Here is a 70436-nt window from a genome sequence, read left to right on the forward strand (position 1 = left end):
CATCAGGAGACATTTGGCAATGTCTAGAGATGTATTTGATTGCCATGGTGGGTGAGGGTAGGGTGCTTCTTGGAGTCAGAGGGCACAAAGACTGCTAAGCAGCCTGTAATACACAAGTCAGTCCCGAAACACACAAACACACACATACACACACACTCTTGCATGTCTGGAGGTTGAGAAGGGCTATTGCATGCACAGATACAGACCAAGGGAGTACTTTCTCTGCACAGAGACCCCATGATCCCAGGGACTAACCAGTGCCAGCCCGTGCCGCTCTCCTCCAGCCTGCCTTCTCCGGTGAGCTGTTCCCAGCCGGATTATCAGGCCTCCTCGTGTCTAATAGGTTCCAGGCTGCGGAGGCAAATGTAACAACAAAACCCTGTGCAAATGTGTTTTTATGTAAACACAGCAGGGGATGGCGGCTGCATGCTGAGAAAGAACCCCCGTGGCTGGTACTTCTCAGAGCAAAAATAAGCCTGCATGTTGCCATTCTTGGAGCAGAACAGGAGTGAGAGCAGGGTCACGTGGGGAGTCCAGGTGCTCCCCTCCCCTCCCCAGGCTGTTGCCATCTCCTCCCTCCAGGTGAACATCCCAGGGAAGTGAGCAGGTGCAGTCTTAGAAGCATCCCTCCTTTCCTTCCGGAGGCCGCCAGCAGAGCAGGAAGAAGCACAGAAGGTTGATTTTTTTTTTTCATGGAGTACAATTTACCTACCATTAAAAAATCACCCTTTGCAGTTTGCGGTTTTGCAAGTTTCGGCAAATGCCTACTACCACGTGCCATCTGCCAGAATTAAGATAGACCAGAGTTGCATCAGCCCTGCTCTGCAGCCCATCCCTGCCTGCCCTCCTCGCCCCTGGCAACCGCTGATCTGTTTTCACTTTGCCTCTTGTGGAATGTCATATAAATGGAAACACAAAGCCTTTTTGGGCCTGGCTTCTTTCACTCGGCTAGATGCCTTTGAAGTTCAAGAGCTCTGTGTGTCTGTCACACAGCTGGTCCCTCTGTGGCTCTGTAGTACACCCTCACGTGGGTACACATTTTGTCCATTCATCATCTGAGTGGCCTTCATCTTTGGCAATTGCAGGTAAATCTTCTGGAAGCACTTGCGTGCAGGTTGTCGCGGGCACGTGGACCCTCCTTTCTCTCAGGTAAACACCTGAGGAGTGAGATGGCCGGACCGTGTGCCATGAGGAGTTGGATTTTGCAAGAAATGGTCAAGTTGTTTTCCAGAATGGCTGCACACCCCAAACTCTGCACCCCCACCTCTGTTGCCAGGAGTTCCAGTTGTTCCCCATCCTCTCCAGCACAGCTCTCTCTCTCTCTCTCTCTCTTTCTCTCTTGGTGTGTGTGTGTGTGTGTGTGTGTGTGTGTGTGTGTGTGTGTGTGTGTGTGTGTATTACTGTATGTTTAAAACCTTAGGAACTGAATAGGTGTGAAGGTTGAATGGGATGATGTGGCATACAGCCAGACATGGCACCTTCCTAAAGTTAGAGCTTTTGCTTGTAAGAAAACCAAGCACTTACTGCATGTTATAAAAGCCATGAGTTTAGTGAGTGGACTCAGACCCACCTGTACCCTCATTCTGTGGGCTTGAACCACTCATTGACCCTTCCTGAGCTTCTGACCCTACGCTTGTGACAGGAAGACCATCATTTTCCTGAGATCGTTTTTTTAATGAGAGGGGGGCAAATGAGCTTGAACATGAAGAGCTGGCTTCCTTCATTCCATGTATGAAGCTTCAAGAATGGTGGCAGAAATTAAGAAAAGTGATCATGGCTTGGCAGGTGGAGATTACCCACGAGGGCACGTGAGGGAGACCTTAGAAGTGAAAAGAATGTGGGGCCCAGCACGGTAGCTTAGAAGCTAATGTCCTTGCCTTTCATGTGCCGGGATCCCATATGGGTGCCAATTCTAATCCTGGTGGCCCCGCTTCACATCCAGCTCCCTGCTTGTGGCCCGGGAAAGCAATTGAGGACAGCCCAAAAACTTGGGACCCTGCACCTGCATGGGAGACCTAGAAGAGGCTCTGGGCTCCTGGCTTTGGATCAGCTGAGCTCTGGCTGTTGTGGCCGCTTGGGGAGTGAATCAATGGATGGAGGATGTTCCTCTCTGTCTCTCCTCTCATTTATATATATAAAACAAGATATTTCTCTATATATATTAAGAATATGTGTATAAAATTTAAATATATATATTTTTATTTGAGGAGGGGACTGGGAGAGAAAGAGGAAGAAGGAGAGAGAGATTGCCCATCCATGTAATCATTTCTCACATGCCCACAACAGCAAGGGCTGGCAGAAGCCAAAGCCAGGAGCCCAGGTCTCTATGTGGATGGCAGGAACTTAACTCCCTGAGCCACTGTTGCTGCTTCCCAGGCTTTGCATTGGCCAGCAGGTGAATCAGGGGCAGGAGCTAGGAATTGAACCGAGACACTCCCGCATAGGGACACGTGCATCCTAACTACTAAGTTGAATGCACCGTGCTCTCATTCCCAAGATTTTAAAACCTACAAAGTCAGATCTGCATCTTCCTGGGGCTAGGGACCCAATACATGTTTGTTGAATGAAGAAAGAAAAGCATGCTGTTTCTCAGACTGGAAAACCCTAGGCTCCACGGATCAGAGCTCAGGTAGTTGATGAGCAGGAGCTTTCTCCAGACAGGATGTGTTTGTATGGTGTGTACAGGAGCCACTGCCAAGCAAGGAGAGAACCCTAGGTTCAGGCCCAAGTTCGTGGAGCAGAACCTTGGTTTGGCGTGTATCTGACACTCAGTGCATGTCTGTTGAGTGAGTAAGTGAATGGATGAGTTAAAAATATTTTCGAACGCTGGAGAGGAGGAGCAATAAGTAGGAACCAGAAGAAATTTTAAGGTGGCTTTTGTTTTTGTGCTTTACTAAGGAGGAATAAGAGGACCAGAGAGGGTAATCCACTTACCTGAGCCCACACAGTCTTAGAATGAGCCTGAATGTTGGTGGAGGGATACAAGTGGGCAGAAGAGAGGAAGTGAGAGACCAGGGCTGGAAGCACCCCAGGGGCTCTGCAGAAGCCACAGAAGGACTTTCAAAGTAAGGCACCTCCCAGCCTCAAGAGCACCCAGGACCAGTGCCAATTGGAAAGGCAGGGCCTCTTTTTCAAAGGTGACCAAGCGCTTCAAGAGCAAGGCAGTAGGGTGAGGTGGGTGGGAAATTACCCATGCGGAGCCCCCTCTGAGTTCAAGTGCAGTGGGCTGCAGGGCTCAGGTTGCAAGCGCATGAAAGATGCCAACACTTTCCTTGCAGAAGAGGAGTCCCCTAGCTCCTGGAGGCTACAGGGCTTAGGGCGGGCATCCACCCTGCAAGAAGAGTCTGGGTTTGTGCCTGTACGCCTCAGTGCTCACCGGCTCTACCTTCTGAGGGGACCAGCCATGCTGACTCCTGGTCCAGTGCTCCAGGCACCTACCAGGCTGGAGAAGAGCTTCTGTGCTCTCGGGATGTGACATTGCCAGTTTCAAACTTCCTCCAACTCCCCTCCCCTTTCCTGCCTGGGAAGTCACCAGACAGACCCCCCACCCCCACCCCACCCAGAGCTGCCTGATTTATTCCTGGGGCTGTGTGGGTGGACGCCTGTTGGGTTGTGAGTTGTTCCTCTAAATTTAAACACATCATGACAGCAGCGACCTATTAACGTTGGGGCTGGTGAGGACTCTTGTAAAAGAATCCCAAATTGAGAGTTAAGTGGCCGCCACCAGTACTCATTTCTGCTCCAGTCTGACTCTTCCGAGCCCAGCCTTGTCCAGTGCCTGTCAGCCCTGTGGCTTGACAGGGACCCTTGCTGGCGCCACTGATGCCCACTGGGGGTGTTGAAAGTTGGCAGAGTATACCCGTTTCAGAAGCCAGGAGCATGGAGATTCAGAAAGTTCTCATGCTCTGGGCAAGGTCTCAAATGACCAAGTGAGAATTGGATAAAACTCAGGTCAAATCTTGCATGATCCAGGATTCACCTGTCTTCCCAATAACAGTAGCCACGGTGTAAATACACGATGAAATAGTATTTAGTTATGAAAAAGGGATGGGATCCTGTTACTTGCATCAAGATGAATGGAACAGTTTATCCAAACTTAGAATAGTAATTGCTAGAATCATGGAAGAGTCTCTGTGTTTTGAGAGCCATCACTGAACCTATCTCCACACATCCCTTGAGCAAAAGCATTCCTTTGCTGTCTGGGTCATTCCTCAAGTGGACCTCCCTCCCTCCCCCCACCGCCACCCCCAGCTCCAGCCAGGACTGGGCCATGTCAAAACTAGAACTTGAGAATTCAATCCTGATGTCTTACATGGACAGCAGGGACTCATGTACTTGAGCCAACACCTGCCGTTTCTCAGGGTCCACTTAAGCAGGGCAGTCAGAATCAGGTGCAGAGCTAAGACTAAACCTGGGCGTTCTGTCATGGGATGCCGACACCTTGACTACTACGTCCCTTGCCCCACCCCGTGGGAGCTGTTATTCTCCTGCTGTTTTATGCACTGAGATCTATAACGTGGAGGGGTTAAGTGGCTTCTTGATATTTTCAGGATTGTTAGAGGATAAAATCCAAATTCAAGGGCCCGGCACGGTGGCGCAAGTGGTTAAAGGTCCTCGCCTTGCACGCCCGGGATCCCATATGGGCGCCGGTTCTAATCCTGGCAGCCCCGCTTCCCTTCCAGCTCCCTGCCTGTGGCCTGGGAAAGCAGTCGAGGACGGCCCAAAGCTTTGGGACCCTGCACCCACGTGGGAGACCCGGAAGAGGCTCCTGGCTTCGGATCGGCATAGTATCGACCCGTTGCACTCATTTGGGGAGTGAATCATCGGACGGAAGATCTTCCTCTCTGTCTCTTCTCTGTGTATATCCGCCTTTCCAATGAAAAAATAATAAAAAAATAAATCTTTAAAAAAAATCCAAATTCAAATCCAGTCTAATTGCTTTTTTAAAGATTTTTTTTTTATTGGTAAGTCAGATATACAGAGGAGGAGAGACACAAAGAAAGATCTTCCATCTGATGACTCACTCCCCAAGTGGCTGCAACGTCTGGAGCTGAGCCAATCTGAAGCCAAGAGCCCGGAGCCTCTTCTAGGTCTCCGATGTGGGCACAGGGTCTTAAAGCTTTGGGCCGTCCTCCACTGTTTTCCCAGGCTACAAGCAGGGAGCTGCATGGGAAGTGGGGCCACCGGGATTAGAACCAGCACTCTAGTGGAATCCTGGTGTACGCAGGGCTACCGTGCAGGGGCCCCCAGTATAACTGCTTTTAAAACTCATGCTTTGGCAGACATGTGGTGTCATAATTAATTTGTCATTTAGAACCCCTGCATGTCCTATAGGAGTGCCTGAGGTCAAATCTTTGATTTCAATCTTCATCTCAGCTTCTTGTGGAACGTACACCCTAGGAGGCAGCCAGGGATGGTTCTAGTACGTGCGTTCCTGCCATATACACGGAGACCTGGATTAAGTTCCTGGCTTTTGGTTTCAGCATGGCCCACCCTGGTCATTTGCAGGCATTTGGGGAGTGAAGGTACAGATGTGTGATCTCTGTGTCAAAAAATAATAAAAAATGTAAAAATAAACCAAAGCTAATTGTAAAAAAATAAAATATGCAAGAACAGATGAAATCAACATTCTAGTCTTTTGGTGCAAGAAAAGCTTGAGATACAGGTCTGGTGAGGTGGAATGGGCCAAACTGCACCTTGTGTGAGCCTGGCATCCCATATCATAGTGCCAGTTTGGGTCCTAGTTGCTCTGCTTCCATTCCATTTTTCTGCTCATTAATCCCTGGGAAGGCAGCAGAAGATGGCCCGAGTGCCTGGACCCTTGCCGTTCATGAGAGAGACCCAGCTGGAGTTCCTGGTTCCTGGACCAACCCTGCCTTTTAAGGCCATTTGAAGAGTAAAATGACAAATGGAAAATCTTTTCCTCTGTGTCACTCTGCCTTTCAAGTGAATAAATAATTTTTAAAAACCAAGTCATTTTCAAAAAAAAAAAAAAAAAACTTGATCTGGCAGAGTTGTTTCATCAGGTGCATCTTGCAGAACTTTTGGAAACCCTTCCTAGAAATAAATCCAGAGAGATTCAAACAAACAAACAAACAAACGAAAGTGCTCCCTCATCCCCATCAGAGGGAATGACTTGATGCACATTTCTACCCAGCTGCTTCTCCCCGCTGCAGGGGAGGTTCTGGCTCCCAGCAACTGACCCTGGGTGTTCCGTAATTGCCGAGCAATTTAGAGATGACTCGAAATATATAATTCATGAGCTCATCTTTCATCCTGGCCTCTGGGAGACAGTGAGGCATGCCTGTCTCCCAGGGAGAATTTCAACCTTGACATGAGAGAAGATGGACTCTCAGCAGCTTGGAACAAAATTCCAGAATCAGAGACCCTTCCCCCCGCCCCCACCAACATGGAACGAGCCCAGTGGCCCAGCGTCGAGTCGTAGAAGTCAGGAATCCAAGCGTGCAGCTTCACAGTGGAAATTTTGTGGGACACCAGGAGAAAGCTCACACTCTGGCCTCTCACACGAAAGTGTGGTGACTCTGGAATCAGAATGGAGAGTGTGGTAAGGGGCCTCTGTTCCTGCTTGAAGATACTTGTTCCATTCAAAGTCACATACACAGAGAGGAGGAGAGACAGAGAGGAAGCTCTTCTGATGATTCACTCCCCAAGTGAACGCAACGGCCAGTGCTGTGCTGATCCGAAGCCAGGAGCCAGGAACTTCTTCCAGGTCTCCCACATGGGTCCAGGGTCCCAAGGCTTTGGGATGTCCTCGACTGCTTTCCCAGGTCACAGGCAGGGAGCTGGATGGGAAGTGAAGCTGCCAGGATTAGAACCGGCTCCCATATGGGATCCCAGCATGTTTAAGGCAAGGACTTCAGCCACTAGGCCACTGCACCGGGCCTAGGGGGAATCTTTCTAATCAGCTGTCTTAACCCACATTGAGGAGGCTCCAAGGTCAGAGATCTGAGAAGAATGCTGCCACAGGAGACATCCAACAGGCTATTCAGGGTTCTGGCTTTGAATCTTGCTTTGTCACTCAGCTGACTCTACCTTTTCCCAGCTTGACCTATGGAAACAGAACTCTCCCACCATGCAGAGTCACTAGGGAGAGGTGATGTGAAAGGAAGGGCCTAGCATGTAATGGATGTGAGATCACTAAGATCACTAGCTTTTTTTTTTTTTTCTTCTCTCCCAGGAAAGAAGGCTGAGGTCCCAGAGACCTGGTTCTGGGTACAGTCACAGGATGACCAGAGGGGGAGCCTCCTCCCTCCCTGGGAACTCAGTGTGCCCATCTGCCAGTGAGAAAGCTGCCCGGCTTGGAGGTTGTGGAAGGTCCTCTCCCCAGTTCTGACTGGCTGCGAGTCATCTGTCCGTCCTGCTCTGAGCCAGCTGCAGGGTCTGGCGACTCCGCCAAGTACATGGGAGACTCTGTAAGGAAGCCGGAATGGAACAGAGACAACACACACACACACACACTCACTCAGAGCAGGGAAAGGATGGCTTGGCTGCTTTGAGCTCAGACAAACAGGTCTTGCCAGGGAACTGCCTGGTGGAAATTTCCTTTTAGGAGAAGAGTTGCTAATGGGAGCTGTCACCATTCCTAAATTAGAGTTTAATCCACTGTGGTTAGCGTGGAGCCAGCAAGTGGCTATTTGCTTGTGGTTGCAGCTGAGGGCCATGGGGGCTGACAGGGAGCAGTGTGCACGCTGAGAAGAGATGTACAAGGCAGCTGGCACTGTCCTGGCATCAGGATCTGGCTGCCTGGTCTAGGTTCGCTCCAGGAACCCTCTCTGAATCTTGATTTCTTCAGTTAGGAAGTTAGACTCTGTGCTATGACTATAATGATAATACTTCGTAGGATCCAGGTCCCTACACAGCATTAGTCACGGAGAAGGACTAGCTCGTTAGAGTTTCAATGAGCTTCAGTTTTCCCTCATTCAAAAGAAGGCCGTTGTGATAAAGGTGACGCTCAAGACTTCCTTCCAGTTCTTTATAACTTGCTCTAAAGTAGCCCCCAGATGGGCTTGGAGCTCTGGAAATGGGTGGGGCAAACCTTTCCTGATGTTCCCCAAACTCCATGACCCCAAGTCAGCACCTTTTGCAATGACGATGCAGGACAGCCAGTACTTTCTGCAAAGAGCCAGGGAGCAAATATCTCAGGCTTTGAGGACCCCGTGTCCCAGAACCTCAACCCCTCCTACACTTCAGGAAACAGGAATGGATTGCCCTATAGTTCAGAAGCAGGCCCTGAGGGCCTGGCACGATGGCCTAGTGGCTAAAATCCTCACCTTGCGTGCACCAGGATCCCATATGGGCACTGGTTCTAATCCTGGTGGCCCCACTTCTCATCCAACTTGTGGCTTGGGAAAGCAGTTGAAGACAGCCCAAAGCCTTGGGACCCTGTACCTGCATGGGAGAACCACAAGAGGCTCCTGGTTTCGGATTGGATCAGCTCTGGCTGTTGCGGCCACTTGGGGAGTGAATCAGTGGATGGAGGATCTTCCTCTCTGTCTCTCCTCCTCTCTGAATATTTGACTTTCCAATAAAAATAAAATCTTAAAAAAAAAAAAAAAACCCAGTCCTGAGCAGAAGCCCTTTCCCACCTTCCAGTCTTGGCATAGCGTCCCCTTCTACCTGGGACATCCTCGCCCCACCTTCTCCCTAGGCTGATTCCTTCTTTTAGTTCTAGGCTCACCTGCCTTCTTCTAGAAGCTCTTCCTGGGACCTACCCACCCAACCTCCCAGCTCCACGTGGCTTTCCCTCATCGTTCTCTGGCACCAGGAGCTCCAATGATCTCACCCCAGCCCACAGTGAGAAATGCACTGTTAGCCTGCGGGGCATTTACACAGCTAATGTAAAGGTTCATGAAATAGTATTTCTCCTTTCTACACACGTCAGTAGCTTCCTCCATCCCATCCCCTTCCCTTTCCTTCTGTCCCATCCTAGCCCTGCCCCTGTAGGTCTGCTGTGTGGGTAAGCATTCTGCCCAGACACAGCACAGCCATCCATTATCAACCCCTCACCATCCCTGGCAATTAGCAACCTATTAAGAAACTCTATGCAAATGTGCACTAATTGACCCGCAAAACAGAAGCTCCTGAAGAGCCTTAGGACTCCAGATGGCTTCATGATAGGGATTTGGGACCTTTCTTTAGAAGTCCCGCTGGGGAAAGAAAGCGAGCTGGGCCCAGAGCAGGGCTGCCTGATGGACAAGGCCAAGAGATTGCGTGGTCTGAACTTTGGGTCCCTGTCTTCAAACTGCCAGTCACGAGGGACTGCCATTTCATCCCTGCTTCTACCGCCAGTCTCCGTCCCTTCCCACATCCCAGTCCCTTCCCCTCAGTCCTGAGTTTGGATAATTCATTGATGTAGACCCCACTGGGTCCCTACTCTTCAAGTATGTTTGGTTTTGTTTTTGTTTGTTTTACTAGACCAAGAGGACTTTGGCGCAGTGATTAAGATGCTGCTTGGGACACCTGTATCTATATCGGACTGGGCTGGGTTCAAGTCCTGGTTCCACTTGTGATTCCTGCTTCCTGTAGGTGTCAACCCTGCGAGAGAGGCAGTGATGGCTCAAGTAGTTGGGGCTGTACCACCCACATTGGAGACCCAGATACAGTTTTGGGTTTTGTCTTGCCCAATCCTGGCTCTTGTGGGCATTTGGGGAGTGAACCAATGAATGGAAAAGTGCTGCCTGATTCTGTTTTTGCCCTTAAAAATTCAAATGAAACATTTTCTAAAGTTAAAATAGGCTAAAAATTAATAGAATAATTTTACATACTTGCGGAATACAGTGGGGCATTTCAATACATGTACACAATGCATAATATCAGATCAGAGTATTCAAAATGTCCATCACCTCAGTCATTTATCATTTCTTTGTATTGGCAATACTTAAAATCTTATCTGCTATTTTGAAATATGCAACCAATTGTTGTCAACCACAGTTACACCACTACTGATGTTCAATAATTTTTTAGGGCACTTTTGGTTCACAACAAAACTGCTCAAAAGGTACAGAGGTTTTTCCTGTACTACTTACCCCTGAGTACAGCCTCTTCCACCATCACATCCCATGCCAGGGTGGTACACTTCTTACAATCATTGAACCTGTGCCAATCAAGCCTTGGCACCCAAACTCATGGTTTACATTACAGCTCACTATTGGTGTTGCCCGTTTTCTGGGTTTTGACAAATGGATGGCACATGTGTCTGCCATTACTCTGTGATGTGTGTCTAACATTACAACACAGGTTCATTTCACTGCCCTAAAATCCCTCTGTGCTCTGCCTGCCTACCCCTCTCTCTCCCAGGGCAGGAATGACTGATCCTGCAGCTGTCCCCCACAGTTCAGCTGTCTTCATTGTGTCATAGTAGTAGAGCTAGATTGGCTTATCAGCTTCCTCCGTGTCTTTCCATGGCTTGATAGCTATTTCTTCATCACACTGAAGTATTCCATTGTCCAAATGTACATACATTTTCAATTCCTTTCTGTAAATACCAAGGTGTGGGATTGCGGGGCTGTATGGAACGAGTTTGCTCAGTTACAAGTGGCTGTCTTTTTAAAGCTTTTGGAGCCTTTGCAGTGTGTCCAGTGTGACAGGAAACAAAGTACCTGGGTCTTCTCACTCAGAGCTGTCCATAACCCGGAGGGCCGCTAGTTGGCCCTCCAGCATCAGTCACCCAATGCTTGCTTGGTCCCATCTCAGGGACTGACCTGTGCTCTTCAACTCTCTTCTCCTCCTTGTCTTTGCAGGCCAAATTTTCTCTTTTGGATAACTGATGCTAGCTCCTGAGGTTACAGATCCTTGGACTAAGCAACCAGCTGAGACTGGAATGTCTCATATCCCAATTTCATACTCCTGGGGGGGGACAAGTCCACCTCTGTACCACCAGTAATGCCAGCGGGTGACAGCGCATGGAATAGACCCTTGGGAGCAGGGGTGGGGATCACACTTCCCAGTTCATCTTGTGGTCACCAGTCACTGTGTCAACTCACTGAATCTTCATCTCTTTCTGAGGTGACATCTGGACAAATGATACTGAATGAGACAGGGACACCCATGCTTTGCTTAGTTGGCCAAAATTAAGGCAGAGAATGACCATCATTGGATATGCTGATGTATTCTCTCCAGGGCCGGATTGTCTTGGTTCAAACGACATTCCACCACTCCTTGGCTGGGGGAATCTTACCCTGGAGAACAACTTCTCAAACCCGTTTCATCATCGTCTGTAAGATGGCAATTTAAAAAAACGAGCAAACAAAAAAGTGACCTTTCTCAATGGATTGTTGATAAGATTAAACAAGTTCCCATCTGGAGCAGTACCTGACACATGATAGGCGCCTGATAAATATTAACTCATGCTGTTCTTTGTGTGCTGTTTAAACACATGGCCTATTTATCCTCCTGTGCCCTCAGAGAGGTAGAGTGGAACAGCCCTGTCTTGGAGGTTGGTTAGCTGAGTGGGAGGGGCAGGCTGCTTGCCGAAGCTCACAGAGCAACAGGTTCGAGCGCAGAGACATCCGAACTCCAAATCTTCGCAGCAGTCAGTCCCATTCAGTGTGGATTCCCTGCAACAAGTGAACATTGGCCATAAAGTTTGCCCATGGAGCAAGAGATACTGAAGTCATTATCCAGGGAAACAAAATTTTAATATTTATTCATAATGGGCACCATATGTTCACTCTGATTTTTTTATTTAATTACATCACGGCAGATGGCTGGGTGTTAAAGGCCATTAAGCTAATGGCACTTTTGCCTTCCCATTTATTTTTCTTGAGATTTGGAGAAGATGAATGAAAATGGACAGAGACGATATGCTGTGCGGTGCTGGGTGGTGGCAGCCAAGTATGTGACTTGGGAATAGAGGGACATACAACAATCAAGGGGTTCTTCATGGCGGTGATGTGAGTGTACAGGAGGTGATGTGGGCTGTGTAGGAACCTAGAGCAAGTTTGCCCTGTGTGTTGGTACATACAGATGTGTCAAAACTATGATGACAAAAAAAAAAAAACCTTTTTTTTAACCTAGAAAATAAGTCTGCAATGTCCAAACAGGCCCATTTCAGCTTTCCACTGAAGGGCCAGGTGCCACAGCATGTCTTTATCATGGGCACAGCAGGGTCATCAAGCCACAGCTTACTTGTGAGTGGAAGGGTGTGTTCAAGAGGCGGCCCACCTGGTTAATGGGGGGAAGCCTTCTCCAGAGCAAGCTGGGTTCAAGAATTTCATCTTTCTTAAGACCACAGAGTTAAAGCTGCAAGACTGGCATTAATCATGTCATTTCCTTGTAGGTCTTTGCATTACATCTCTCTCCAGCCACAAGGGCTGGGCCAGGAACATGACAGAGGAGAAGGAAGTTTGATTAAAGGACTTGGGAACTCTTTTACCTGAGGAAGGATTTCAGGGATGGTTTTCTGTGTCCATTAAGGTTGGGATTTGATATGGAGAAAGGTCTGCCTGGCATCTACCAGGGCACAACAGCATTGGACACTCGGCATTTTGCACTTGAATTCATACTCCTCGTCTTATTAGCTGTAAGCCAGGGCAAGTCCTTTCAGCTCTGTGAGCCTTGGTTTCCTCATCTATAAAATGGACATGGCTCACCATTGCCCGTGCGTTGGCACTGTTAAATGTTCCCTTCCAAAACTCCATGCAAAGATCCCCACACAAGATGTTTGTCATAGCTTTATTGCTTTCAAGGGAAGAGATCTGAAAATATTTTACAGGCTAATGGTAAGGAAAATGTTCGATAAACCCTCGTCTATTGCAAGTGATCAATATCATTGAAAAGTCAGTTATTTAGGAGAGGAAGAGTAGTGGGCTTTCCTTTGCTTCTCTGAGAGCAGAAGGGGAGGAAAGAAAACAACCCTGATACTGGGTCGGCAATTCTGGAGGGTGATTGAGGCTGACTTGCACAAGAGCAGCTCCGGGAGTCTGTAAACGCTGCCTCAGAGCTGGAGAAGCGGCGAGGTTAGCTGAGGTATTTCCACACTAGCTCCCCGAAAAGTCATCACTTACAGCTGCTTCCCAAGGCTCACTCTCTGGCACTCCCAGCCTTCCAGACACACACACACACACACACACACACACACAGGCACAGGAACCACCGCAGGTGCTGGGGTCAGCCCTCAGGCAGAGCAAGTAGACACAGCATGGGAAGCTTACTCTGTGGGCAGGGCACTCGCAGTCACAGTGTCTGTCACAGATCTGCCAGCCTGACAAAAGTAGAAAGGCCTGAGTACATGAAGTGCTGCCGCAGACTTGGAGCAGCACGCTCGCTCAGATCCCACCTGTGGGAACTGTGACTGTAGCCGCTTTGGAAAACAACTCATCATTTCTCAGGACAGTCTACAGTGCTCGCACAGGCAGTCCTGGAAGTTCTGCTCCTTGGCTTGCTTGCACCCTGTGTCCATTCCCGTGTAAGCGTACCGGGAAGAGGGGATGCGAATGTCCACAAGGACAGCTGGAAAGGAGAATCCGTTCTGGTCTATAGGAACTGAGATTGAGGGAGAAGTTCCACAATGGAAAACCGGGGTGAGCAGGCGAGCTGCGTGTATCCTCTATACATGATTATGATGAGATCATACTTGGACCTGATGTTTATTAGCATACACTTGCTTAGCCCTCACATCAGCTCGATGCGGTAAATACTCCCCATTCTGTGCAGAAACTCAAGATGAACCATCACAGCTGATGATGACCCAGGGGAATCAGGTGTTTCCCACAGGTCCTGGTGCACAGTGAGTACTCCACACACACGCTAGTGAGTTCTCACACAGCGGGCTCATTGGCCACGGTTCCAGGTGCAGCCAACCATGGTCTGAAAATATGACATGGAAAATTCCAGAAAGAAACAACTCGTTAGTTTTAAACTGTGTCCAGTTGTAAATAGCATGATAAAATCTTCTTCCGGCCCCAATTCCATCCCTTGGGCCGGTACGTGTGCCGTGAGCACTACCCACCATAGTCACAAAGTCATGGTATATTTGTACAAGAATGGTGGTGCCCGCCATTCTGAGATGCCACAGGTGATACTATTGCAAAGATACGTATATAGGAAAAGTACTGTCTCTGTAGTGGACAGCCTGCACACCTACGCATCCACTCGGGTCTTACAACGCAACCCCACAAATAAACAGTAGTGGGGCAGGAGTCGGATGGGAGGACAACTCTAGTTTTATACTTTAGGCCAAAACTAAAATTTTACCCTGGACCTGGATTCCTCATTTTCTTGGAGACTTCCCAGGTGGAGCTCCTACCCAAAACTTTCACAAACTTGGCTTCTCAGCAGGAATTTCTTAGCCAAGCTTATGTGGTCAGGAGGGTCAGCTGGTTCCTAGGCCTGCCCAGTCCTTCCAGTTCTGCCTCTGCCCCTCCTCTAAGTTAGGTTCTGGGGACCAGGAAAGGAAGACCAGCTCTACTCCCAGACCTCCACCTCCACTCCCATCTGGAAGGGGACAGCCTACCTGGCTCCCCAGGGAGGGTGCAGCAGGGCGGGCTGTGGCGCCTGTTCCTTCTCCCTGTAGGGCAGCTGGATCCCACTCATCATTTTGGCCACTCAACACCAGAGGTTCATTCTAGTGCTAAAAATAGGCTGTGTTTAGACACTCCTGCTAGAAACACGATCTGCCATGCTCTCTACTACTCAGGCGACAGGGTGGAGGGCAGCTCCTGTGTGTTGGAGGCGAAACCGAAGCCCAGGAGGGCCTCCTGGGAAACTGAGGTGGGTCGGAGCCAACTCCAGCCCCGTGGGAAAAGGGGACCCCTACGCTGACCTGGGAGGAGCTCTCTGCTTGACTCGCTGTATGGAGGGGCACAGTGGGGTAGCGATGTGAGCATGCGGAGCCCCACGCCACGATGAGCAAGTGCGCACAGAGAGCAGAAGGGAATTGCTCAAGCCCATGCCCCCTCCCCCCAAGGATGCAGATGCAGTCCAGCTGCCTGGCAGGCCAGCAGCAGAGAGGTGGATGTGAGAATGAATTGGCGAAACCTTGCAACTCAGAGCCTGGTATACAGTAGGTGCTCAGCCACTGGCAGGCTCTTTCCACAACGTGTTTAAGTTAGGATTGAGGGCAGAAGGGGAGAGGGAGAAAATGAATAAGAGAGAGAAATTTGGAGAAGAGAAACCGGCTGGCAGAGGTGGGAAGTGGCAATGTCTGTGGAGTTCCTTTAAGGACAGGGAGTTGTGGCTCAGCGAGGGAAACCCCAGAACCACCCAGGCACTGAGCAAAAGCGAGATGCCGCCTCCGCAGGGCCCTGAACTTAGAGCACCCTGTGCCCTGAGTGTGTTCCCACAGGGCTTGAAAGCACCGGTACAGGTTGAAGCCACAGGGGGAGCCATGCACCTGCTCTCTGCTTCTCCTTTACATCACCAGTGTTTCTGGTGACGGGCAGGGGCACCTACTGTGTGCAGGACGTGGTGATAATGTGGTGATGGTGTAGACACCAGCCCACTGCACCCCAGGAACAGGTCTCAGATTCCTGGATGTTCTTCTTCCCAGCATTAGCAGGATGGTGTGGTTGGCTCGTGCCAGCACGTTCCCTCCCCAAGGGAAGCAGGTGCTCTCAGAGTGGGGGCAGGGCTGCCCCTCCCCGCCCCACAGGTCCCCCACATGTCCCACACCACCAGTGTATGCTTCATCCTGTTCCCTTTCTCGTTATCCCCCCCCCCACATGCCCATTTGGCATCACTTAATCACTCACAGAAAACACACACTGAAATCTAAAAGAACATGGATTGAACAACAGCCAGAAAACCCGAGTTGGCCCAGAAAATACCCTCAGAGAGACAGAAATGACACAGAGAACAAATCAGCCAAGGCCACTGTCACGACCTGTGCAGCCAGCCCTGCCAGCAAGGCAATGGAATGAAAGTCCATGCACAGGGGCCGTGAGAGGGCAGGCCCTTTCCTTGAGCATCTCCTGCGCACCAAGCACTTTCTCATTCAGTTTTCACAGCAGTCTTTTTTTCCGGCAGGGAAGCCCAGGCCTGTAGACCCACTTTACAGAGGAAAAGAGCCATTTGGCCTGGCCCCAGTGACACAGCTGACGGATAGAAGGAGCAGCATGCCACTCCAGAGCTTATGCCTCCTGGCCTGGATGCCTCCCGAAGGCCTGCAGTGCCCTCCTCTGCTACCCACTCGTGCCCCCCCACCCAAAGGCTGCTGTTGGCTTTTTCTCATCCTGGCCTGGCTGCAGAGATGTCCAGCACATGTGTCATCCCCACGGAGTGCCATGGGGACATTTCAAGCCAAAGGAATGCGCCTTAAAAAATTATTTACTTTTATTAGAAGGATTGACAGAGAGAAGGAAAGACTGAAAGATCTTGCATCACTGGTTCACTTCCCAAGTGGCCACAACAGCCGGAGCTAAGCCGATCCAAAGCCAGGAGCTTCTTTAGGTCTCCCAAGTGGGTGCAGGGTCCCGAGGCTTTGGGCCATTCTCGACTGCTTTCCCAGACCACAAGCTGGGAGGTGGATGGGAAGCGGAGCAGCTGGAACATAAACCTGTGCCTGTCTGGGATGCTGGTGCTTGTACGGGGATGATTAGCATGTTGAGCCAATCCGCGAGCCCCCCGAGAGAGCAGGACCATAAAGCTTGAGGGAGGCACACTGTCCAGACTCCTGAGGTTGGCATTCCAGGCTCCCGGCAGTCTCGCTCCATGCCCCTCTGCTCAGCTGTGTCCCTGCCATGCCCCCAGCTCCTCATTTGCCTTCCTCCCTGTGACCTGCCCTCCACCTGTGTTCTTCCTTCATTCTGAGAACCCTGACTGGGGAAGCTCTCTAGGATATTCCCCCCAGGCCCCTAAGCCAGAGTCTAGGGACTTAGGGTTCATCTCTGGGCACATGTCTGTGGTCATTGACATCGGATTCTGTGGCCAGAAATGATGCACGGTCAGAAACTGAGACTCTGGTGTCAGGTGCTCCTGGATTGGCATCCCGGCTACCACTTACCAGCTGTGGGCCTGGAAGAAATGACTTCATCTCTTCCCCATAGTGTGGGAGTACTGACATGTGAATAGAACATTTTCTGTCCCATAACACCAGTGCTCAGGAAGCATTCATTGCTCTTACATGCTTATATGTGCCAGGGGCTTCAAAAAGTTCACAGAAGATGGACTTGAAAGCGAAGTTGTTAGGGTTTAGACAAATTTTTGAGATCCATGTGTATGTGAGGTTTTTTTAAAGGTTTGTGAGAAAATGTGCACTATGGAAAAAAATCTATGTACATCTATCAAAATTATTTGTCGCCAAAGTCCACTTGCCTTTTGGTTCGATTTTCCACAGACTCTAAAATGACCAGAGACATTTGACACAGGACTTGTCATTGTTGACGTAGCAGAGAAGCTGTTCACCATGCTTTCTGCCTCAGCTAACTCTGAATTCTCTCAAGATGGGGGATTTTGAATTATTCCTGCATCCCAAGCACTCTCACAGGAGGCAATCCGTGTATTTAAAAACTGGATGAATGAAAGAATGGATCAGTGCCCAGATGAGGGGGCGCTGTGTGCATGGATGGATGGATGGATGGATGGGCGGGCTGTAACACTTCCAGGGGATGGGTGGCTGGACGGAAAGATTAATGAATAGAATAATGATGAGTGGGTGGATGAGTAGATGGACAGATTAATGAATAGAGTAATGATGAATCGATGGATGGCTTAATGAATAGGTAGGTAGGCAGACTGATGGGTGGATGGTTTGATTATACTAATGGATGTACCTAGGTTGTGTTTACTTAGTTAGGTTCCTAGGTGAGAGATTGGAGCACAGAGAGTGTTCGGTACACAGCTCCTGAGTGAAGGGGGTGGCAGACGGAACCAAGCTGCCGCCTGGCTGGGGAGGGTTTATCACCATTCAGGTCTTCCAGGAGGCGAGTCCCATTGCATTGGCTGAGAGTGTCCCAGGCCCCCTGCTGGTGGGCACGCGAAACAGCATCACCCAAATGGAGTTTATTTCCTTTCTTTATTTCCTTCCATAATTTACATCCTGCTCCCAGAGATTCTGAATATTGACTCATGGAACAGTGGTTCTCAAACCTTTGTACTCAGCGCTATCATTGGAGGACACCCTGTGACACCTGCAGCTTGCCCTCCTCAACCACAGGTTCTTGGTGTTACCTGGTTCCCAGAAGATTCTGAAACAAAAGCCACTCAGATAGCACTCGGAGGGTTCCCTGCTGGCAATCCAGAGCTGGAGGGTCTATCTCTGAATTCTCTTTTTAAAAAATATCTATTAGTTTTATTGCAAAGTCAGATATATAGAGAGGATGAGAGACAGAGAGGAAGATCTTCTGTCTGTTGATTCTCTCACCAAGCGGCCACAACAGCCAGAGCTGCACTGATCCAAAGCCAGGAGCCCAGGTCTCTCACATGGGTACAGTGTCTCAAGGCTTTGGACCATTCTCAACTGCTCTCCCAGGCCACAAGCAGGGAGCTGGATGGGAAGTGGAGCTACTGGGATTAGAACCGGTCCCCATATAGGATCCCCATGTGTTGAAGGCGAGGACTTTAACCACTAGGCTACTGCGCCGGGCCCTATCTCTGCATTCTTAAGCGATGTCTGGACCACATGGGAAAAGGGCAGAGTCCAAAAGGCAGTACCGAGGAACCAAGGTCCAACCACGTACCAGCAATTGCCACCTTGGTTTTCTTCTGTGTAAAACAGAAATAGCTACCTCCCATAGGAATGCTGGGAAAAAAATAAATGAGATAATACACAAAGGGAACATGACAGGCTCACAGCAAATGCCGAGCGAGTGAATGAGCTGCTACGTAACCCTTCTCCCCTTCCTTCCTGGATGGCAGACAGAGGCTGTGGATTTGATGTCTGCAGATTCTACCGCTTGCAGATTGAAAATAACAGAGAAAAGTTAGGTCTGCGCTCTGCCACACAGACCCCTTTCCTTGCCATCATTAGCAATGCAGCGTAATGAATATTTACGATGCTGTCATTAGTTCTCATACGTATTCTAGAGGTGATTTCAGATATTCAGGAGGATACATCCTGGTCATGTGCCAATACTGTGTTGTTTCACAGAAAGGACTCAAGAATACATGAATTATGGTGTCCACGGTGCTTGCCCAAGATAAAGTCAGTCCCCAAATCAGGGTCTGCTAGAATGCAATCCCTGTGGGTTGCCATATCTGGAAGATTCGGGCCCAGGCTCCCAACCAGCCCTGCTTGTGTGGTGCTTTCCAGCCCTTGTGGCTTCCCACTGTCTCAGCAACTGCATGATCCTATTTGAAGACACTCGTGAACCCTCTGCGTACTGGGCCGGGGCCCTCTAATCCCTGGGTCTGTGCTGTTTTGCAGGTGGCAGCCCTAAACCTTGACACTTGACCAGATGGAGGCCTGCCAACGTGTGCTCCCAGCAGATGGACACGCCGAACATGGTCCCCAGCCAGGAAAGAGGCCACGATCAAGGCCCTCAATGAAGTAATCCAGGTCGGACAGCCCCAAGCAGCTGAAGAAGGGCGAGACGTGAGCTGCGGTTGCTTCAGACCCTCTGAGTCCTCCTGCAGTCACTACTTGTTGAGGTTCTCTCCAAACGGAAGAACATGTAGGAAAATGGGGCCAACTTCTGGGGCCCCTGAGCCTCAGAACCCCATTGTTGACCCAAAGAAACTCATCTTGACTTTGGTAGGCTCCAGCCTCCAGCTACACCCCGGCCGTGCCATCCCGCTCTGGTCTTACCAGTCACCTTTGCAGAAGGAGTAAGACCAAGGATCTCTGGGGAATCCCATCTGGAAGAGAAACCTCACTCCTGAACCCCATGCCAAGCCCCCAGCGAGCCAGGCCGGAATGATCCCATTATGGCCAAACTCTGGTTCAAATTTCAGCGGTACTTCCGCCGGAAACCCTTGCGCTTCTTTACCTTCTTGGCGCTGTACCTGACAGCAGGAAGTCTCGTATTCCTTCATTCTGGTTTTGTGGGCCAGCCTGCTGTCTCCCAGAACCAAGCCAGCTCTGCTGTGGCAGGTCCAGCAGAGGATGCCGAGCTGCCCTTCCTGGGTGACCTGCACCTGGGCAGGGGCTTCCAGGACACAGGCGAAGCCTCCAGCATCGCCCGCAGGTACGGGCCCTGGTTCAAGGGCAAAGACGGGAGTGAGAGAACCAAGCCGAGCGACTACGGCGGAGCCTGGAGCCGTGCCCTCAAGGGCAGGGTCGCCCGTGAGAAGGAAGAGGAACGAGGTAAGGAGGGGTGAGGAACCCCACAAGGAAGGGACTGGTGGGAAGGGAATGGGCGGGCTGGGAAGCAACTGTCATGACGTTAGAGCTGTGGATGTCTACTAGGTCTCATGGTTATCCCCATTCCACAGAAGGATAAACTGCAACCCTGGAAAGTTAAGCAGCTTTCCTAAGATCGCACAGTTTGTCAACAAACAAGTTTTGGCTTGAACCTCAGCTCTGAGTTCAAAGCAGTCTTTTGAAGTTCTTGTTCAATGCAGATAACAAGCACCAACATTTATTGTGCACTTACTATCCCTTCTGTACTGTCCTAAGCCTTCCATTTGCTGAAGCTTCCCCTTCCACCTTCTTCTCCAGGGACCAAGCCGCACCTCACCCCAGCCATTCCCAACTCCAGATGGTTGTTAGAGAGCCCCGCCAGTCTCCGGGGTCTACACCTTAGTGCATGTTTAGAACGGTTTCCAGACTCCCCTTCCTGGTTACGTGCTTGGCCTGGTAACACTGCCACTCCCCCTCCCCATTTTCCTCATACTGTGCGTGAGTACGCCACGCCTGTTCCTGCAGATCTCAGTGTATTCAGCCCCTTGATCTGGGATGCTCCTCACCTAGATCTGTGCTTAGCTCCATCTCACGCTGTCCCCAAACATCCTAACTCAGGGGTTTCCACTTTCCAGTCGCAGCCCCATCCCCCAGTTTGGTTTACACCCAGCACTTGGTGCTTTGGCTTTGCCCCTTGTTTCTGAATGGTCATCGCCTATTCTGGGGTTAAGGTCCTTCCTATTCTTGATCACGCCCCTGTCACGTGAAACTGGAGACAACAGATCCACTCAGTGACACTTGGAAATGTGGGGTCTCCGGGAAGACAATATGCAACAACCCCAATCCATCCGTGATTGTGAGGATTCAGTGCAGTGAGCCCTCACCCTTCCCCTTAACCTTGTCCCCACCTCCCCCCCTCAGGTTCAGGTTCAACCAAACACTGACCTAAGATACTCAAGGGGAAAAAAAAAAAAGAAGCAATGCCTGGACTGAACATGCACAGACTCGTTTTCACGTCAGCAGAGTGTGTACACTGCGTTTGGTATCACCGGATGCAGGCCTGTGTGTAGGCTCAGTGTAGACATGGTGCCATTTTATAGCAAGGAGTCGAGTGTCCACAGACTTTGGTGCCTGCCAGCCCCCATGGGTACGGATGCTTACATTGCTCTTACTCATGATTTCCATTCTTCAGCAGCTACTGGCCACCGCCTGTCCTATTGATTTTTCCATGTCACCTGGATGAAAACGATGTCTAGGCAGTGCGTATCACATCTTGTAGCTCACGAGCGACCGCGAGTCAGTAGGCAATTGCTGTCATCACTGGGAACCAGTGTCTGTTGAATGATCATTATGAGCTACATCATGCTGCAAAGTGTTTCATTGCTGTATTTAAATATCATAGCTCCATGAATTGGAGGTTACTGTTGTACCATGTCACAGATGGTAAAACTGAGACCGAGAAATCATTCATTCTGTTGTATAGGCAGCTAGTAGAGGGACTGAATTTGGAATGGGGCCTGTTTAACTCCATAGGTTGAACTTTTTCGCATCATGCTAAATTCCACCCCCAGCACACACAGAGCCATCTTACATAGTTTCTAAAATTTATAAAATGCGAAGAGAGCAAGAAGATAAAACAGTGTAACACAAGCCCAGGGCTCTCAGCAGGCAGCCTTTGGAATCAGGCAGTGTTATTAAGAAAACACAAATCCAGCCTGTCCTTGATTAACTTATTCAGAGTTCAGCAAGGAAAGACGACATATTAGATTAACACTAATAAAAACGAGACGCTTCTCTGACCTGATGCTAAACACATTCAGTTTTCTCTGAATCCGGTGGTGAGGGCTCTGCTGGGGGCAGGGATGCAGGGCCTGAGCTGTGGAGCCAGGAAGGGAAGGGAGGGGAGGAGCTGCACCTGGGCTGGGCCTGGGCTGAGTTGAGCTTGTCTGGGCTGGGCTGGGCTGGGCTGGGCTGGGCTGGGCTGAGCTGGGCTGAACTGGGCTGGGCTGGGCTGGGCTGGGCTGAGTTGAGCTTGTCTGGGCTGAGCTTGTCTGGGCTGGGCTGGGCTGGGCTGGGCTGAGCTGGGCTGAACTGGGCTGGGCTGTGCCTGGGCTGGGCTGGGCCTGGGCTGGGCTGGGCTGGGCTGAGCTGGGCTGAACTGGGCTGGGCTGAACTGGGATGGGCTGGGATGGGCTGTGCCTGGGCTGGGCTGTGCCTGGGCTGGGCTGTGCCTGGGCTGTGCCTGGGCTGGGCTGGGCTGGAAATCTGGATTCTTGGATGTAGCAGGTATCTACAATGTGGAGTCACCTCACAGCCTGAGGGAGCCTATGTTTGCAGCAGCCACATCACTGGTTTGAATCCCAGGTCTGCAACCTGCCAGCTGTGCAGCCTCAGGCAGGTCACTCCACCTGTCTTAAGCCTCAGTTTCCTCCAATGAAGGGGGAAACTTAACTCTGAAGGTCGTTGGGATAATCAAATAAGATACACAGAAGGTATGCTCTCAACCTCATGTACTCCTCCTGACAATCCAGGGAGCTAGATGGTTGTTATTAACCACATCTCCTAAGGAGCAGACTCAGGCACAGGGAGCTTAAGGAACGTGCCCAAGATTAATCAGCCGAGGAGGAGGAGTAACTGAGTATTTGAGTCTTGTACTACTTGACTTCTCCTGCACAGAAGGAGCTTGCGATAGCCTGGCATACAGTAGGTGCTTAATAACATGCCACTGATGTTCATTACAGTGGTGGTGTTGCAGGCGCACACGAGGTCATATGATTTGCCCAGTGAAGGGCAGAGCCAGGAACCAAACCTGGTTTGATTCCAGTGCCTGTGCTGTTTCTGCCGGAGCAGGTCTGCACAAGCTACACACCTGAGCAGGAAGTCTCTCTCACTCCTTGCACAAGGAGATAAGGAAACCCAGACAGCGCCAGGGTCTCATCCCAAGGAGCCGCCCAGCAGGTGGGGACTCCCTGGTAGGAGAATCCTTCTCTTAATTTTTGTTTCATTTGTAAGGTAGAGACGACATAGAAAGGGAGAGGGAGAGGGATCTTTCATTTGAATATTCACTTCCCAAATGCCGGCAACAGCCAAGACAAAGCCAGTTCAAAGCCAGGAGCCAGATTCTCCCACGTGGGTGGGAAGGAGCCACGTACTCAGGCCATCCCCTGCTGTCTCTCCTGGCACAGCAGCAGGAAGCTTGATCAGGAGTGGAACCGCTGAGGTCTGAAGCTGCCACTCTGATGTGAGATGGGCGTGGGTGGGGGGATCCCAAGCAGTGACTTCACCGCCACTCCAGACACCTGCCTCGAATCCGTAATTGCTTGATCCTCCAGTCTGCGAGAGGCCCAGTGCTAAGCTCAGTGCATAGATGGAACTCCATCACAGTCAGCTTCGATGATACCCCTTGTCTTCGGCTCCTGGGGCTGTGATAACTGAATTCTCCAAGCTGATGGACTGAATGACAGGAATCTGCCCCTCACGGCGCTGGAGGTCAGAGGTCAAGCAGCTGCCAGGGCTGTGTTGAGGAAGGCTCCTTTCCAGGCTCCTGTGCTGCCTTCTGCTCCAGCCTCTGCTCTGTCTTCATGTGGCAGCCTCGATGCATCCCTTTCTGTAATCATCTTCTCACGAGGACGCCAGGAACATTGGATTGGGACCTGCTTTACTCCAGGTTGACTCAATAGCAGAATTCCGCCTGCAGAACCTCCATTCCTAAGGGAGGCAACCCAGTGATCCCCCTGTGGGCTTAGAATACCAGCATGTCTGTTTTTAGGAAAAGGGAAGACAAAATCTAACCCAGAACACCCCTTAGCAAAATATCTACTCCCTGCCCCACTTCAGAAGAGAGAACCATACCTTCAAAAACCTGAGTCATCTTCCAGAGCTTCTGCAGGGTCCTGTGGAGGGATTTGAACCCAGACTGGGTCAGAATGTGCAGTGGGAGGCCTTTCGCTGTGAATTGGTTCACAGACAACAGATAAGAGGCATACAAATGAGTTCGTGTTGAGCCACCCTCTCAGCAAATTGCCACAGATAACAACATTTCATCAGATTAATTGGAACAAAAGAAGAAGGCAAAGGGAAGTTGTGGGGAATAAAAAAAGGGAGAAACGCCACTTGGAGGGCTGTAGCAGTGGCTGCTGCCTGTGCTTGAGATGAATGGTCCAGCCCCGCCATGTGCCTTCTCAGCAGTCTTGGGACAGCACAGAGACAAGCCGATGGATGGTGGAACGTGGCCACTGATCCACCCTCCAATGGGCCTGCGATTTTGTTCCTATTCCACATACCTGAACTATTCCCCACAACAACCCTATCTGAAAGATTTCTACCACTGCACCACCATGGAAAGTATGGCCTGGGGACAGTGGCTAAAAGGGTTTGAGTGGCTGACAGGAACTACCATTGCTAATAATGAGCTGAACAGGGCCACAGATGCCCAGGGATGGTGGCCATGGATGATTGCACTAGTCACAGCCTGTACCACTGGTCAGTGGCCAAGGGGCCAGCTGTCCCTCCACCAGGAGGTCAAGGAAACAAGCTCAGGGTTCTGCTCATGACCCACAGAGCTCAGGCTGTCTGTCAGGCCCTGGTATGAAACACAGCAGGTGCTCCAAGGCCTTGACCAAGGGCTTGGCGGAGGATGAGGGGAGGAGATACACAGATCTAGAGTCAGACCCCAGCTCTCCCAGGAGACGCCCCCCCTTCAATGCCCGCTGTAGGTTCCACTTGCAGCAGGAAGGACATGTCTCAACGGGGTCGGCTCGTGCACATGAGAAGGACAGCTTTGGAAGAGGCAGGCCTGAGCTTGCATGTGTTCTGGAGTCTCACTGCTGGGTGGGCTCGGGCAGGTTACTAAACATCTCAGTCAGTGCCCCACTCATGGCAATGGAGAGAAATCCAGGCTGAAGCAGATTAAGATAAAGAAGAAGAGACACTGTACCATGTGTCCCAAACTACAGATTAGGGGCTCTGCCAGGCTGGGCTGTTTGAGCAAATGGTGTGTGACTGTCTCGAACCTTCTCTTCTCCTTAGCTTGTTGGTTTTCTCAGAAAGATTGATACTGATGCAGGGGTCATGGCTCTGGGCTTCCAGAATACTATCCTGACACCCAGCAGAGGCAGGTGTCCTTGGCCCAGCTTTAACCTATAAAGATCTGTGAGTGGGCCCTGTGTCTTCTCCTGGACCCAGTACCTGTGGTTGGTGGGCTGCATCCTCAGACTGGTTCTGTCATGGCCAGTGTGGCACCTGTGATCAGGAAAGAAAAGCTCTGATTTTAGAAGAGAAAGACAAGAGCATTTGGAAGGGATGCAGTACCCGAGGCCGTCCACTCCTTCGAAATGGACATGGAGCTGCACCTGCACATATGCCATCAGGTTCACCTTGGTATTCAACCCTCTATGGAACTGCTGAGCTGGAATCAGCCTGAAGTCCCTGCCAGCAGGCCCCATAAAGGCGTGAACAGCATCCACACCCTGCGTCATGGCGCTGGGATCCTGTCCGTGACCAGAAGGGCATCCTTAACTAGTGATGGGTCTCAGGTAGACCACTTCTCCTTTCTGGGCTTCTGATTAGTCACCTAAGGATACTGCCGCCAAGATCCTTCTTGTTAGTCAAGAAGCAGGTGGTTCAGAACACGGGCTCTGGGACCAGACTGCTTGGATCCCAGCTGCACAAGTACAAGCTGTTACCTTGAGCATACAACTCCACCTCTCTAGGCCTCCATGTTATCTTCTGTAAAGACAGGGAATCGTACTGTCAGAGGGTCATCATAAAGATTCAGAGTGAGTGGTGTGTAAAGCAATAGGCAGGTGTATGTATGGATAACACTTCTGGAACATATAAACCATCAACCGTTATCTTGCAGCGGAAGAGTTACTATTTACCCTAAAGAGCAGGAAAGTATTTATACTTTCAGAAATGAAATGTATGGTTTATAACTGGATGGTGGTTTTACATCGTTGAAATTCGTCCTTGGGCCCGGCTAAAGTCCTCGCCTTGAACACGCCGGGATCCCATATGGGTGCCGGTTCTAATCCCGACAGCTCCACTTCCCATCCAGCTCCCTGCTTGTATCCTGGGGAAGCAGTCGAGGATGGCCCAAAGCTTTGGAACCCTGCACTTGCGTGGGAGACCCGGAAGAGGTTCCTGATTCTCAGCTTCAGATTGGCGCAGCACCGGCCATTGCGGTCACTTGGGGAATGAATCATCAGACAGATCTTCCTCTCTGTCTCTCCTCCTCTCTGTATATCTAACTTTGTAATAAAAATAAATAAATCTTTAAAAAAAAGAAATTTGTGCTTGGGTTGGGAGCATTCACCCTGACCCTCAGCAGGGGCCGACGGTAAAGCTCACTACACAGGCCTGTCAACAGCCAGTTTCTTGTTCCTCTCTCCCGAGTTCTGTGCCTCTTGTGTGCAACACACTGCAACAGCAACACGGGGGCAGCCATTCTGCTTAGACCTACCTCGCTGGGATGCAGCCCCACTACAGGAAGACACAGGGCCCTAAGAGGCTCACTGGGTGGGATTCCTTAGGGAGGAAGGAACCCAGGAGGAATAAGGACCAGGACATTGAGACATCTGAAGTGCAGGTCACTTACCAAGGAGAAAGAAGTATTTGGAGGCTGCTTGTGAAAGTGGCGACTGTGGCACACGGCAAGCCCGCCAGAGCCCTCCTATTGTAGCCTCATCCTAGAGATTATGCAGGGCATGTTGCCTGTGGCCACAGAATGGCTTGGGCCTGGGTTCCCAGGTGCCCAGCTGCCAGTTGGGGAGCCCAGGGACTTGGCTGGGCTCTTGTCCCTAGAAGGGCCCCTCCTCCCTGGTTGGCATCCAATGTTCTGATTATAATCCAGACTGCCAAGATACCTGATGTTCCGTCTCTCTTGTACCTACTCAGTGGAAGGAATTGGTACCAAAAGATGGACAATGCCACACAGCCAAGGGCCTATGCACTGCCCTCCCTTAACCCTCTCAGCTCTTTCCCCAGCCACACCTGACTTTTCTGCTTTTTTTCTCCCAAAGCCAAGTATATCGGCTGCTACCTGGATGACACTCAGAGTCGGGCCCTACGAGGCGTGTCCTTTTTTGACTACAAAAAGATGACTGTCTTCCGTTGCCAGGACAACTGTGCTGAACGGTAGGCCCTCCATGTCTCAGACCCCTTCCCCTTCAGAGTCCTCATTGTGGCAGGGGGTATGTAGGGAAGTGAGTATATGGCCATAAGAAAGGGGTGACTGGAGGGTGTGTGTGTGTGTGTGTGTGTGAGACGCAAGGGCATGCATGCAAATGAGAAGGACTGTTCCAGAGTTGGCCCACCAGAGTGTTCACTTGTCCACGTGTGTCACATTGTGTCCAGGAGTGTGTTTCTGGTGTATACAAGGTCAGCTGGTTTTGTGTGTGTGTGTGTGTGTGTGTGTGTGTGTGTGTGTGTGTGTGTGTGTGTTGGGGGGGGAGCTTCATGCTGGCACATGTAGGACTTTAAATAACAGTGGCCGTGTGTTCAGGCATCTGGACGAATGTGTGTGCAAGGGCCCAGCACTGCGTGCGCAGGTGACTGGTCACATTGCCGGATATGCACCACTGCGCTGACATTGTGAAAGGGTGTGAGGCATTGCTCGCTGCTTGGTGTCACAGTTAGTGAGTGAGTGTGTGTGTGTGTGTAGGCAACTATAAGCTCAAATGAGGCTCCCACGGTGTCTGTGTGAAGGGAGGTTTGAGTATGGGGGCATCCAGTGGGATCTTGGCATAGGAACACTTGTTTTCTCCCACTTGGTCCTTTAACAATGTTGGCCAGTGTAAGATAGCTTTTTGGAAATTTAGAACTTGACTTTCCAAGTATGGGCAGATCCCCAAAGAGCTAGTGAGCAGGAACAAGGTTGAGCTGACCTGCCCTTCCATTGGTGCCCACATCCCTGGCAGCAGATAAGGAAACCAGGCCAATGGAGCCATACTGGTATGGGGGAGTCGTGAATGCGGAGGGAAGGATGCCCACTTGTGCCCTCTGCGGGCTAATGCCTAAGGAGCCCCCAAGGTTAAGGTGAACGTGTCAGGGACCTCTGAGGGCACAGGGGCTGAGCAGGGCTTGTCTGGGCCCTCCCTCTGTACCCCTTACCCACAACCCCAGAACCAGAGCCAGCACCACCCTTTCCATTGTTTGCAGACGGGTCCGCTGAGAGTCCTTTTAAGGGAAGGATTCCTCGACTGGGAAAAAATAACAGCAAGCCTTGCAGTGCCTGGATTTTTTTTTTTTTTTCACTTTAGGGGAAGGAATTTTTACTTGGCTGGGTCTGTTTACTCAGTCCTGCCATCTTCCAGAGGAGGATGAGAGCCCGGCAGTTCCCCTCACGGGGCCCGGAGGCATCATTCCTAGGCCAGATTTTTCAGAGAAAAGAGCTGGGCCCTGGAGGGACACAAGTCTCAAGTCTCCAGACAGGGAACAGCAGCATGGTGGGGCAGTGGGGGTGTTGGCTGGGAAACAGGATTTAGGGCAGTGACAAACGTGTGGTGGAAGTGTGAGCGGGTGTGAGCTCAGGCCTGGTGTGTCTGCGTGTCCCTGCCATTCCCTGCGTGTCCCTGACTCCATGGTCCACCCTAAGTTCCTTGTTGGTTCTCCTGCCTTCCCACCAGATCTAACACTTCTGCCTCTCTGACTGCTCTCTGTGCCCACCCTCCAGTTCTCCATGAAGTGTCTGCTGTGCCCCTTCTAGGATCCTCTCATCTCCTAGGGGTTTCCCGGTCTCCTGAGGACACCTGTCTCTACCTGAGTGGGTCTCCTGTCCCCTGAGATACTCCCCCCTTCCCTCTCCTCCCATCTTCCATCTCCCCACATTGCTTCTGTCCGTCCCTGGTCTCCCAGGCTGACGCCTCCTCCTCCCCCAGGGGTTACCTGTACGCGGGACTGGAGTTTGGCGCCGAGTGCTACTGCGGCCACAAGATCCAGGCGGCGAACGTGAGTGAGGCCGAATGTGACATGGAGTGCAAGGGCGAGCGGGGCAGCGTGTGCGGCGGTGCCAACCGCCTGTCCGTCTACCGGCTGCAGCTGGCCCAGGAGTCAGCCCGCAGGTGTACGTGAGTCAGCCCCGCCCCCTCCCTGCTGCTGCCCCTCCCTCAGCTGCAACGCTCACCCACCCTCCCAGCAAGCAGCCCCCCAGCCGACCCCCCTGCCCACAGGCCACCACAGCCTAGTCCCGGCCTCGCCTCCTACGCTGTTTTCCGCAAACTATAAACGCTGCCACGTGGCCTCCCTCTCCCTGCTTCCTCTTCCTTCTCCCCCTCTGCCAGGCTGTCAAGCTGGGCTGGAGTGTGAGCTTATCGCTGCTCATCTCCGCAGTGCACTCTGTCTGCCAGCACGAGCCTGGTGATATGTGACATCAGGGACATGAACAAGTACACACACCTTGATAGCACACGCGTCTCCATGGTGGCTGGTGACACAAGCGCTTTATTCACCCATTCCGATTTTACAGATGAGGAAACTTGCAGGCAGTGGAGAATTTAAACCAACTCCAGGGCCTTTCACGTGTTTTTTGTTTGTTTTGTTTTGTTTGCTTTTTGTTTGTTTTGTTTTTAGGATTTATTTTAGTTTAAAGATTTATTTTACTTATTTAAAATATTTATTTTACCTTTTTTAAAGATTTATTTTTTTATTATTATTTTTTTTATTGGAAAGGCAGATATACAGAGAGGAGAGACAGAGAGGAAGATCCTCCATCCGAAGATTCATTCCCCAAGTGAGCGCAACGGCCGATGCTATGCTGATCCAAAGCCAGGAGCCTTTTCCAGGTCTCCCACGCAGGTGCAGGGTCCCAAGGCTTTGGGCTGTCCTCGACTGCTTTCCCGGGCCACAAGCAGGGAGCTGGATGGGAAGCGGGGGATTAGAACCCGCGCCCATATGGGATCCCAGGCGTGCAAGGTGAAGACCTTAACCACTGCACCATCGTGCCGGGCCCATATTTATTTTATTTTAAAAATTTATTTTTATTGGAAAGTCACATACACAGAGAGGAGGAGAGACAGAAAGGAAGATCTTCTGTCTGCTGATTAACTCCCCAAGTGACGGCAATGGCCAGTGATGCACCAATCTGAAGTCAGGAGTCTGGAGCTTTTTCCGGGTCTCCCACACCGGTGCAGGGTCTGGGCTGTCCTCGACTGCTTTCCCAGACCACAGGCAGGGAGCTGGATGGGAAACAGGGCCACCGGGATTGGAGCCAGCACCCATATGGGATCTCAGTGCATGCAAGGCAAGGACACTTGTCGCTAGGCTACCGTGCCAGGCCAGGTGTCATGAATTTTTAACATGGTGACAGCTCTGTCATCCTCATAATCTATCTCTTTTGTCCCAGTGTTCATGTTACTTTAGTGGCGACCCTTGGACCATCCAAAGAGATGGTCTTAAAAGAGGAGGAGTTGCTTCTAAGAAGATGACCTTGTGTGTGAGACTAGTATAGATAACAAGGAGAGGGGTGTGTGTGTGTGTGTGTGTGTGTGTGTGTGTGTGTGTATAATCCAGACACTGCCAGGCTCTTCAAAGTTCAGGGTTAGGCTGGTTAGGTGATGCAAGCTGTGTCTTTCTTTCTTCCTTTTTCCTTATTTTCTTTCTTTCTCTCTCTCTCCCTCCCTCTCCCTTCTTTTCTCTCTCTCTTCCTCCTTCTCTCTCTCTTTCTCCCAGTCTCCCTCCTCTCAGCATGCATACATTGTTGTGATCACCTGGTATCCTAACGCTTTCCTGGACCATCAAAGCCAAATCGCACAAGCCTCAGTGCGCAGAGATCCCCAGGATCTGTTACAATAGGATGCGTTTTGTCCTTGTGACAGTTGGCAGGGGGAGCCTGGGCAGTTGCTATGGGCAGTTCCCTAGCCTGCCCGGGCACATTTGTATACTCCTCAGCTTCTTCCGAGTTATCCTGGGTACCGCCATCTGCAAACTGCCCTTTGTGTTGGTCCCCCAGAGGAGGAATGCATTCCTTCCTGCTGACAGTGGAGTTCACAGTTATCCAAGCCCGTCCTGGGCCTTCTTCATCATCACTGTACAAGGTCTGAAGTTGGGACACTTTGAGCTGCAGACTGTGTAAGAACATCCAACCTTGTTCACCTCAAGACTACTGTGGTTGGGTCTAGCATTGAAGCAGCTTGGGTAAAGAGACCGGTATGTCAGACTAGGTCTCTTAGTGGGCGACCAGTTGGCAACGTGGTGTACAGAGAGAGAGAGAATTGGGAGCACTTATAGGAGCCAGAGCACTCAATGAGCACCTGTGCGGACTGGGTGTGGAGAGGTGCAGACCCCTAAGATCTCATCATCTAGCCTGACCCCTGATTGTCCCCCCTCCCCATCCTGGCCTGATTCCCGACTCTAAGAGATTTGGAACTGCCAGTGTTTTTGTCCTGACTCAAGGACCCCTTAGCTTCCCATGCATATGCTTCATACATAAGCATCTATGCTTTCCATAAATACTGCATACCCAGATAAATCAGAAAGGGATACCCTCCATGTCAGCGGAGCACCACCCTCATGTCTGTTACACCAGGCAGGGAAATGAGCAAATGCTCCAGGAAACGGATCTGCAAGAAACCAGATTCCCTTTGTGGAGTCATTAGTTGGTATGAACACTGTGTCCTAATTGGGTTATCCTGAGCTGCGGCACTGGACTCTTAATGACTGGGAAGATCTGAGGAAGGAAGCTCATTATGTCCTGAGCTACCAGGCGGGGTGTGTGTGTGTGTGTGTGTTGGTGGAGGAGGAGGGCGTCCCCTTTGCCTGGGAGGTAGTGTATTGTTTCTGGGGTGCAGGGGATCTTCCTACTTGGGAGCCTGGAACATTGAAGGCTTTGGCAGAGGAACAGGGTGGGCAGACACCCTGCTCCTCTGCCTGGACTCACAGACACATGGACTTTTTGCCCTTCTTGCAAAATATTCAGGAAATGGATTTCCTTTTTGATGGGATCATTACATGTTGCATAGCTAAATGTGTCAGCATGTGAAGCTCTCCTCCCAGGGGAGTGACCTGCTGGTGATTAAAGAGCATAATGTTTTTATCAGACTTTGTAAGGAATTCCATTTGCCTGACGACCCCTTCAGGCTTTCAACTGTGGTACTGCTGCATTGGGAGTTCTGCGGGCTGGCCAGGGGGAGGGGGATGAAACCTGGGTGTCTGTCCATGGTGCTGACCGTGCTGTGGCAAACCTGTCCCTCCAAGGACTACAGGGTTTTCTTTCTTTTTTTTGTTTGCCCCCTACCCAACACCCGCTCACTTTGGCAAAGGCCTCCTGCAGTTTACACCATCCTGATTTTAAAAAACCAAACCAAAACAACAACAACAACAACAAAAACAGATCCCTGACTTCCAGTTCACAGCTTCCATGGTGGATGCTTGTATGGCTGTTAGTTCTGGCAGTTATCATTTTTTTTTTTACTGAATTTCTAGAAAGTCAGAAGGAGAATTCCATAGAATGTGTGTGCCTCCTGCTCAGACTCTGCTACAACAATTCCTCTGGAGTTAGGGAATGTGACATCTTGGGTGGGGCACATCTAGTTCCTTCTTTGCCAAGCCCTGAAGGCCCCTACCCTCTCCTTGATGGGGAAGTGTATCCAGGAGTCCTCACGTTCTAGTTCACACGGGCCCTGTGTAGGGCAAAGGCAGGGAGCAACAGAAACAGAACAGCAACAGAGACTTTTGTCCTGTACAAAGGCAAAGGAAAGTTGATTTTTCTCTTCTTCCACACCAAGCAAAATCTAGGAAGTCGGGGAAACCTGACCAGTGATGAAGGTTTTGGAATCAGGCAGGCCTTGTTCCTATCCCAGCTCTCTGCCCTGCCTGCTGCGTTGACTTGGGCCATACGTGAGTTCTCTGTGAGCCTAGGTTGAGCCCCAAAGGAAGGAGTCTCGACACAGCGCGTCTAGGCACAGTGTCTGTGGGTGACGGAGTAGCCATGAGGCCTCCCCTCTTCCTAAGCAAGACTTCCAAATTCACCATGAGAAACGCCCAATTCCAGCGATTTGAATTTCTAACAGCCTGCAGGAGCCTTTGGTCAGGTCTAAAAATAGCTGGTTTGAATTCCCCCTGGACAGTTAGGCCCTTTGTGCCATCCAATCTCTCTCTGATTATCAGTAGCTAGGTAGCTGTGAGCAGCTCGCAGCCCACTGTCATTCCTCCTCGCCAGCGTCTTTAACACTGTAGAGCCTGGCCTAATTACCCAGGGGGTGGTGGCCTCTTTCAAACCCTGGAGAACTCTTCCACGCCTGCCTCTAAGCTGATGCCTGGTGACACTTGCCTCATTTTTTTCCCCCCTGTGAAGCCCCAGAACAAAGAGCCAACAGGACTTCAGAGACACTCACAGCTGGTTCCGGGCTATTCGTCGTCTGCCCCCAGCCAAGGGAGGTGATGAATGGCTGCTCTTGCTAATAAAAGACCCAAGCTGCTGTGGTCGTGCACTGTCCCAGCGGGCCTGGCAGCAAGGAGCTGACACTGTCAGAATATGGGACATGGACTTTTGTAATCCTTGGGCTCCTACTGAGAGGACCCCAGAAGGCTCCCAGGAAATTCAGGTGGCTGTCATGTGGGGAGGGGTCTCCGAAACCCCCCAACCCACACACCATGTTAGAATCAGGCAGGCCTCCTGCAGAACTGCAGAGAGGTGCGGAACTGGAATGTGATGTCAAACAAGATTAAGGTCAAACCCCAGCTCTGCTCCCCACCAACTGTGTGGCCTGGAAAAGCAGTGACATCTTGCTCCGTCTCAGTGGCTCAGCCTCAACCCGGGATGATGGCATTGTCAAGTTCATAGGCGGTTGTAACATACGCAGCACGTGTGACTTGGAGTCCACCGCTGGTGTGGTTGGCTTTGTTGTGATTTAGTAAGGGCTGGTCATGCAGCAGCTGCCACTCAGGGTAACTGCTATTGCATGACCTCAGGCAAGGCCGGGCACTCAGAATAAGAGCTATGAAACACAGGGCTTTCCGGGTGAGTTCAGAATGCTTTCAAATATTTACACACAGAGAGAAGGGGAGACAGGGAAAGATCTTCCTTCTGCTGGTTCACTCCCCAAATAACCACAAAAGCTGGAGCTGTGCCAGACCAAAGCTGGGAGCCCAGAGTTTCTTCCAAGGTCTCCCACCTGAGTACAGTGCTCAAAGTATTTGGACAACCTTTTGCTACTTTCCCAGGCACACCAGCAGGGAGCTGAATTTGGAAGTAGAGCAGCCAGGGCTCAAACCAATGCCCGTATGGGATAGTGGCACTGCAGTTAGAAGGTTAGTGTGCTATGCCCCAGCACCAGCCCCCAGAAAACATTTTAAAATGTCTTTATTTGAAAGGTGTAAAAACAGAGAGATATTCTGTTTGTTGATTCTCTCTCTCTGTACCAACCAGGGCCAGGTCGTGCTGAATCCAAGACCCGGAACTACATCCAGGTCTCCCTTGTTGGTGACAAGGACCCGAGCTTCCAGGTCATGCTCTGTTCCTCCTAGCATGCGTGCTGGCAGGGTGCTGAGGTGGAAGCAAAGGAGCTGGGGCTTGAACCCTGCACTCCAGCACGTGATAGGCACCCTCAGGAGGCCACCTCCTCCCTGCACCATGTGCTCACTCCACACCAGGATGCTCTGAGTTCCCCTGGATGCAAAGGGGAGCCTTGGTTGGCTTGACAGGTGCCTCCAGAATGTACCAGTAGGGGAGTAACAAAAGACGAGGCCAGGGGCATCTCTGTCAAGAGCAGCTGGGGCTTCATCTTTCTGGAACCTAGAAGTTGGTGTAGAATGAGCTTCAGAAGTGTCTCGGCCGTGAGGCAGGAAGCTGCCAGATTTATTCTTCCGCTCTCACCAGTCATTGGCTGAGGATGACTCCTGAGAAGACGATGAACTCGTGGGTAGGTTTAGCCTGTCCCCCACAAGCCGTAAGGCACAGCGTCGGGGTCACTATCCTAGTGGGAGAGACTAACAGGATCTACTGCACAGGTTCTAACCACCCTTCACGCACCCAGCACCGGGAGACACTCATGGCACTGACAGAGCACTTACTGTTACGTGTGCCATTGTGTGAACATCCACCTAGCTGTGCTGGGTAGATGGAAAACCGGGGCTCTGTCAAGGACACACACCTAAGGGAGTTGCAGAGCCAGATCTGTGGAACTTACAGCCTGGGCACCACAGCTTTGTACAGACAGGAGGGCATCTTTCCTCTGCTGTAGAAATCCCCAATTCTGTGCACCGTAAGAGAGTGCCAGGAAGGCTGAGCAGCCCACTGGCCACGTAGCTTTCCTTTTCAGAGATAAGTGACCCCTGGTTCAGATGGGAGAAATGGAAAAAGCAGCAAGGTTTTTTTTAAAAAAATTATTTATAGTTGTTTATTTTGTTTATCTGAATGGCAGAGAGAAAAAGGGAAAAGGTTGACATGTGCTAACTTCCAAATGCTTGTGGAAGCTGGGGTCAGGCAAGGCTGCGGCCAGGAGCCAGGGACGCTGTCCAGGTCTCCCACACGAGTGGCAGGGACACAAGGACACGTGCTGCCTCCTGAGATGCATGCTGCGTTGGAGGAAGCTGGAGCTGCGAGCAGAGCTGGGACTTGAACTCTGAATGTAGGATATCAACATCCTGAGCCTCATCTCAACCACTGGGCCAAGTCCCCCTCCTTCCGCCCACCCCCAAGAAGCAGGAAGGTTAGCGTCTCAGCCACCAACGTGTGTGTGCTCAGTGTCCAGATCAGCAAGACGCCATGGGGAGCCACCTGCAGAGAAAGAGATCCCAGGGCATGGCTCTAAACCACTCCCCTCACCTGCTCACAAGTTTTCCAGCCTTTGCGCCACTACCCCGCCCCGGGTCCTCAGGAAGCCCTCTCTGATTTCTAATGGAAAACGGCAGGGAGCTGTGTTGAGGCGGTGGGCTAGGCCACCGCCTGCAGTGCTGGCGTCCCATCTGAGGGCCAGCTTCCATCCTGGCTGCTGCACTTCTGATGCAGCTTTCTGCTAATACAGCTGAGAAGGCAGGGGAATCAGGCATGAGCGCTAGGGCCCCTGCCACCCACATGGGAGCCCCAGCTGCGGTGCTGGGCTCCGGGCCTCAGCCCGGCTCCACTCCGTCTATTGTGGCCGTTTGGAGGAGTAGCTGGAGCAGGATTGTTCTCCATCTCTTCCTCTCTCTAACTCTGCTTTTCAGATAAAACTATACAAAAAAAATGCAATAACAAAAGATAGGATTTGGGATGTTTTCAGCATAAAGAAATGTTACATGTTTGAAGAACTAAATATAGTTATCTTTGGATAAAGTATCATTTATATGTGTCCTGAAAGATCACATAGCATTCCCTATGTATGTCCGATTTTATGTCTGTGAAATTAAAAAAAAATTTTTTTTGTTAATTAAAAGAAAGGTAAAAAGCAGGCCAGGCCAGATTGTAGGAAAATCTTCTCTCTGGAAGATTCACTGCTCCTGGCATTGACTTCCCAAACTGTCAGGCTCTTCCCCAGCCCACCCCCAGCACACCGTGTGTCTGAGGACAGGCGGCAGGCTTGTCCCATCTGCCTGCAGCCCTCCAAGGCCTCTGCAAACCGTGCCTTGTTTGATATTCAGGACATTCAGGGGAGCCCTGGTCTCTAAGCTGGGAGAGTCAGGCGCTCATTAGCAGACACTTAAATGTCAAAGGGAGACCAATCTGTGGAGCTCAGCCTACAAAATCTCCCTCCTTCCCCACCCTTGCCGCATGGCCACCTGATGCCCAGGCAGGCTGCAGGAAGTCCTGTGTGCAGAGACCTGCCAGGGTCCAGGCTCCCCCTGCCCTCCCCTCTCCTTTTCATTCTGTGGACAGCTAGCAAGGAGACAGACCCTTGATGGCCCCTCACTGAGAGCCCACAGCATACAAGGCTTGTTCCTGTCCTTCTCTGACTATCCATGCCCTCACTGTGCTGACATTCGTGTCTCCCCACCATTAGTCGTCATTTTTGAGCCTGCCAGGCCGGGGAAGAACGGTGACCCTCTGGTGCGTCCCCAGGAGGATGAGTTGTGCTGAGGTGCTGGGTCAGGGCTGGGTCTCTGGAGGTACACATGAAAGTGGCCCTTCCAGAAGCCTGAGCCCAGAGCCGGGTACGCAACTGGGGCACAGGCGAGAGGGTAGAGCCAGTGTGACCAGGGAAATCCGGGTGCAAAGCCCAAGAGCTTATGGGATCCTGAGAGATACCCTGGTGTCTTCAGTAGCTCAAAGTCGTGTCTGCAAGAGGAGGTAAGGGTGGCCCCTCACAGCAGGAGACCCCACAGGCCACTGTGAGCACCCTTAGGCTCTCACACGGCCACCGTCAGAGGCCCACATGCCAGCACAGGCACTCATACAGGAGACCCTCTGGGCACCAGGTACAGGGGTGCTCTTGGCACCCCAGGGAGAGGCTTCGTCTGCACGGCTTCAGTGTAGACTCCCATCCCTCCTGTGACTCACTCCTTCTCTTCATATGGTGCATTTCCACTCAGGTTGAAGAAATAAACATTTTGTTCCCGATTAGGTGCTGGATGTTCAGGGGATTGTTGGGAAATGCCAAAGCCCTGGTGTCACTGAGCCAGTTGGGAGGGAGCTTAGCTGATGTTCAACCTGGCCCTCTGCCAGGAGAGCGGAGTCCTCCTTTCAGCTAGCTGGTTGCTAGGCAATCCCCAGCACCCTGGGGTGACTGTCTGCATGCGCGCACACCCTGGTGAGACTCACCTCTGAGAGGCCTGCTGTGCAGCCACACAGTCACATACAGACACAGTCAGACACCACAGGCAGACATGCACCTGCCCCAGAGTCCTCTGTGCCCCGCCAGCGACCTGGCCCACAGAATCTCCGTGGCTCTGTCCGAGTTTGTGTGCACAGTCTGCGATGTGACCCCATAAGCACACACTGTCACTCGGCCTGACACGCACATCCAGCGTCATACCCTACACTCTCGGTGCACAGCTGCCCTCTGGTCAGCCCCTCCTGCCTCACCATTGCGCAGTGGAGACACACATCCCCACGTGTGCCCAACCCTTCACCTCCCCTTTTGACTTGACTTTGATTTCTGCTTAGTCCTGTATGGGGACTCCAAGACTCCCCTGAGCCAGCCCCAAAGGGTCCTCCCTTGGCTCCAGCCCTCCACGTCGCTGCCCGTGATGAGTCCAGGGGATCTTGGGACAGTACGTGTGGCAGAGTCTCCGGAGACTCAGGGTCAAGCTCCGTACCTCTAGGGGATGTTTACAGAGAGTCCGACCTTGGTGTCCAGGGCCCTGGGAGTGACAGCCCTGAATTCCTGAATGAACTGTGTAGCCTAGAGCAGGATGGGTGCTGAGGGCAGGGGGAGGAAGGACAATGACACAGTCCAGCCCCTGCCTTGTAGAGACTGCTGGAGCAGGTGCACAGACTTGGAGTTCAGACACTGCTGGGCTGGTTCTATCCTGCCTCCCCCACACGGCCCCCTGGCGCCAAGCCTCTCTTAACCCTTCTGTTTACTAGGGAGAGTGGGATGTTCCTGGTGGGGACCAGGGGAGTTCCATTAACTAAGATGCATTAAGCACACAGGATGCCTGGCACATGGAGAGAACTTGACCATATCATCAACAAAGATCTTGGATTTAGGATGGATTTAGATCCTGGGTCTCGCCTGGGAGGTGACCTGTGTCACCTTACCTGGTGGGCTTCAGCTCTCCAGACCTCGAGTTTCCTCACCTGTAAACATGGGTGACTCCCCAGCCCAGCTCCTGGCAGTTAGCCTGGGATCAACACAGGCAACACCAACACGTTAACATAAGCATCTGTTCCTGGTAACAGGATTAGTGTGGTAATTATTGGGAAGAAGCCCAGTCTTGGGAGACTGAAAAAGCTGGCTTTGATCTTACTCTGCCATGTGATGGCTCTGTGACCCTGGAAACCAGCAGGCCTCCTTGAGCCTCAGTTTTCTCATCTATAAATGGAGCTAGCCACAGCACCTACCATACCTGACTCCTAGAAAGACTAAGATGGGTTCCCACGTGCCTAGCATGGGGTCTGGCATTGACCTCGGCAGGGGTCCAGTGAACACTAGTGGAATCCAAAGACGGGAGACAAGCACCATTGTTTCTCAGAATGAGGCCAACATGTCAGTGCCCCAGGACCTGAGTTAGCATCAGCACAACTTTCTCGTGGAGCAAAAGGTTCACCTGCCTCTTGGCTGTAAACCATTGGCCCTGACACCCCTTCCCACCACCCCCGCCCTCACTTACCCAGCGTAATCTCTTAGCATCATTAATTCTTCCTCTGTACCACCTTACAGGGCTTCCTCCGAGTACCCCAGGCCACAGAATAGAAGGCTGTCCAGTGTTTCTCTGGAGGATGGTTTTCCTCTGCGGACTGGGCCAGTGAGGCCTCAGCTGTGGGAGCCTTCCAGTGGGGCCTCCTCCCTCCTTGGATGCTCTCTGGAGAACAGGCTTGAGTGTCACTGCATGGCCTGACCTCTGTTCCCACTGCACGTGAGGAAGGGAGTGGACTAAGCCCTAGATGGACCTCCTGCCATGAGTCAGCAGCAGTCACCATTGGCACCTCTCATCCAGGTTTGACTCCTGCTAGGTCTGACCGCTCCTTCTCCCTCTGGCTCCTCAGATGGAAGCGCTGTGTTCCGAGGCTGCTTCCGCAGACCCGATAACCTCTCCCTGGCCCTGCCTGTGACGGCCGCCATGCCGAACATGTCCGTGGACAAGTGCGTGGATCTCTGCACAGAGAAGGTGAGGGGCAGGTTTTGCTCGCGGGGAGCTGGGTTGGGGGACGGTGTGGAACAGCAGAAGGAACGGGACGCCCAGTTGGGGAAGTGACAGGATGGTTACTGATGATGATTTGTGATGGGGAGAGGGATGTGACAGTTGCTGCCTATGGATCCAGGAGGGATGAGGTCGCAGGGCTTCCCTGCCTTCGCGGAAGCGTCTTCTCTGACAGCAGGGAAAGCTCCAGAAGGAAGGTGGCATTTGAACTAGACCTGGAAGATTGCCAGCTACAGGCAAGGACAGTCTCACCTCAAGCCAGAGTGAGCTCCCCAGCCCTGCAGGTGTGCAAGCAGAGGTAGGGCCGGGACAATGCCCAGGCCCTGGATAGCACTGCAGTCGAGTGATTCACAAAGCCCTCTCTGAGCCTCACATCCTTATCAGCTGACTGTCCACTAAGGGACCTGGCACACTTGGTGCATCCTTCCACCCTAACCCCAGCAGAGCACTGAACCCACAATCGGCACCCAGCCGATCTGAGGAACCCCAGTGTTCCCTCAGGATGAGCCAGTCACGTGAGTGTCCAGCACAGAACTGTCTCTTCTCCACCTTGGAACGTTGGTAAGACGTCTCATGTCTGTACTCTGTGAAGATTTAGCGAGACGTCACCCCGTGCCAGGCCCCAGGCTCAGCGCTGAGCTGGCCTCCAGCCTACAGGGCGCTGGCATTTAGGTGGGCGCCTCCTGAGTGCTCAGACCTCACCCGCCTCCTGGCTGCCCTCTCCTGGCCTGAGTCTTCCTGCCTGGCTGTTTCTTACTGATGTTTCTGGACCAGGAGGCCCAAGGGGCAGCTGCTTGCTGACAAAATCCTCCATGCAGCCCCTTTGCACCAGGCTCTTATGGTTTTTTTCTCCCAATCATCCTAAGCATGGAATAACTTTTTTAAAAATTATTTTTATTGGAAAGGCAGAATTAGAGAGAGATCTTCCACTTTCTGGTTCACTCCCCAAATGGCTGCAATGGCTAGAACTGGGTTGGTCTGAAGCCAGGACCTTCTTCTGGGTCTTTCATATGGGTTCAGGGGTCCTTTTCCTCTGCTTCCCGAGACACATTAGCAAGGAGCTGGGTTGGAGCTGGGACTTGAACTGGTGCCTATATGAGAGGGCAGCACTGCAGGTAGAGGCTTAGGTTGCTGTACCATGGTGCTGCTGCCTCTCTCCCTGCCCCAACACACACACATATAGGAAATCTTTATCCCCATTCACAACTGAGAAAAAAGACTCAGGTGAAACTGCTCCCAGAGAGCGGCAGAGCTGGGGTTGACACCCAGGGCAGACTCTAGGCTCAGGTGGCCACAGAGAGGCCTCCTGGGGCCATGCGCGGGCAACCCAGCCATTTCCAATCACCCAGCATCTCCCCAGTGCTCCCTGTACCCCTACAGGCATCCCAGAAGGTGGGGAATGAAGGCCATGAGGTTGGAGGAGGCACGGCCATTGCTTATCCCCGCTCGCTCTCCTGGACAAGAGCTCCCTGCCTCCCCAAGTGCAGGTGTCTCACTCCCTGAGGGCCCCAGAGGAGATGGGCCAGATGCGAGGGGACAAACACTCAGAGAATGGTGAGGCCACAGGCTAGCCTGTGTCACTGAGGGAGATGAGCGCAGGTGTGTGTGGGTGCACAGGAAGCACCCCCGCTCCCCGCCCAGGATCCTCTGATCTCCTTGGGACCAAAGGAGAGACTGAACAGGCTGAATGGGGGGAACATGGAGTTGCTGGTGCCATGTGGGAGAGGCAGGTCAGGGGAGGCGTCATGTGTGCTATTACAAGATACCATCAGCCTAGTCCCTAAATCCTCACCTTCCATCTGCCGGGATCCCATATGGGCACCAGTTCATGTCCTGGCTGCTCCAGAAGATCTTTCTCTCTGTCTCTCCTTCTCTATTTAAATATGACTTTCCAATAAAAATTTAAGAAAAAAAAATTTAAATGATGCCGTCAGTCATGGCTCATGTAGAGCCTCCTGCCGAACACTGTCCCTCCCTGCTCTCTCCTCTGCCTCTGTCTCCTCCTCTCTCTCTTCCCCTTACCTTCCTCTCTCTCCTCTCTCCAGCTAGGCACCACAAGTCATATTTAATATCCGTTAGAAAGAAAGAGACTAAACCAATTGTGAAAGTCTCAGTGGATCCAGCCATATCCATAGGTGTGACCTTGATTTGCCACCCAATTATCCCCACCACCAGGCAGAACTCTGCACTGTGGGTATGGTTTAGAAGCAAATTGGACGAGGACAGATTCTTGCTCCCAAAGCCTCAGGTCCACGCTACTCCTAGGTGAGTATTCCTTAGAACAGATGAAGTCATCAGGAGCAGCTCTCTCAAGAAACCCTGCACACGTGTGGGTATCAATCTCCTTGGCTTGAAAGAGCAGATTCAGACAGCTCTACCCAAGCACAGACACTTTCTCTCTGTCAGACCATGGGGGCATTTACCGTGGAATGCTGCAGGATGCTGAGAGAGCCATTGCTTTCTCAATTCTCTTTCAAGTCCTCCAGGAGACAGCTCAGTCTCCATGCTAAAGTGCCTTTAATGTCTCTCTCCTCCACTAATCTCCCTTCTGCAGAGAAGGTGGAGCCAGCCTCAGGCTCAGCACCGTGACAGCTGAGAGTGCCCAGGTAGAATTTAATTAAAGTCTTTGCTCAGGAGCCGTGGGGGATTGGTTCCAAGCCCCCTGCAGTGCCCCGAATCTGAGGGTGTTTAGGTTCCTGATGCCTCGCTCATAAAGTGTCTCCAGATTACACTGAATTCCTGACCCAGTGTCCATGGTTGTCATGCTGTATGTTCAGGGAGTAACGACAAGTGAGTGAGTGAGCATCCATTCAATTTTTTTAAAATATTTTTATTGGAAAGTTATATTTACAGAGGAGAGAGACAGAGAAGTTCCATTCACTGGCTCACTCCCCAAATGGCTGCATTAGCTGGAGCTGAGCCGATCTGAAGCCAGGAGCCTTCTCCACGTCTCCCATGCGGATGCAGGGTCCCAAGGCTTTGGGCCATCCTTGACTGCCTTCCCAGACCACAAGCAGGGAACTGGATGGGAAGTAGAGCCGCTGGGACATGAACCGGCGCCCCTATGGGATCCCACTTGCAGGCTGAGGATTACCCAGATGAGCAAATCATAAAAAAGTGTTTTTATCTGCAGTGAATCGAAGCCCTGTAGTCTTTAGTTCTTGCATTCACTCACTGGAAATGCAACTCGTCCGTAAGAAGTACCTGAGGTAATGACATCACATTTCCTGTGAAATTCCAGTTTCATTGATCCTGGGGACACGCAGCCAGCCTGTGAGGGGGATACCCCCTCCCTTGTGGACGGCAGTTCGACTCACAACAGCTCGGATACAGAATCAACATGGCTATCCATCCACTGACAAGTGGATAGAGAAGAATGTGGACATATAGGCAACAGAATATTATTCAGCTATTTAAAAAAAAAAGTGGGGGGAGGATGAAATCCTGACATTCACACACAAAGAAATGGATGCAACTGGCAGTCACTGGGTGAAATGAAAGGATGGAAGGATAGATAGCACGCGTTTTCCCTTACTTGTCTATGTTAGTATACAGAGTATGAAAACTGGGTGGCTGACATCTCATTTGGTATTAAATCATAAATACTGCTTCACTGAATCAGACACTGTGACTGACGACACACTCTTTATCCTACGTATAAAGAAAAGGGAGCAGGGGGAATAGTGAGGCCCCTTGGGCTGCTAGCGCAGTGTTGTTCTTGATTTGCGTGTTGTTTGTGAATGTGCTCAGAGCACAGAATCTCACTCACCTGTGTACATTTCTTGATGCATAAACTGCATTTCCAACAAAATGTCCTTTAAACATTAGGTATGAAGAAGCGAGTTGATAGCAGGTTCTCAGGTGAAGTTTGAGGACCCCACTTTGGGCAGGGCAGAGAGGGGACTGTTGGGATGTGTGGAGCCCAGGCTGGTCCAGGGATGTGGTGACTTCAAGTTTTCTCCTGTTCGGTCCTCAGGAGTACCCACTGGCGGCCCTCGCGGGCACCGCCTGCCACTGTGGTTTCCCCACCACCCGATTCCCGCTGCATGAGAGAGAGGATGAGCAGCTGTGTGCTCAGAAGTGCAGCGCTGAGGAGTTTGAGAGCTGCGGGACTCCCAGTCACTTCATTGTGTACCAGACACAGGTGCAAGGTAAGCCCAGCCTCCCGCAGGGCCCCCAGCGGCCCTCCTCCCGGTCCATTCCCTAAGGTCTATAGCAAGAAGGGGATGCCATGAGCTTGGAGGGCAGAGGGCGTGGCCTGGCTTAGAGGTCCTGGAGGGGCCCAGCACCCCAGGGTGGGTATCATCTCTGCCCTGGCCAGTGAGTGCTGTTGCTGGCCCTTTGCCCAGGAAGGGGCCAGTGAGACAGGCTAGAGAAAAAGACCTCCAGCCTCCTGCTGGCTGCAGTACAGATCCTCCATACGGTCCTCGGTCAACCAGTTCCCCACTCCTGGGCCTCAGTTTCCTATCTGCAAAATGGAGTCTTGTGTTATTGACCTCTGAGTTCCATTCCGTTGTAGTATTCTGTCAATCTGTGTGTGAGCTCTTCCTCTCCCTCCTTCCTAGCTTTCTGTGTCCTCCCATTTAGTCCTCTTGTATCTCGCGGGACTTCCAGGCAAGATGATGGTCGTGATGATGGTAGTTGATGATGATCTAGTGGTGACGATGAGTATGAAATGATGAAGATGGTGAGGATGGTGAGGACAGGGAAGCAGCACTTGGGTTCCTCATTCTTCCTCGGGGCCAGACTCAGGGTGGAGTCCTCTGTGATCCCCTCAGCTCTCTTAGGGGGCAGGACCAGTCAGCATGCCTGCTGTAGTGGAGACTCAGAACTGTGCGGGACTGACCTGGAAGCACAGTGTCTGAAATGACCCAATGAAAACCTCTTGTGCCGAGTCACACGTCACAAAGGATGGGAGACGCTTGGGAGAGGGTGGATACCACGCCTTGCAGGAACCTCCATCACAAGGAAGTCTCTAGGTTTACCGTCTATGGAAGAAATTTCCATTTAGGCCTCTGATTCCAAGGTCCCCGCCAGGAACCCACAAGGCAAAGAACATTTCCTACACAGCGGGCTGGCTTCTGGGACATGAGGAGGAGGAAGTTGGGCCCAAAGGTGTGCAGCCGCTTGGGGAGTGAACCACTGGACGGAAGATCTTCCTCTCTGTCTCTCCTCTCTGTATATCTGCCTTTCCAATAAAAATAAATAATTTTTTTTCAAACTTACAGGAAAATCCAAAAAATTACATAGGGAACACTCCTATACGCACAGATCTGCCATTTGCTAACTCTTTGATGAATCTACATGAGTATGCATTCCTTCATTTCCCCAACCTTGCTTTCTTTCTGTTGCCTTTCCAAGTAATAGCAAACATAGCCCTCCCCAGATGGCCACAATGGCCAGAGCTGAGCTGAGCTGAAGCCAGGAGATTCCCCCAAGTCTCCCATGCAGGTTCAGGGTCCCAAGGCTTTGGACTATCCTCTACTGCTCTTCCTGGTCATAAACAGGGAGTTAGATGAGAAGTGGAACAGCTGTCGCAACACGAACTGATGCCCATATGGGATCCCAGTGCTTGCAAGGTGTAGATTTAGCCACTAGGCTACCACACCAGGCTCTTAATATTTTTTTAAGATTTTTTTTATTATTATTATTGGAAAAGCAGATATACAGAGAGGCGGAGAGACAGAGAGGAATATCTTTCATCCGGTGTTTCACTCCCCAAGCAGCCGCAACGGCTGGAGCTGAGCCAATCCAAAGCCAGGAGCTCTTCCAGGTCTCCCACGTGGGTGCAGGGTCCCAAAGCTTTGGGCTGTCCTCGACTGCTTTCCCAGGCCACAAGCAGAGAGCTGGATGGGAAGTGGGGCCGCCAGGATTAGAACTGGGGACCATATGGGATCCTGGTATATGCAAGGCGAGGACTTTAACCACTACACTATCACGCTGGACCCTCAATATTCATTCTTGAATTCAGCCTTCCTGACCCCCTCAGGCCATCATCACTACTCCATAGTCCCAGTTTACAGATCAGGAAACTGAGGCCCATTATTTCAAGGATAGCCAACAAATAAGAAGCCAAACTGGAACTTAATTTAGTACTTCAAATCTCTTTTGGGAGCTGTGGTTAGAATGCAATGAGGCACATCATGTGACTTCGATAAAGGACAGCTAACAGCACAGGGCAGACACAAGTAAAATCTTGGGAAGGAGTTACCGAAGGGCATAGTAATGGGTGGTCTCAGGAGGCGGCTGGGCTGGGCTTGATGCTGGGAGGTCCCTGGGGACCTGAACAAGCACTGTTTCTGGCAAGGGAGCAGCAGCGAGGGGGAACACACAAGGATTGAGGGGCACATGGAGTGGGAGCGGGAGATGCGGACAGCTCTGCTGGAAGTGATGGGGGGGGTCACGGGTGCTAGAAAGGGGTTGCTGCACATCCTGGGGCTCTCTGCATGTTTGCATGCCAGTGTAACTGAGTGTAACTGAGCGGATGTGGGAGGCAGGGGGCGGGATAGATGGAGGAAGGCTTGAGACACGTGGACAGGGGAGAGGAGAAGAGAGGGCAGGGGAGGAGGGAGGTGTGCCTGCCTTCCTGGGAATGACAAGGAAGGACTGAGGTGCCCAGGGTGACAGAGGCAGGACTGGGACCTACAGCCCCGGATGTGGGCTCCTTCCCCAGAGCTACCTCTCCTGGAGGGACCGAAGAGCCCACTGTGCCTTCCCCAGCTCCACAGGGCTGCAGGGCGGGTGCTGGGGCTGTGCTTCCCATGAAGGATGACAACAGTGCTACGTGAAGGTCCCTGAGATTCCAGTGAGCCAAGAGTACCAGAACGACACTCACCAGCCCCAACCCATCTCACAGAGGAGGAGACTGAGAGTTATGGGAAAACAACAGCTGCCCCTTCTGAGCACTGAATAGTATTAACACTATATACATTACTGAATCATTGAAAGAGCCCTCATCCTCCCGTCCGAGGACCATTAAGTGAGCACTCGCTCACACCGTATCTCACGGGGAGTCAGCAGAGCTCCGCACTGGCAGGAGTTCTGACCCAGCAGCTCCCCGCTCTCTGCTGTTCACGTGACACAATCACCTAACTCCTCAGAACAGAGCCCTGGTGGGAAGCAGCGTGTGACCAGTGGCTTGAGTTACCGCTGTGTTAAGAGATGTGGAGGAGACGGGCACAGTAATTACAGCCCCGCGAGGCAGGCCGAGGGGGAGGACAGAGTCATCCCGCTGACAGGGCGAAGGGGACGGCAGGCAGGAAGGTACCAGGTCAGCAAGGAGCAGAGCATGGAGGGGGAAGTGAAGGGAGGTGCTTGGCAGGGGAGGACGGATGGACGGGGCCAGGCCTGCGGCCGGCTAAGAGCCCTGGACTGGACCCCCCGTGTACGTGACAGCCCCGAGAGTTCCAGTCTGGGAGGGGGAGAATGTGAGAGACCCACTCTGCTTGGGGAAAAACTGAGGCTGGAGAGAAGGCCGATCCTCCTACCTGACCCGCACCAATCCCCACCGTGTGCTAAGTAAGCCACTGCTTTGTCCTGTTCACGCACTCTCTCACTTGACCCTCACCTCAACCAGATGTGGGCAGCCTGCTTGGCACAGGGCAGGCCCCCTGAAGCCTCCATCCTGGTGCCGGGTCGCACAGCTGAGAAGGGTCAGGGCTGCAACTCCAGACACTAGCGGCTTTGGGAGAGGTGACACGTGCACATCCCCCCACCGCCGATGCTGCCACCCTGTGTGCCCCTCCCTCTGCAGACAATCGCTGCATGGACCGAAGGTTCCTTCCCGCCAAGTCCAAGCAGCTCATCGCGCTGGCCAGCTTCCCGGGCGCCGGCAACACGTGGGCTCGCCACCTCATCGAGCTGGCCACCGGCTTCTACACTGGCAGCTACTATTTCGATGGCTCCCTCTACAACAAAGGTGAGGAGACGGAGGAGGAAGTGGGGTCGAGACGACAGCCTGCACCTGCCTCCACCTGCCCCTGCTGAGTGCCGCCAGCTGCCCTGGGCGTGTGTACGGAGCCCTGCTGTGTGCTCGGTCCCTTCCCTCCCTTTATATACCACAAACACGTCCCAGGTCACCTGTGTCAGTTCAGTGACGGACATGGAAGAAGCCCCTGTACCTGACCTCCATTTAGGTCCCCACTTCCTTAAGCACCTGCTATGAGCTGGGCGCCCCACCGGTTTCTCCTGACCATGGACCCGGTACTTTGCACAGGTGCACATAAGCACAGCCACTCTGGGAACAGTTGGTGAGCCCCCGCCATTCACCAGTGGTCATCCAGTAGGTGCTCCTGCATGGTGACACAGCGTTGCTGTGTCCCAGATGCAGCCCTAACATGTGGTCTCTAGTGGGCATGTATGGAGCACCTGCCGTGTGCCAGGCACTGCCGTGGGCTCAGATGGCCTAATGTGTCCTTACCCTCCAGGAGAGCAGTGCCAGGTGCTGTGTTCTTATTTACTCTGCTCGGGAACACCTAGCGGTGGGATGGTCACGCCACCACCCGGATGTAGAAACGGCTTTGGCAGGAGAGGGAACTTGCCCAGAGTCACACCGTGTTTTTGTTTCGTTTTGTTTTCAGTGGGTTGATTGAAAGTGACAGCCTAGTGTGTCTGAGCTTCATAGTTCCTGAGCCTTTGAAATGAACACCTGGGCACGGCTCTCCTTCCCTTCACTTAAATCCTTCTGACGGCCGCTGGGTCTCTCCGGGCTAGGACGGCCTCATCATCGCCCTCTTCCCCCACGCCGTCCGGCCTCACACTGCCCACTCACCCCCTGGGCTGCCTCGGCAGTCGCTCGCCTGGGCCGCATTCATTCTCTCCACCCAGCACAGGCCTTGGCACCTGCTGTCCCGCTCCCTGCCCACCTCTCACTCCTCTGGCTCATCTCTCAGCTTCAGCGCTTCCCCTCACGTCCTCCCTGGGGAGCCCGGATTTCAGCGGGACTGCAGACCAAGGACTCACCTGTTCTGTTGCCTCCCTTCCCCTGGGACCGGTACTGACCCTGCACTGCCTGTCCTCCACTTGGCGATGGCACAGAAGCCTGGGCAGAGACAGGATACATCTTGGAAACTCTCCTCAATCTATCGGCCAAAGAAAATCGCATGGCCACGCCCCACCGCGGTGGGGATGGAGTGCAGAATCCCCTCAGAGAGGAACCAGCTACCCCGTCACCCGTCCCTGTAGCCAACACACTCCTCTTCTGTAGCCAGGCTTCTCCTTAAAATTTGCATTGTTATTTGAAGATTCTGACTGAAAAAAAATAGTGATGCCCCTGCCAGGTGGCGGGCAGATTTGTGTCTCTCCTTGTAGCACTAGGCCTGGTACAAGGAAGGTGTTGAGGAAAAATGTGAGTGAGCCAGCACAGGAATCCAGGGGCAGCTCACAGGGGGTGGGGTGGTCTTCTTGCCTCCTACACCTGCCTGGCTAACCCGCTGTGCTCCTCCTCTCCCCATTCCTGGCCTCGGGTCAGGGTTCAAAGGCGAGCGGGACCACTGGCGTAGTGGACGGACCATCTGCATCAAAACGCACGAGAGCGGCCAGAAGGAGATTGAGGCCTTCGACGCCGCCATCCTGCTTATCCGAAACCCCTACAAGGCCCTCATGGCCGAGTTCAACCGCAAGTACGGTGGCCACATCGGCTTTGCCGCCCATGCGCACTGGAGAGGCAAAGGTACCACTGGGGCGGGGTGTTGTAGGGTCTGGGGGAGGAGGGCCGATGTAGTCCTGGGTGGCCAGGACTGAGCGATTTCTCATGGGAGAATCAGTCATTCCTCCAGCACACCTTCTCATCAATGTCATCGATTCAGGCCTGCCCGACCTGCTGTGCCCCTACCCCCATCACTTGAAGGGCGCGGAGGGGAGCCTGATTCCTCAGCTCATCTCGGCCTCACCTCTCCTCTCAAGGGAAGGGGTGGAAGTTAGGAAAGTGATGACGTTTATTTATCCCCAGAATGAAAAAGCCCTTGGATGATTTAGTTACAGAACTGTCAGAAGCAAATGTGGGGCGGAGCCAGGCTGCCACAGCTGTGGGTGCAAATGGCAGGAGCGTGTGTGAGGGGTGCGGGGGGAACAGATTGTGTGTCACAACCTCAGGGGTCCCAGGAGACCAGCTGAGCAACTGGTCCTCATCTCTGGCACTTCAAATCCCATCCTTGGGCTGCATCCTGGACCGTCACTGGAGTGGAGGCAGACAGGGCTTCCCACAGACAGGCAGGGCTGAGAACCACAGGTGTGGACACCCTGCTGGGGAGGTGCTGAGCTCACCAGGTCCCTGGAGGCTGGAGCCCCTGTGTGGTCACGCACTGCTCACCCTCTCACCTCAGGCTCAGTCACACAAGGCGGGGAAGTGAGGCTGCCACTGTCACTCCCTTTTCCAGGTGAGCAAGCTGCCAAGCTGAGGCCCCCCCGCAGCTAACAGAGCTGGGATTCAAACCCACATCTCAGCCCCCAGGCTCTGCTCATTCCTGGCCGGGCTGCTCACCTATCCCTCAAGCTCCTTGGCTTAGTATCAGATCATCCTTCTAAGCGGTTTTAAAGATTTTTCTTTTAGAAATTAATTTCTTTGGAAGAGGGAGAAAGAACTCTTTCCATCTGCTTATTTGCTCCCCAAATGGCCGCAGTGGCCACGGCTGGGCCAGGCCAGGCAGGCTACAGCCAGGAGCTCCATCCTAGTCTCCCATGGAGTTGGCAGGGCGTCAGGTCCTTAGACCACCACCTGCTGATTTCCGGTGCATTACCAGAGAGCTGGACAGGAAATAAAGTAGTCAGGACTTAAGGGGGCACTCTGAGGTATGGGCGTCGCAAGTGATGGCTAAACCCACCGAGCCACAATGCCTGCCTTGTCTCACAGCCACCAGTCTCTTAAGACTGCTGGAGAAGGGCAGCACTACAGGAGGAGCTGGGGCAGGCAGAGCCTGGAAGCTGCCGCAGCGGACGCCCAGGGAAGGGCCGTGTGGCACAATCGTCTCATCCCGGGGTCCCAGCAGCCCCTCCAAGCCTGGCCCAAGTTTCCATGGCTGCCAAGCACCTTCCCTGAGGAGCTGATCCCTGGGCTGCACCCAGGCATTTTCTCTCACCACTGGAGCCCCTGGGGACTGGAGCAGCAGTCCCTGCTTTCCAGCCTCTGGAGCAGCAGCAGCAGCAGCATGACCTCCTGTGAGCTTGCTAGAGATGCAGATTCTTGGGCCCCGCCGACACACACACACACACACACACCCCACGCCCCCGTGGTGCAGCAGCAGTTCTAGGCGTGAGGTTCAGCCTTCTGTCCTTGAGCAAGGATGGCCCAAGTGTAGCCTGTGAACCCACAGCACTGACATACATGGTTGTTGTATTGTTGTGTTGGGCTGATTTTTAAACTTGTTATTGGAGAGAGAGAATGACAGATAGACCCTATCTACTCATTCATTTCCAGAAAGTCCAGGGTTGGGCCAGGGCTGAAGCTGGGAGTGGCAGCTCCATCCGGGTCCCCCAGTGACTTGGGTTGCCACTGTTGTTCCCCCATCCCCCTGGGTGTGTACCAGCAGGAAGCTAGAGTCCAGAGGTGGGCATTGGACCCTGGTACCCCGATGTGGGATATGGGCATCTTATTTGCTGGGCTGGCTGCCTGCCTGTCCCCCTGGCAGAGCCTCAGCCCAAGCTTCCCGGGTCAGAATCTGCATTTGAACCAGAGCCCCATCAGAGGTGGTGCACTTCCCAATTTGAGAATCTAGCAGAGCTAGGGGAGGTCACCCAGTTGGTGACCTATTCACCACTCCCCCCCCCCCAGCCCCGATCCCACTCCCAAGTCCGGCAGAGTCCAGGCTCCCACGCCCTCCCCACTTTTGGTTCCATAACGTTAATTTTACAGTCTCCCTGGAGTGAGGCCAAAGCAAAATTTTATGTGCTGTGATTACACAAGGTGAATTCTCCTGGATCTGTTTAATGAAACGGATCCTGTGTTTAATGATTCTGTGGGGAATTAAGTACAGTCGAGCTATTAATCAGGGCCCCCTGTTCCTGCCATCAATGACAAGACAGAGCAGTGGTGGAGGGCAGGCTCCCCACAGCTGGGCACACCTGCGTGGTGGTGTTTCCGGCAGAACCAGCCCCATCAGCCCAGCTCCACGCTCAGCGCGCCTCTCCCACCCAACAACTCCTGGGAATCCGGAGCTAATCAGGGGCTTTTGTTGTTAACGCTTATTCTCTTCTCCAGCCTGGTGACTCAGGAGCTCCAAGTCAGGAAGCTTTGCTAAAGGGACACGAGCTGGGCACACACCTGGTGCAGAGACTGCCAAATCTCTATTGTGTTTTAGGGAAGAAGCTGAGAGCGAAATAATGGGGCCTGTGGGGGTGTCCTGCGTGACGCAGATGAGCTTAACTGGCATGTGTCAGGCACTTCCTGTGTCCCAGCTCCCACACCAGGATCTCTGTAGGTCTGATCCTGCTTCTAGCCTTCTGGGGGTAGGGGAGGATAGGATTGGCACTGCCATCTTGTGGGTGGAGAAACTGAGGCCCAAGGCCACATGGAGAGGAGCTGGGTTCTAAAGCCTGGCAGTCTGGTGACCAAGATGTATCTGAGCACACTCGGTTCTCACAGGGGGCCTGGGGATCGGGCCTCCCCAGAGCTGGTGGGGTCAGGTGCTCTGGCTGAGGCTGTCGGAACCATGGCCAGGCTCAGCTGGGTGAAGGTTAGGATTATGCCTGGGCACACACTGTGCTTCATGCCTCTGAGCGTCCTGGCCCCTGTCTCTAAAACAGGTCTAGACTGTCACTGCAATGAGATTCTTCATGCGCGACACCCAGTGCAGCCTCTGACACCTAGCAGGTGCTCAGGCAGCATGCATCCCCAGGCCAGAGTCCTGTGGAGCTGTGCCATCCCCACAGACACAGCTCCTCCATACCCTACCCTTGTCCACGGGGAGGGCACCTGCTCTGCCCAGAGGGACCCCCAACCATCTCAGAAGGCCCAGAGGAACCACACACAGCACCATCTCTATAACCCGGTCTGCTCCCTGGGCAGGGAGCAGCAGTCCTGGACCACCAGGGATACTGGAAGGTGCCTCAGGAGGGTGCAGCCTTCTGAACTGGTGACACAGCTCTCCCCACATCCCCCAACCCCCATCCCAATCTTCTCTAATCGCTCAGCTACATCTGGCCTTAAAACCATTCAAACAGTATGGGCCCAATTAGCCAGAGTCGCCATAAATAATCTATGTTAAGAATGAAAAACAAGACCCTTAGCAGCAGAAATATCTCCCAAGCAGCCGTGGGGTTCCGGGGAGCGGGGCGGAGCAGTGCTCCCTACAGATCCCAATGTGCTCTGCCCGGGAAAGGAGCCCTTGATCACACTGCAATCTGGCAGCTGGGAATTTCAATTTTGCTCAACAGCCATTCCTGGAAACCCTGCCAAGCACCAGGCGGTGGCAGGGGCAGGCGCCAGGTTGCCAGTGCCAGGGAAAGCACTGGGCCTACACCCTGGCCTGGTCCAGAGGGTGCTGCCCTGCTGCCTCCTGGAGAGAGCGTGGGTCTCCACCACCCACCAAGGGGCTCCAAGACTGGACTTGGCAGATCAATTCCTGTGGTTCCCTCTGGAGGGCACTGGAGAGTGTAGCACACACCAGAAGCAGAGGGCCTGTGGCCCCGCACCTGCTTTGTAGGAAGCAGCTGGGCTCCAGTTCCCTGGTCCCAAAGCCTTCCTCTGCAGCCTCAGCAGCTGCAGGTGCTGGCTCCTCTGTCCGGGCGGCCCTTGCCAGGACTACCCAGGAGAGTTCCCTCTAACTGTTGTTTCAAGTCAGTCCCAAAAGCATCCACCCAATTTCAACCGTGACCTGCCCTGTCCTCTCAGCATGGCAATGTCACAAACAAAAGATGAAATAGGGTGTGATACTCCAGTAAAAGTAAAGGCACGTGTAGGGGCTGGCCCTGTGGCACAGGGGGTGAAGCCATGGCCTGAGTCCAACACCAGCATCCCCCCAAAGAGTACAGGTTCGACTCCCAGCTGCTCCACTTTGGGTGGAGCCCTCTTCTGGTGCAGTTGGACAGGTAGGAGAGGAAGGGTGGGTAGAGAAGAAAACAAGAGTAGGAATGGCAGGAGGAGAAAAGAAGAAAAGTAGGGAGGATACACAGGTGAGGGAGGGAATCAAGGTGGGAGGCTAATGAGGAAAGGCGGTTAGAAGAGAGGAAATGGAAAGAAATGTTAGGGAAAAAAGTTTAGGGATACAGAGGGACGGTAAAAGGGTAGGGAGAGAGGGTAGGAAGGGGAGGAGGGAAGTAACGGACGGGGAGCAAAGTGGGAGCTAACATACACAGACAGGGAGGGTAGACCAGCAATGTAGGAAGGACAGGGTGAGAACAGACGCAGGGACGGGGGGATTTATGTGCGTGGGGGGCGGCGGGAAGGGCAGGGAGTGAGCGTATGATGGGTAGAGAGGAAGGAAGGGAAGGGCCTGCAGCAAAGGCGTTAGGGATGGAGATGAAAAGGCAGCAAGGGAAGGAGACGAGGAAACGGCTAGTGGGGAAGTGCAAGGTTAGGAATAGTACGGAGTGGGGTGAATGTACAAGGGGAGGAGTGAGGGTCGGTAAGGCTGCAGGAAGGGTGAGAATACAGGAAGGATGGGGTGCTGGTGGAAATGAGGAGGGAGGGAACAAAGGCATAAGGGTGTAGTGGGGAGGCGGGAAGCATGGAGAGGAGATAGCAAGGCTAGGAAAGGAAAGTATGAAAGCTAGGGGATGGAACATAGGGAGGAATGGTAGGAAAAGTGGGGGCAAGGGAAGGTATAAGGACAGGGGATGAAGGCTTGGGGTAAGGAGCAAAGCCATTAGGGCAGGGAGTGACTGTCTGAAGTGGAGGGAGGGAGGTTTAAGAGTATATAGTGGGGCCCGGCGTGATAGTGTAATGGTGAAGGTCCTTGCCTTGAATGTGCTGGGATCCCACATGGGCACCGGTTCTAATCCCAGCAGCTCCACTTCCCATCCAGCTCCCTGCTTGTGGCCTGGGGACGGCCCAAAGTTTTGGGATCCTGCACCCGCGTGGGAGACCCAGAAAGCTCCTGGCTTCGGATTGGCTCAGCTCTGGCCATTGCGGCTGCTTGGGGAGTGAACCATCGGACAGAAGATCTTCCTCTCTGTCTCTCCTCCTCACTGTATATCCACCTTTCCAATAAAAATAAATATTTTTTTTAAAAAAAGTATATAGTGAAGGTGGGAAGGGAATGAATGTATGAAGGCTAGTGAGGGAGGGAATAAGGAAATGGAGGGAAGGTATTGCAATGGGTCAAGAAGGGAGGGAGGGAATGTGGAAGAAGGTGGGAACCCTAGGGAGAGAGCGTAGAACAGTAACAGGGAGAGAGTAAGGAAAAGGATGGGAGATACGAAGAGTAAGGGCAGAAGGGTCGGAGCGCAGCTGAAGATTGTATAACGGTAGATCCGAAGGTGGTAAAGGGAAGGTAAGAAGCACCGGCAGAGGGCCCGGCGGCGTGGCTTAGCGGCTGAGGCCCTTGCCTTGAACGCGCCGGGCGCCGGTTCTGATCCCGGCAGCTCCACATCCCATCCAGCTCCCTGCCTGTGGCCTGGGAAAGCTTAGTCGAGGAGGCTTTGGGACCCTGTACCCGTGTGGGAACCTCAGAGGAGGTTCCAGGTTCCTGGCTTCAGAGCGGCACAGCACCGGGCCATTGCAGTCACTTGGGGAGTGAGCCATTGGACAGAGGATCTTCCTCTCTGTATATAATAAAATAAAGCGGGGGGGGTTGGGGGGTTGGGGGGCCTAGGTAAGGCTAGGGAAATAAAGCCCCCAGGGGCAGGGGGCAAATTATCTAGAATGAATGAATTAGAAGGGGAGGAAGCATAGGGAGTAGACCACATAATTTTATCTCCCACTCACTTCTTTAAAGTAGGGAATAAAGTAGGGACCTTAGACAAGGATAGGAATGTGTAAGGCAGAGGGTGTGAAAGTTAAGGAAGGGCAGGTAGAAAAGATAGTGTAAAAAGCAACCGCGCGTCGGCCCCCCCGGCGTGATAGAGTAGTGGTTAAGGTCCTCGCCTCGAACCCACCAGCTCTAATGAGCGCCGGTTCTAATCCCGGCAGCTCCACTTCCCATCCAGCTCCAGCTCCCTGCTTGTGGCCTGGGAAAGCAGTGGAGGACGCCCCAAAGCACAGCCATTGTGATCACTTGGGGATCTCTTTGTGTATCTGGCTTTGTAATAAAAATAAATAAAATCTTTTAAAAGTAGGGAAGGAAGATATAAGGGTCGGAGAAGGGCGGGATTGTACTGAGGTATAAGGTACAGAGCGAAGGTATGAAAGAGTAGAGAGAGATGGGGTGGGTCACAGTGTTGAAGGATGGGGCGGGAGGTGTGAAGGTAAGGAGGGAAGGTGTTGAAGGGTAGAAAGGCGGCAGGAAGCAATACGGAAGCGATAACAGTAGGAGAGAAGGTACGAATGGTAGGGAGGGCAGGAAGAAGCAGGAAGAGGTGAGGTCGGGTACGCAGAGCAGGGAGGATGCAGCAGTGTGTGAGGACCCGAGCGGGAAGCAGTGCAGGTGGAGCGATGTGGAGCGCGTCAGGCAGCAGTGCTCACCTAAGAACTCGGGAGTCAGCGTGTTCCTGACTGCCGGCTCTGCGCCACAGCACCGTGAGCAAGTTAATAAGATATTAATCTATTATTTGAAGTGTCCAGTGAGAGAGAGATCTTCCTTACCCATGTAGGTGTCGGGGGCCCAAGCCCTCCCGCCGTCCTCTGCTGTCTTCCGGAAGTGGGGCAGCCGGGACCCCACCGACACCCCTGTGGGACGCTGGCATTGCAAACCTCACAGCTTCATGTGCTGTGTGACGGTGCCAGCCCCAACTTCGCCTCTTTGTGCCTCAGTTTCCCTTTGTTTAATCTGAAATAAAGCTGACCCCCACCTCCCGGGAGGCGTGCGTGCCATTACCACCATGTGGAGGCATGTCTCAGGCCTCATGGTAACACACACATCTGGCAACACGAAGGGACTTCAAAGCCGTCAGGGGAAAATGAAACAAGATAAACTGATTTGGGGGCAAAGCAAGCTTTGAAATGCCTACACCAGTTTTTATCTCCAAAACACACATTTTCCCTGAACTTTCTGGGAGATCCCTGTTAGACACAATTTTTGAGTTTCACTTAGAAATTATGAACTCTGAAGGAGTTACATCATCTACAACGTGAAGTTATATCTGTTTAAATAATAGATGTCACACGAAGACAGGTTTGCACACTGTCATATCCCACCCATCCCCACCCAAGGCAGGGGAGAGATGGGGTGCCAGGGACTGGAGCGGCAGCTCTGGGTGGGGTAGGGGGGCTCAGCGTGTGACAGTCGCCCCAGGCCGCCAACCACCTCGTCTCTCTCCCCGGCAGAGTGGCCCGAGTTCGTGCGGAACTACGCGCCGTGGTGGGCCACGCACACGCTGGACTGGCTGCAGTTTGGCAAGCGCGTGCTGGTGGTGCACTTCGAGGAGCTGAAGCGGGACCTGTGCGTGCAGCTGGGCCGCATGGTGGGCCTGCTGGGCGTGGCCGTGCGCGAGGACCGGCTGCTGTGCGTGGAGAGCCAGAAGGACGGCAACTTCAAGCGCTCGGGGCTGCGCAAGCTCGAGTACGACCCCTACACGGCCGACATGCGCAGGACCATCGCTGCCTACATCAAGACAGTGGACGCGGCCCTGCGCGGGCGGAACCTCACGGGCGTGCCCGAGGACTACTACCCGAGATGATGAGAGCACGGCCGGGGGCGTCCCCGCCCCCCAACCTTCTTCTTGCAGTTTGAGGGGTGGGGAGGGCGTTCCCCCACGACTGCTGTTTGCCTGGATGAGTTTCCTGCATGATCAAGGAGGCTCTGGGGTGAGAAAGCCCAGCACCCCCACCTTTGTCCCACAGCCACCCCCTTTCCTGGGTGGCAGGAGTAGAAGTCCCCACTGAGCAGGGTCTCCCAGACTTTGCGGTTGTCCCTTCAGAGCCCACTGCACCCCAGGAGGAAGGCTTACTGGGGACTCTCGCCCATGACCTAGGTAGCAGGTGGGGGGCAGATAGGTACCTGGAATCGGGAGCCCATGCCCACCCCATCTTCTGAGGCCACACTACCGATCCTAAGAAGTTGGTCATGGGCCTCAGCTTTGCCCTTTTCTTCCCATGCTGGGTCCCGGAAGTGAACTTGGGGTCCTGGATCGCACTTCCGATGGGGGTCCCTCAAGTACTCATGAGCCACCAGGGTGGGCGTAGGCCACCCCGGTTCTCCTTGGGCCCAACTCGGCCATTTAACACTGCCCTCCTGGCCCCTGCTCCAAACCCAGTGGGATCACACCCACCTTGCCCAGACCACCAGCCTGCCCCTGGTTATAGCTGCGGGATGGGAGGCCCTCAGGCACCCAGCAGGGCTGCTGTCCAGGTGCTGAGCCACCAAACCAAAGGCTTCCAGAGGCCCCCAACACATTGACCCAGCATCATCCACAGCACGGGACCAGGGTCCCGCCTCTCCTCGCCCTGGGTACCAGAGGCTCCACATCCAGCCCTCACCTTCACCTGCCCCCACGTGGGTGCACAAGCCATAGGTCACAGCCTCTTTGCTGTTTCGTCCTGAGCAGCCCCTGCCCCACTCACAGGTGCCCCCCTGGAGGCCTCGGGGTGCGGGCAAATGAGTGGGCAGACACTCATTCCCAAACAGCAAAGAGACTAGGGAGACGGCGCGTGTACAAAGATCTATTTTTCTAAGAGGAATATGAGCAATGCATTCCCACCCTGTGCCCCCCCGGAACCCGGGCCATGCACCGAGAAAGGCACGGGGACCCGGCCTGTGCCTCCCTCACCTCCCCACCCTGACCCCATCACGTGTACAACTTGGGCCACCCCAGGGCCCAGCCACGGGCTCTGAATGTATTTTGTACCACGTGTCTTTGACCCCAATCTCCAGTCATCTTTCCCGAAGCAGCGGGGGCCTGGCCTGCCCTCCCGCTCCCTGGTTCTCTGCGGGCGGCCCACTGGGACCACAGGCTTCCGTCTGCAGATTCCTCAGGTCAACACCCTCATTAAATGCGAGTTTTGTTGATAATCCTGCCCCATGGTCAGAGTGTTGTATGAGACAAACCACAAAGGGGAAGGTGGGGAGAGGGGTGCCTGATGACCACTGCACCTGCCATCAAGGCTCCACACACTCCTGAGTGTCAAACCTTCTTGGCATTCAGTGCCCTCACATCTCCCAGTGGGCATCTCAAGTGTGTCTACTTTTTGCTTGTCACTATTTGAAAGGCAGAGTTCAAAAGGATTGTGGGGGTGGGGAGCAATCTCCTATCTGAAGATGTACCCTGCCCAAAGTTTGCACAGTAACAGAGTGTGCCAGCCAGGAGCTGGAAACCCAGTCCAGGCCTCCCCCGGGACCATCAGTGACCCGGGCCTGAGGCTGCTTTCCAAGGTTCACGCTGGAAGGGAGCCAGGCCTGGGGTGGGAGTGTCCCAAGCCGCGAAATCACTGCCACAGGGCTGACCCCTGGCTGCCCACCCTGTGGCACAGGAGGATGTCAGGAGCCAGTGTGAGCCCGTGCCTGGGAAGCTGCCTGTGTGTTGTGCAGAGGTTGAATCCCCTGCACCTTGTCTCCATGCTGGGGCCAACGCCCCGTGTGCTGCATGCAAGGGCAGGAGACTTGTTGTCCACGAGAAGTGTCCTTTTGTGTGACGCTGGGCACAGACAGGAAGGAAGCCTGGGAGAATGACAGGGGAGTGTGAAGGTCCCAGTCTCTCCCCTGGGGGTTCCTGCCAAGTCATCCAGGCTCCAGGCTACGCCCTGATCCCAGTCCTAATCAAAGTCTGGCCTGGGCACAGTCCCAGCCTTGCTCACGCTAAGCTTTGGCTCCTAGTTTGTCAGCTATGTCCCCCTGTCTACCCTCACCCTAAATCTCAATGCCTTGACTCTGAACCTGGGCTTAGCCCTGAACCAATGTCTGTCTGCTTTCACTCCTCTGAATACGGCTACATGGGGCTGGTGCCGTGGAGGCTAAGCCTCACCTACAGTGCCAGCTATCCCAGGTGGGTGCTGGTTCTGGTCCCAGCTGTTCTACTTCTGATCCAACTCCCCCTGCCTGTGGCCTGAGAAAGCAAAGCCTTGGGCCCCTGTCACCCATGTGGGAGATCTGGATCAGCCAACTCTGGCCTTTGCAGCCATTTGGGGTATCAACCACAGGGTGGAGGAGCTCCCCCTTTCTCTCAGTAACTAACTTTCAAATCAAAAATACTTACCTGGGCCCGGCATGATAGCGCAGTGGTTAAGGTCCTCGCCTTGCACACATCGGGATCCCATATGGGCGCTGGTTCTAATCCCGGCCCCGCTTCCCATCCAGCTCCCTGCCTGTGGCCTGGGAAAGCAGTGGAAGACAGCCCAAAGCTTTGGGACCCTGCACCCATGTGGGAGACCCAGAAGAGGCTCCAGGCTCCTAGCTTCGGATTGGCTCAGCTCCAGCCGTTGCAGCCGCTTGGGAAGTGAATCATCAGACAGATCTTCCTCTCTGTCTCTCCTCTCTGTATATCCGCCTTTCCAAAAAAAAAAAAAAAAGTAAAGATAAAAGAAAAAAACAAAAAACTTACTACAAGAGTGTGCTAGCATGCAGCACCCCATCCCAAGCTCCGCTGTGTCCTCCTTGGATCTCGTGGCACCTGTGTCCTCGGTCTAGGGAAGGGAAGAGAGGGGATAGACGCACTGCAGGCCAGGGGTGGACTGCCCTGGACTACCCCCTCTTCCTGGTGGCCACAGCTTGCCTTTCGCCATCACAGATCAGCAGCCTCCTTGAATCAAATCTGTATTACTGAGCCCTGAGCAACCACGGTAGCCTCATTCACTCACTCACTCATTCATTCATTCATTCAGGGGGCATTTACTGCATGCCTACTGAGTGCTGGGGCTGCTCTCCGTTCTAGGGGTTACAGAAGTGCCCCGGGTAGACAAAACCCCCACTGCCAGAGATGGTCTCTTGCTAGGGACTGAGCAGAGACCTGCCAGTTCACAGGGACATGGTACTGAGACAATGAAAGCCAAGAGCTTCAGTAGCTCCCAGGAGGCCCGTGCAAGCAGAAGCCCCTGGGCGGGGACTGCCGGGAAACTGACCTGCGTCCCTGAGGACAGAACGCACCAGGGCCCTCGCACACAACAATGAGGAGGGGGAGGAATATGGGAATATGGGAGCCCTCAGCTCCCTGTCTGTGCCCTCAGCTGCCTGTGGCCCAGCAGGCAGCAGGCACCTGCCAGGTTCCAGGTCCCCACAGACATGGCCCTACCCAGAGCCCTAAACCAACAGTATAAGGGGAGCCTCCCCTCTCCCCCTTTCATGCCCCTTGTCATGGCGTCACCTCTCTCCCAGCTGCTCATGAAACCCCCTCCCCGCCCTCATCTGCCTGGTAGTCTACACCCTGTTTCTCCCTGTCCCTCACCCCGCCCCATCTGGGGTCCTCTTAGTTTCATGAGAGGAAATGGGGGATGACTCTGCGGGAGCCAGGCACAGGGAGACAAATGCTACCCATGCTGGTAACCAAGGAAGTGGTTTCCTTAGCAACACCATCTGCAGGCGCAGGCTCCGCTGCCCCATGCCTCAGTTATGCCAGCTGGGGCAGAGAGAGAGGGAGGAGATGGAGGAGGCTTAGGACAGTGAAAACACTTCCCCGGGTATCCTGGCACGAGCGACTGGGGGCCTGGCACCTGGGGACACTCACAGATGTGATGGCTGTGGGGATGTGTGATCAAAGATGCACACAGGGTCTAGGAGCTTCAGGGAAGTGGGGAGTCCCCAGGGCTTGGTGGACTGGGAGGTGACAAGGACCCCAAGGCTCCTCCTGTCTGGGCAGCTCCCCAGAGGGGACTCTGGGCTGAGAGGGGGAGCACAAGGCAGGGAGGAGGAGATGACAAGAAGGAGGCCACAGCTCCCTACCCCCCAGGGTTCTGTGTGGAGTTGGTGGGATAGAGGCAGGGGAGGGAAGGGAGAGAGATCCAGAAACTTCCATGCAATGCTTGCTTACACATGGGCATTGGAGGAGGAGCCCAGCCCTGCCAGTGGGGGAGGCTTGAAGTGGAGAAAGCTCCGACAAGATGTGCACCTCGGAGCCACCAAGGGCCTCTGGACAGAAGGAGAGAGAGAGACTGACATCACAGCTCTGGCCCCTCTTCTCGTCTGGTAAACAAAACCATGGTTAGTTTTAGAGAAATGAGAGAGGAGGGCGGGCCGACAAAAAGCAAGAGTGTGAGCAACTATAAATAACCGTCCCCCAGGAAAACACCTGTGAGGACCATGCTGTTCCAGGAAGATGCAGCGTGTCCCTGTCCACGCGCAGGGTACATGACCCAGGGAGAGCGGGGCTGCGGAGAGCCCATCAGGTGGGTGTCCACGTGCAGACACGGCCCGGCTTGTTCCCCAGAGCTGCGCACGTGCCTGCTAGGCAGACTGTAAATCTGGGCGATCGTGGTACCCATCTTGGCGAAGGCAGCATGTTTATTTATCAGGGCTGCAGCTGACTGAAATTTATGGGCCACGCTCCCCCAGCCCCGGACAGTCGGTGGTGGGGAGAAGTTACCAACTGGCAGAGCAAGGAGAGGGGGAAAAAAATGGCAGCATATCTCTGTGTGCCCAGCTGCCACTTTAGAGATGAAAATGCCTATTCGTGGGAGCAGACCACAGAGCCAGGCTGGCGTCTGACAAGGCTGATGAAGACACAGAGCAGCGACCAGGTAGAAGGTGCCACAGTGGCTCCACAGGCACAGCTAGGAGGGAGAGAGGGGGCAGTGCCCAGGGGGGATCAGACTCCATGTGTCCCAACAAGACAAGTGTCCATGAGAGAGCAGCAGACATCCTCTTCTGGGACACAGCGAGTGACCCAGCCCAGAGCTGCTGGCACTGCTGGAACTGGGTCTGCCCAGGCCTCCTGTAACAGTCCTAGGAGCTAGGGTATATGGCCTGGGGTGGCAAAGCAGCAAGGTGTGTGCGCTCCTGCCCTCTGGTGGCACTGTCCCATGGACAGTACCGGTGGACAAGGGGCTGTGGTCACCGCCCATGCAGCCGTGCCATGGCCACAGTGAGACAGAACTCAGCACGGAGCCAACACTGGGGAAGTGTCCATTGCACTTCTGAATGAGCTAAGCGAGAGCCTAAAGACCCTGGGCAAGCAGGCCCCAGCCAGTCCCCTGGCTGCCTCCAATGTCACTGAGCTGGTTCCCTCCCTCCATGTTTCCACTGGGATCCCAGAAGCTAACGGCATAGAATAGCTCTTCCAGTACCCTCCACCAACTTCTCAGGAGGCTGGCGTGCGGGTGCCTTCCCAGGTTCAGGGTCAGCAGCGCCGTCCAGTGCAAAGCTGGGTGGGAATGCTGCAGACTGGATTGGAGGGGTCTGGCCGGAACCAGCACAGCACTGCTGGGGGGCCGGAGGTGTGCCCAGGAATACCCCAGGAGTGTTCTCCATGCTTCTGCCTCTGATTGCCCAGTCCTGCTCCGTCTGTAATGCCTTCACCTTCTAGGGGCATCTCATCTCTCGTTCCTGGCAGCCTCCCCGGCCACCATATCTAGAGTCAGTGTCTGCTCCCACCTCTGCACAGGGCCATGTTTTCAGTCAGTTTAGCAATCCTGTGTGTGTGTGTGTGTGTGTGTGTGTGTGTGTGTGTAAGCTGTACTGATCCCCGCCTTCCCTTCTTTGAGCCCACATGGTTCTAGCACAGACCAGGGCCAAGCAAACACAACGTCCATCATTCCAGGCCCCACCACATCCTCTGCACTCTTGCCCCAAGGGAGTGGGCAGAAGCCTCACTAACCCACTCAGCCAAGGAAGGCACCACATGGTACCGCCTGACCTGGACCCACGCTGGTCCAGCATGACCGTGTCCCACACATGGGACAGCATAAGGTCTTATGGGCACCTGGCCAGAGGCTTTGCCACTGTCACCATCCTGAGGTCAACGGGACCAAGGCTCAAGATGGCGAACAAAGCACTCCAGTGAGGACAGGGCGTGACTGAGCACAGGTGAGCCGCCTTGCCTCCGGAGTCAGTGGGGGTTCAGCTAGGATGCTGCTGCACTGAGGGGGAGCTCACAGCAGGGAAGGAAGGGCACATCTGGCCAGAGGGAGCGGGGTGGCCCCCAGGTCTAGAGGAGGCTGTGGCAGCACAGGAGGGGGAGCAGGGAGAACTAGTGGGAAGGAGACCCCCTGCAGTGAAGCAGGCTGGGAGCTAGCAGCATGAGGCTGACGACAGATTCCCATGGCAACCCCACAGCATGTCAGTTGGTCCCCTAAAATCACCTTCCTTTCCAATACCCTGCCACTGCCCACAGACACACGGAGCTGCTCCTGCCTCCAGGGGACCTGCTGGGGAGGAGACCCAAGGCCCAGGCACCGTCAATCCTGAAGGTCAGGGAAGGGGGCGGGAGCACTCAAACCCTCAGCAGTCCCATCGCGTCAGACAGGGGCGAGACTAGAAACAGGTTGAAAAGCAGGGACCGTCTCCATGGAACAAGGTGTGCACACATGTACACACACGTACCCACACACACTCACACAGAAGTATAATGCCCAGTTGCAAGGAACACTTAGACCCCTTGGCACCCACCTGGAGCCCCAGGCACAAAGGCATCAGCTTGTGGCAGGAGTTGGGGGGTGAGGGGCTGTCTGCACCCCAGGGTGCTGTTAGCAGCATCTGCACATGCTTTAGGTTCCAGCACCTGCAAGGAGGGAAGATGCATCTGTCCAGGAGGGGCCAGCAGTGCCACAGACCACACCGTCCCCATGGAATGGCACCCACCCCCTCACCTCTGGGGAGGCCTGGGTGACTTGACCCAAGACACGAGTGGCACCAAGACTGGCTGGCCCTGACAGTGCTGTGTAATGGGGTGGGGGTGGGGGAGGGACACGGAGCTCCCCCACCACCAGACACACCTGACCGATGCTCACACCTGACCGATGCTCACACCTAGCTGCTGACCAAGGCCGGCTCTCAGCAGTCTCTATGCTTTGCTCCCTCAGCTCTGACACTGAGGACTTCGTGTTACCCAACCCTGGGGTTGTGCCGTTAGGCACCATTTATTCCGGAGGAACAAGAGCAAAGACACAATTATCATTCCTATCAGTGTCACTGTGACTGATGTTGCGGAAAATGTCACTCATTAGCAAATCCATGTAGGCCAGCCCAGGACGATGCCAGCACGTGGCTGGCTTAAAGGGTGGAGGGCAAGGCCAGGCCCACAGGTGCCTGTCCAGCGATACCCTGGCTCGACAGTGACAGAGCCGGGAAACCATTTGCTCCCTGTGTGTAGCTGATCACATGGGCATGACCTTCCCACACCTGCCACAGGGCATGCGTGCTGTGCCAAGTCTGTACAAAACTGCCTCACTGCTATGGGGCTGTTTTTCCTGTTTTCCCCAGGTCAACACCCAACATACATCTCGGATGCATCTTGATTTAAGACATCTAAATCATGCCACTTTATTTGGGGTCCTCCCAAAAGCAGAGTCCAAGGCAAGGAATTACGTTCAGGTTGTTTAGCTGAGAAAAGGGGGCTGCATATCCAGAGAAGCAAAACAGAGCAAAAAGCCAAAGTCAGGTGCATTACCGAGTTTGCTACTGAGGGCTGGACGCCCTCAGGACTGTGCCCAGTGCTGCTACAACGACACCGCCTCAGCGGTAAGTCAGCCAGAGGATACTAGGCCCTTCCGACCGACCACCAGCTCTCCTACCCCCCTCTCTGGTTGTTTTGCTCCCCGAGCTAATGACTTCATTGCAGGGACCAAAGCAGGAATTAATGACACTGGAGGAGCCCTGGGTCAAAGCCAGGGTTTGTGGCACAGGCTTGAGACAAGTCCAGAAAAAAAAAAAAGAGGATGAACGGCCGCTCAGGCCAACCTCAACTGACCCCAGAAGTGAGTGACGACAGATGTCGCTGTGCCTGCTACCCACAGCTCTTCCAGGCTCCAGCCTCACCTCCCCTTCCCCACGAGTGCACCTGTTCCTCTCTCACACAGCAGGAAGCGACTGGTGTGCACTAACTGGAAGCTGCCCTCTTAAACCTAAACAGCAGCCCAGGCCCCACAGCAGTTTGGCTTGAGCTCGGAACCCTCCTCTCACCTTCCTGTCACCAGCATGTGTGACATGAGTCACACCAGGCACTGAGGAAGTCCCCAGAACTTGGATCTAAAGCCCATGGGGCGGGCAGACAAGCGGGGAGACAAGGGCATCCCCAGGATGCTCTCCGTAATAATTACCTCCCACGTGGGGACCGTGTCAGTCAGCCCTAGGTTCCTGCCCAGGGTTTCCACTCAGAGCAGGTTCCAATGGCCCCGGGGTCAGTGTGCCCAGGCCCAAATCACTGATTTCCCTGAAAGCTATCAAACCCACTAAGGTCTCCAAACCAAGTGCTCAGAGGCGGCAGGCAAGGACCTCGGGTGAGTGACTCCACCCATATGCCCAGAGACCCCACCCACTGTGCCCAGGATGCTCACTCCTGCAAGGAGCCAATCCTCCCCGCACCCCCCACCCTGCCCCGTAACTCAAAGCTCTTCAAAGCCGTTCATTGCTCACATATTTGACAGTGAAGGGCCCGAGAAGCATGTCTCCCTTGTAAGCAAACCCCTCCCCGCCAGCAGAGTGTCAAGGGACGACAGGGAATGGTGGGGAGTGTGATAAGTGGGCCCAGGTTTCAGCGACCCCATGGAAAGTGTTGGACCAAGGTCCTCCCTCCTGCCACAACCCTGGCCTGCAAAGCCAGGATGGGCTAGTAGAACCCCAGAATGTCATTCAAAGCTTCGGTCACTGTTAGTGGCATGGTAAAGCAATGGGAACAACAACTATTGGTGCGTGAGGAACTCTGTGAGGTAAGAGACTAAGCAAATGGACGATCCGTAGCTGCAAACCATCCGTGATGGCACACCCGGGGGCAGGCGGGGGCTGCGGCTCCCACAGTCTCCCATGACTTTTAATATCCAAGATGCTCAGATTTCACAGGCCACATGCACGAGCGGGAGCAGACGACCCACTCCAAGGGAAAAAAAAAAGAGACAGACACGGATCGCCCGTGGGGAGGGTGAGACCCCATCCTGAGCCCCACCTCCTCCCCTGCAAGCACTGTGCACCTGCTGTCTGGTCTGGGTGACCCAGATGAACCCGACTGTCAGGAGCCAAGCCACACCCCTGCGGTTTCCTGGAAGCCAGCCACTCCCCTTCCCTCTTCCCTCTTCCCTCCTTCTCACCCAGCCCCCTTCCCTGGCCTCCCAGGGCCCTTGAAAGCCTTTCATTAATAAAGCCAGCTGATGTTAAAGGGTGATATTTAAGTGCTAATTATTGTTATCATAGGCCATTTCCACCTCATTAGATGCATGGATTTGCTAATTGTTAGCTAATTCCCAAAGAGGAGCCAGGGCCCCTGGAGAGGGTGTTAGCACTGACCTGATCCTTAAGCTACAGCCTGGCCAGGGGTCTAGGCCTGGGTGGGTGGCTCCTGTAGGAAGCACTGGGCTCTGCCTGCCTGAGGCCCACCCTGCACAGGCCCTGCCTCAGGGGCCTGGACTCTGGCTCTTTGCTCTTGGGGAATCTGTTTCCAAGACTGGAAATTGACACAACGAATGCATGATCCACTCAGGACACTTGTTGCTGCCGACAGGGGTGCTAGGCTACCACCACAGATTACGGTGCTCTTTTCCTACAATTTTTATCTATGTATATTCATTTTTATTTGCAAAATATAGAGAGCGAACATGTAAATACCCATCTCCTGACTCTTCATCCACAACAGCCAGGAGCTCCACTGGGGTCTCCCATGCAGACGGCAGGGACCTAAGTACTTGGACCCTCACAGCTGCCTCCCACCCTTCCAGGGGGCACATTAGCTGGGAGGCAGAAGCAGAGAAGCCAGGCCTTGAACCAGGCAGTCCCATGCAGGAAGTGGGCGATCCCAGCAACATCCGAGCTGCTGCTGCAGACACCTGCCCTGGGGTTTGCTGTTGTCATGGTTTGGGTCTGTCTTGTGGAAGCGCATTTTATATAGAACAGATCCTGCTGCTGGAGTTGTAGTTGTCACGTACAAGGGTACTTCAAAAGTTTCATGGCAGGGCTAGCCATGGTGGAGCAGGTTAAGCCTCCGTCAATGGCACCAACATTCCTTATGGACACCAGTTTGAGTTCTGGCTGCTCCATGTCTGGTCCAATTTCCTGCTTATGGCCTGAGAAAGCAATGAAGGATGGCTCAGGCCCTTGGGTTCGCCCTATATCCACATGGGTGACCCAAAGGAAGCGGCCATTTGGGGAGTGAACCAGTGGATGGAAGATCTTTTTCTCTGTCTCTCCTTCTCTCTGTAAACCTGCCTTTCAAATAAAAATAAATACATCTTTAAAAGAGCTGAAATCCATGCAGTTTTTTCATGATGTATATACTTTTGAAAGACCTCTCCTATGCACATATTGCCATTGTTTGTGCCCCAACATGAAATCATCTTTTAATTCTACTTTCCAAGCAGCTTTTGACTTGATGACCACATGAGATGCCACCACCTCTCCAGACCCTGTGCTTCCATACCCCCATCCCACCCCAGTCCCAGTAACCACCAGACACCTTTTCTAGAATTTCATAGAAGCAGTGTCACTTCCTGAGCCGTGCTTTCCCCGGTTAGCATGGGGCCTCCGGGATTTGGCCATGTGGTGGGCAGTCCCCCATGCCCGTCACCCCCTTGCAGAAGCTCCCAAATGTTCATCTTCGGCTCTAATTTGTGCTGGGGGTTGCGGGGTGGTCTATGTGGAGCCTGGCAGGTGAAGGGCCAGCCGCCCAGCCTGCCCCTCTCTCCTGCAGGGAAGCCCTCCGTGGCCTGGGTTTTTTTTTTTTTTATCCAGGTATACGCTCTGATAAGTTTATCCATCCTCCCTCTCTCACCCCCACCATCGGATGCTCCGCTCTTGGGCCCCCTGCCCTCTCCAGGATGGGTGGGGCTCTAAGATGGAAGACCTTGATCTCGGCCACAGCCACATCAGGGATGCCTCTGCTGCCAAGAACAGGCCCAGCCCTCTCAAGACGGCTCAGCTGCGAGGACCGACGGGTGCAAGGGCAGAAGGCCTGGGTAACTCAGTCCTGGCAAATGCGAACCCAGGACACCATCCTACCTGTGCATGGCGGGCCAGCTGAGGCTGCATCCCAGTGCCACCTCCTTCTCGGCCCCTCCCTCCTGGAGATGTGAATTCCAGACACTTCTGATGCAACTTCCAGCTGGAATTCACATGCGCACAAAACCCCGCATGCAACAACCCATGTGCGCCAGCTCGGCAGCCAGCAAGCATGTTCTGAGAGATCGTGCAGGGACTCACCCACAACCAGCACCCTTGGCCCTTGGGCCCCAAAATCTACCTAGATGAGACATGTATGAGCACTGCATTTGCAAACACAAGCTGAGAGCCACCAACGACACTTTGCCAACCCCCCCTGGACTAGCCCGACTCTCCCATTTTGCAGCAAGGTAAACTGAACCCTACAGAAGAAGCGAACACTGGCTGAACAACACTCAGCATGTTACAGGGTGGGCGTCTGCATGGATCATCACATGCCCCACGGGAGGACCGCACTGGAAGCATCTGGTGGGAGGCTGCGGCTGCGCACTGTGTCCGTCAGTCACCACCCCCACCCACCCCACACCGTGTCTGTGGGGCTTGCACCTTCAGATCAGAAACGTCAGGAAGCAAATCACATCAGCCCCAAGTGGCTCAAAGCCCTTTGACCATCAGTGTGCCCATCGGTGTTGGAGGAGGGCCAGAGGGTGCAAAGAGCAGGGGGCTTGGCCCAGCAGTTAGGACAACAGCCCCCACCCCAGGGCCTGGGTCAGGTCCCAGCTTCTCACCAGTGCGGATCCCGGGAGGCAGGAGTGGTAGTTCCAGAGACTGAGCCGCCACCACCAGCTGAGACACCTGGGTTAGCCATACGGGAGAATGTGGGTAGACTTGGTGCCAACATCACAGCCACATCGTGTCAGGGACTCATGACTCCACACGCGCGACACTGGAGGAGGATGAATGACTGCCCACACAGTGAGCGCTGAGACACACAGCTCCCGCACTGGGGGGAAGGGGGACGGGGAGAGGATGCCCTCTTGAGCCCCATTTCACAGAGCAGAAGCTGAGGCTATGAAGGCGGCGATTTCCCCCACGGTGGCATGGCCATCAGGACCCCAGGCCTGGCTGGTCTCCCTCCCACTGCTGTGGCTCGGGTACAAACACAGACATTCCCCTGAGGTTTTTCCCTGGCACCTCCCCTTCCCCTCACTCCACCACCCCCACCACCTGAAGCAGGTGTGTGGTTCAGCCCCACCCCCTACACTGGGGGTCTCCAGTCAGGCCGGGATGGGGTTCAGGATAGCCTCGGGGAGTGCTTGTGAGAGCCTGGGCAGTGATTGCTCACCCGGACCCCAAGGGAAGCCACAATTTCCTGGGGGCATTCATGGCATAGGCGCAGAGAGAGAAAAGGGGCATTCAGGGAAAGGGTGTGAGAATCCTGGCATCAGTAT

General features: G+C 53.4%; 1 protein-coding gene across 2 annotated transcripts; it reads left to right on the forward strand.

Moving 5' to 3' along the window:
• Nucleotides 1-19821: 19821 nt before the first annotated feature.
• Nucleotides 19822-57677, forward strand: WSCD2 (WSC domain containing 2). Of its 2 annotated transcripts, none has more exons than XM_041003873.1 (8): nucleotides 19822-20208; nucleotides 27252-27370; nucleotides 29113-29297; nucleotides 39798-39919; nucleotides 43929-44103; nucleotides 47706-47870; nucleotides 49422-49622; nucleotides 57309-57677. In XM_041003873.1, the coding sequence occupies exons 1-8, from the start codon at nucleotides 19822-19824 to the stop codon at nucleotides 57659-57661; spliced, it is 1707 nt and encodes a 568-aa protein (XP_040859807.1). In that variant the 3' UTR covers nucleotides 57662-57677. The 2 variants fall into 2 exon arrangements, with proteins under 2 accessions (XP_040859807.1, XP_040859808.1); XM_041003874.1 differs by having other exon boundaries at nucleotides 19822-20200; nucleotides 27256-27370.
• Nucleotides 57678-70436: the final 12759 nt, after the last annotated feature.

Source organism: Ochotona curzoniae, unplaced genomic scaffold, assembly GCF_017591425.1.
Source record: "Ochotona curzoniae isolate NIBS_2020 unplaced genomic scaffold, NIBS_Ocur_1.0 scaffold_274, whole genome shotgun sequence".
NCBI classification, from domain to species: domain Eukaryota; kingdom Metazoa; phylum Chordata; class Mammalia; order Lagomorpha; family Ochotonidae; genus Ochotona; species Ochotona curzoniae.

Excerpts from the sequence above, each read along its gene's own strand:
- WSCD2 (XM_041003873.1), top strand. The coding sequence starts at position 19,822 with ATGGCCAAACTCTGGTTCAAATTTCAGCGGTACTTCCGCCGGAAACCC. Across the intron at positions 44,104-47,705 it reads GTACCAGACACAGGTGCAAG|ACAATCGCTGCATGGACCGA; the intron begins GTAAGCCCAGCC and ends CTCCCTCTGCAG. Across the intron at positions 47,871-49,421 it reads TGGCTCCCTCTACAACAAAG|GGTTCAAAGGCGAGCGGGAC; the intron begins GTGAGGAGACGG and ends GCCTCGGGTCAG.